Source organism: Neoarius graeffei, chromosome 6 (assembly GCF_027579695.1).
Source record: "Neoarius graeffei isolate fNeoGra1 chromosome 6, fNeoGra1.pri, whole genome shotgun sequence".
Lineage (NCBI taxonomy): Eukaryota > Metazoa > Chordata > Actinopteri > Siluriformes > Ariidae > Neoarius > Neoarius graeffei.
Window position 1 is genome coordinate 37,108,359 of NC_083574.1, and position 72,089 is coordinate 37,180,447.

The window sequence follows — 72,089 nt, forward strand, 5'->3', positions numbered from 1 at the left end:
GATGTAAAAATCTATGCCAAAGGGGTTGAAAATCAATTGGGGCTTTGCCCTGTATTCTTCCTCTGTCGTAATGTGATCTGTGCAACACATCATCTCATCTCATTATCTCTAGCTGCTTTATCCTTCTACAGGGTCGCAGGCAAGCTGGAGCCTATCCCAGCTGACTACGGGTGAAAGGCGGGGTACACCCTGGACAAGTCGCCAGGTCATCACAGGGCTGACACATAGACACAGACAACCATTCACACTCACACCTACGGTCAATTTAGAGTCACCAGTTAACCTAACCTGCATGTCTTTGGACTGTGGGGGAAACCGGAGCACCCGGAGGAAACCCACGTGGACACGGGGAGAACATGCAAACTCCGCACAGAAAGGCCCTCGCCGGCCACGGGGCTCGAACCCGGACCTTCTTGCTGTGAGGCGACAGCGCTAACCACTACACCACCGTGCCACCCTGTGACACATCAAATACATTAAATTAAATATGAAAAAAAAACCTGTAGATGGCAGTAATGCAACATTGTGTATGCCAGCTGCCATAAAACCTCAAAGAAGTAGAAGAAGAAGAAGTTTTCACCCAATCCTACCTTAGCAACAGTTTTTATGTGAGGGAGATCTGTCAAGCTTTCACCAGAAATGGTGTGCCTATGGGACATGCAGGTATCCGAGAAGTTTGGAGAGGAATGTAATTTTCTTCTCTTTCTCAAAACCCAGAATGCAATAAGAGCAACATTGGGGATGGGTTAAACAGTGTGGAAGACCCCACAGCCAGATTAATCCATCCAAAATTACATAAATATCTTCATTTGCTCCAAGGTGAACTTGATATGTTAAGTTAATCCCTTAATGTTTTTGCCTCCAGTGTTTTAGTCCCATCTTCATGTGGTTTAGCCCCATGTTTAAATGTGAATAAAATTGATCAAACGTGTCTATGACTGATCATTCTAGATTTAAAGACAACAGAGCTTTTTTTTTTTTTAGGAAAGTATGAACTTGAAGTTTTGTACTGGATTTTTGATTTATAAAATGCACAATCACAAAAATGTATATTGCTTATATGAAAAATAAATGTATACAAATGTAAATAAATTATAATTACAATTAAAGCCACTAACGGCCCTGACGGGCCCTCGCACGTGTGGTTCTGCAACCCAGGGCATTCCGCCACCCAACAAAACAGTCACATGTCATATATTCATCAAATGTTCAAAGGTGATGTGCATGTTGCAAATGCCATGACTGCTTGACGGATGAAAGATAGACAGACAAAGACTGTAAGTGTGAGTGTGTGTGTGTGTTTCCGTGGTGTGAAAATGTAAATTTATATATGTACAAAACTATACGTGTTTCCTCCTTATCTCTATCTCATGATGTAATCTTAAGTCATCTTAGCTTTCCTGTGTCTGCAGTGTGTGTGTGTGTGTGCATGCAGAGTTTTCATATGTCTGCAACAAAATGCACAATGATGGCAGGTTACTATTATTGTGTGTGTGTGTGTGTGTGTGTGTGTGTGTGTGTGTGTGTGTGTGTGTGTGTTGCTAGGACAACTATCATGATTCATGTCATTTTTGTACTGATCTAAGGGTTCTGAGTAAGATTCTAGCCATACGTACCGTAAGTTCTAAAGAGTTTTGTTTCAATTAGGGGGCGCTATGAAGTCCCTGGGCCATGCCCGGGGCCAAACGTCTGTGGCTGAGAAGCGGTTACAATGACTGATGTGTGTATCAAATTTCTTTTTTTATGTATGATTTATTTATAAAAATTTCAATACGAGACTTGCACAATAGTCCTCACAGATAAGAAATGAGAAGAATACATCTCATCTCATCTCATTATCTGTAGCCGCTTTATCCTTCTACAGGGTTGCAGGCAAGCTGGAGCCTATCCCAGCTGACTACGGGTGAAAGGTGGGGTACACCCTGGACAAGTCGCCAGGTCATCACAGGGCTGACACATAGACACAGACAACCATTCACACTCACATTCACACCTACGGTCAATTTAGAGTCACCAGTTAACCTAACCTGCATGTCTTTGGACTGTGGAGGAAACCGGAGCACCCGGAGGAAACCCACGCGGACATGGGGAGAACATGCAAACTCCACACAGAAAGGCCCTCGCCGGCCACGGGGCTCGAACCCGGGCCTTCTTGCTGTGAGGCGACAGCGCTAACCACTACACCACCGTGCCGCCCCGAGAAGAATACATAAAACAAAAGAAAACAAAAAACAAATAAAAAAAGGAAAAGACACTACAACTGGCTGTTAAATGCTAACAGTGGCATATTGTAGAAAGACAAGCTTATACACATACACTCTCCCACTCTCCGACCCTTCAACTCTCTCACTCAACTACTCACACACACACACACACACACACACACTGTACAGTCACACACATAAGCACATCTACTTGCATTAGGTGAGCAATGTAAAGACTGTAAATAAGTAAACAAAAACATATAAATAATAATAAAAACAATATTAAAAATATATAAACCAAGGAAAAAAATGAACAAACAAACAAAACAAAAAAAAGAGTAGTGCTACATGCTGCTAATATGTGCTACCAAAAGGCTAGTTGAAACAGGGCATTGGTGTATTGGTGGAGCGACTCAATCAGTGGTGGCGGTATCTAGATGAAGAGACCTAACATGCTCTAAGAAGGGCTCCCAGACCTTACAGAACTTACTAGAGGAGCCACGCAAAGAGTACTTAATTTTTTCCAGAGTCATAAAATGAAGAGCATCCCTAATCCATTGAGAGTGGGAGGGGGGTGAGAGTTCTTCCAATGTAGCAATATGTCACGCCTTGCTAAGAGTGAGAGAAAGGCCACAAGTTCACAAAAGTAGGATGGTAATGAATGGCCAATAGGTAGGACACCAAACAAGGCAACCAATTGTGAGGGACAGATGTTGGTAGACGTGATAGCTGAGAGAGTGTCAAAAACACCCTTCCAGAACGGCGCAAGGACAGGACAAGCCCAGAACATATGACCAAGACTAGCCGGTCCTAAATGGCACCGGTCACAGCTTGAATCTACACCTGGGTAAATACGAGCTAGTTTACTTTTGGACCAATGAACCCTGTGCACTACTTTGCATAGTAAGACTCCATGCCGGGCACAGACAGAGGATGAGTGGACCCATCTCAGAGCATGCTCCGACAACGCAGGGCCTATCTCTATATTCAGATCAGCCGACCAAGCAGTGTGTAGGGCATCAGAAGCTGAAGATTTGTGTACAAGAAGAGTGTAGTAAATCCTTGATATGGTACCTTTCCGGTAAGGGTTGATTTTGAAGATGGTGTCTATAAGCGTAGGAGAAGGTATGGTGGGGAAACTGGGAAAACGGTTCCGTACAAAATCTCTTATCTGTAAGTACCTGAAAAAGTGGGTTGAAGGCAAGTTAGAGGCCTGTGTTAACTGACCAAAAGAGGCAAATTTACCATCAATGTAAAGATGGTTAAAAGATAAAATTCCTTTGTCTCTCCAGATCAAGAAAGCATTATCAATAATGGATGGAGTGAACATGGGATTAGAGTATACAGGAGCCAGACCAGGCATAGATTGCAGCGCAAAGTGTTGTGTCCAGATTTTAAGACAGTTTTTCACAACAATACTATCTGAGTGCACAGACGGTGATATAGTTGTGGGGAAGCACAGGAGGGACATCAGAGATGATGAACCACATGAGGCCTCCTCAACCTGTAACCAAGGTGGGGGTTGGTCATTAGTGCAACAAAGGTGTAACATACTGTAGCTCTAATGTTTGCTGCCCACCAATAGAGTAGGAAACTGGGGAGGGCTAGACCACCCAGCTCCTTAGGTTTTTGTAAAATGTCCTTTTTAATTCTAGCGGCCTTCTTGTTCCATAAAAATTGGGAAATTATGTGGTCAAGTGAGTGAAAGAATTTTTTAGTGAGAAAAATGGGTATACATTGGAAGAGATATAGAAATTTGGGGAGCACGTTCATTTTAACACAGTTTATCCGGCCTGCAAGAGAGAAAGGCAAAAGAGACCAGCGCTGGAGATCCTGTGTCAGCCTGGCCAGAAGAGGGGAGAAATTACATTGATATAAGTCTGAGTATTTTTTGGTTATACAGACACCCAAGTATTTAAAATGTTCAAGAGATGTTTTGAAAGGTAGGTCAGACAGTGGATATGCCATGGCTGCAGCATTGATCGGCATTAATTCACTTTTATGCTCCTTAGGTTTTTGTAAAGTGTCCTTTTTAATTCTAGCGGCCTTCTTGTTCCATAAAAATTGGGAAATTATGTGGTCAAGTGAGTGAAAGAATTTTTTAGTGAGAAAAATGGGTATACATTGGAAGAGATATAGAAATTTGGGGAGCACGTTCATTTTAACACAGTTTATCCGGCCTGCAAGAGAGAAAGGCAAAAGAGACCAGCGCTGGAGATCCTGTGTCAGCCTGGCCAGAAGAGGGGAGAAATTACATTGATATAAGTCTGAGTATTTTTTGGTTATACAGACACCCAAGTATTTAAAATGTTCAAGAGATGTTTTGAAAGGTAGGTCAGACAGTGGATATGCCATGGCTGCAGCATTGATCGGCATTAATTCACTTTTATGGAAATTTAGTTTGTAGCCTGAAATTTGACCAAACTCCTTCAGTAAATTTAAGACAAGGGGGAAAGCTCTGTCTAAGTCAGAGACAAAGAGTAAGAGGTCATCTGCATACAGGGATACTTTATGTTTGACACCACCCCTTGAAATACCTGGTATCTGACTAGACCTTAGGGCCACCGCCAATGGCTCAATGGCAATGGCAAAAAGGAGTGGAGAGAGTGGACAGCCCTGATGGGTCCCACGCTTGAGGGGGAAGTAGTCAGAGTAATCATTGTTTGTGCGAACACAGGTGTGAGGGTACGTATATAAAAGCCTAATCCATGATATGAAGGTATGACCAAAACCAAAACGTTTTAACACAGAGAACAGGTAGGACCATTCTACGCGGTCAAATGCCTTCTCTGCATCCATAGAAATAACCACCTCAGGGGAGTCAGAGGGTGTCTGTGCATAAACAATATCAAATAAACGTCTAACATTATGAAAAGAATGTCTGTCTCTAACAAATCCTGTTTGGTCAGTACCTACAATAGTTGGTACAACAGTCTCCAGACACCTTGCCAACATTTTGGACAAGAGTTTAACATCTGCACACAGCAGAGAGATAGGGCGGTAGTTACCACAAGAAAGTGGGTCTTTGTCCTTTTTTAAAAGGAGAGAAATGGTGGCCTGTCTTAGGCCCTGTCCACATGGCAACGGATTCAGGTGAATCTGATAAAATTGTTTATCGTTTTGGCCTGGTGTCCACACGGCACCGGCGTTTTGGGTGCCCCAAAACGAAATCTTTTGAGAACGGGTTCCAGAGTGAAAAAATCTGGCAACGGCGCCATTGCGAAGTCGTCTGGATGAGTAGAACGGATTTGTTTACGATGACGTCAAAACCACATGACTAGAACAAGCAGCACTCTTGCGCGCCTCATTCGTAACAACAGAAATTGAAATTGTTTACACATTAACCTGACTGACCTGCCAGACAGACAATTTACACCTGCTTTGATGAACAGAAAGTACAGCCTTCCACACAAAGCAACAGTTACCTGACTATAATGGAGGCAGAGGGGAAAAGGGTCAGAAGACCCTTCAGCAGACTGTTTTGTATGAACCACTGCATTGCATTCACTTTTGTATACAGCTTTTCTTTTAAATAAACAAGTAACTGAACCATTTCTTGAATTTCTTTTTTTTTATTGGATAAGACTGCTTTTCAAAATGTTCACACACAATATAAAAAGTTATATAAATTATATAAAAATGCTTTTCAAAATGTTCACACACAATAAGAAAATTAAGTTATATAAAACTATGCACACTAATAAAACTAATTTGTACACACAGAAGGCACGATTTCCTCGCGTAGTCGCAGCCATCTTCTTCTTGTTGTTGTGTGTTTGTTCCTGTGAGTGCTTCACGCCGGGTAGAAGAAGGGGTTTATGCGTGTAACAGACGTTGCGTTGTGTTGTTCACCAGTCTTTTTATTCTGAAGAAATGAGACACAAATACACTGCTGAGGACGGGCTGCAAACGTCCAGTGGCATTGGCGCTTACATTTCCAAAACGAACTGAAAAAGGCCAGCGCCTCGTTCCCATAACTACCTGCGCTCTTAAAGGGCCAGCGCAGAATTTCCCCACCACTACACACAATGGCAAGTGGAAGAAAATAAACCCGTTACATGCGCATGCGTCCTACTTCTTCTTCTATTGTTCTGGTGTCTCCGATGGGACCGTCTTACAGCGCACGTAGGGGTGTGGCATGTGTATTGCATCGTTTTCAGCAAGCGTTGCGTTGCCATATGGACCTGATATTTTACTGATCCGTTGCCCATGTGGACGCAATATTTTTTTTACCCGCTAAAAAAAAAAAATCTCGTTGCCGTTGTCGTGTGGATGTAGCCTTAATGTGGGGGGAAGATTGCCATTCTGCACAGACTCATTGAACATGTTAAGTAAAATTGGAGCTAATTGATCGGAGAATGTCTTATAAAATTCGGCCGGGAGACCATCAGGGCCTGGGCATTTACCACTGCATCAGCATTAAAGCACTTCTGAGTTCACCAATTGAAAAGGGTTCATCCAGTCTAGATGATGTTGCACTGTCAATGGAGGGAATCTCTAAAGAGTTAAAAAAAATTGTCATACTGTTTCTCATCAGCCACACATTCAGATGTGTATAATTTGGCATAGAAGTCTCTGAAATGGTTGTTAATTACCTGTGGGTCAAAAGTTGTCCCATCAATAGTACTGATTTGAGTAATACGGTATGTTGTGATGACGATGCTTGTCGGATTTGGTGTGCAAGCAGTTTACTAGGTTTATCTCCAAACTCATAACATTTATGACGTGATTTTAACAGTGACTCTGCAGCTTCAATGGAAGCCAGGAGATCAAATTCAGCCTTTTTCATGATTAACTCTTGAAAGATCTGCACTGGGTGAGTCCACACACTTAGATTGAAGTTCTGCTATATTTCTAGCAAGGCCAGTGCTTTTTTCTGAGGAGATCTTTCTTTGATAAGCTGAGTAAGATATTATCTCTCCTCTCAGGTAGGCTTTGCATGCCTCCCAGATGGCTGCTGCCGATGTATCTGGGTTTACATTGGTAGAAATATAAAGATCAATGTGGTTCTTAATAGTCAAAACAAAGTTTGGGTCAGAAAGCAATAAAGAATTAAAGCGCCAGGGGTAGGGTGACCAGATTTCCCTAGTCTGAAACCGGGACACTTTTGCGCGCGACCATGCTCGTGCTCGCACACCTTTTTTTTACGTAAATGTGACACTCAGAGAGGTGCTCTTATCATTTTGTTGAAGCTCACATTTATCAACATCTCACATGAAATAAAACAAACAGGCATTTTGTTATCTAGTAGCATAGTGGTATACAGATCAGTTAAATTATGGTCAGACAACAGATTTTGTAATGGCTGAGAATAGGCCAGGCTATGTCCATAGGCCAAATTTAAACTGATTTATTTCACCTGTTTGTGAGAACACCAAGAAGAATGCATATGCACATGTAGGCTATATCTCTAAAATTGTATGCACTATAGCATGAATTTAAAAAGTAGATATGTGACCTCAACATAGCCTAGGTCAGAATCAACCTTACTAACCATTCCCCACAACTGAATGAATAAAGCAAGAAGATGTGTACAAAAGTGAACACTTTAATGGAAGGTGCAACAAGCTGTTCAACACAGCCATATGGCCAAACTGTCAGAATGGTATGTTAAACAGAAACAAAAAAGAGACAAGTGATTTGAGAATATATACTACGGAAGCTGCGAGAAGCCCTTCATATAATCCTTTTTTTAATTCACCTTGTTATTCCGAGATAACGACATAATTAATTCAGGATCTCGAGAAAACAACACAACTAATTCGAGATCTCGAGAAAACAAAACCGTTATTCCGTGATCTCGAGAAAACAAAACGATTATTTCATGATCTCGAGTAAACAGCTGAGAAATGGTTCATTCAGGTGCGCCAAGAGACTTGTGATATACTGACTTTGGGGCTATTTCTCATTCTGTATAGACACAACTTTGGTCATTAGAATGTCTGGAATAATCGATCACCTAATAAGGCAATATTTTGATCAGGGGTTGACACAGGGAGAGATTGCATTAAGTCTTTTAATAAGGGATAATTTCAAAATTAGTCCGCGGCACCTCCGCAGAAGACTGGCCCGGCTTCGTCTCTACCGACGGAGATACAGTGATCCAGCTGAGATCATGAAATAACAGTTTTATTTTCTCGAGATCTTGAATTAGTTGTGTTGTTTCCTCAAGATCCTGAATTAATTATGTCGTTATCTCGAAATAACGGTTTTGTTTTCTCGAGATCTCGAATTAGTTGTGTTGTTTTCTCGAGATCCTGAATTAATTATGTCGTTATCTCGGGATAACAAGGTGAATAAAAAAAGATTATATGAAGGGCCTCTCTCAGCAGTAAAGGAGGAGAGGGGCGACAGCCCGAGGAAAGCCCCCACAGGAGCGCACAGCATTTGCAGCATAGGCTACCCAACTCAGTACAAGAACAAAGCACTTACAGTGTGTGCAGTCGGCTTCGTGCGCATTGTTCTGCACCTCTCGGAGGAAGGGGTAGGTGCCCTGTAAATCTTTGGAAAAGGTACATTTTCTTTTCGGCATAATTGCTGTGACATTACTGCTGCTAGCTGCTAGACAAAGAACATTCGCGCCAGTTAATGTTTATTTTATTGTTGCATGGCAACATGTTCTGTTGTCTGGAATAATGTGGCTAAATAAACACCCGTGCCACAGGGCCAGGGGGCAGTAACCAGGAAAGTTTGCGATTCCTGTCAATTCATCAAAATAGTAAATGCAGACATTTCTCCGCTAATGATTCCCACGCTGCTCAGTTGCAAACGTCGCGAGTGGCGAAAACCGGGACATATTCATGTCCCGACAGACTTTTGTTGGGACTCGGGACACACAACCCCAAATCGGGACTGTCCCGGTAAAACCGGGACATCTGGTCACCCTAGCCAGGGGGAACGTGTCATAGATCTACCAGGAAGAGAGATGTCGACAACCACTGTTGCATGGTCTGATACCACAATGGGATTATAGGAGCATGAACTGACAGATGGGAGGAGTTTGCTGTCAATGAGAAAGTAATCAATACGGGAGAATGTGCCATGGACAGGAGAAAAAAAAGAAAACTGTTTAGTATTAGGATTGAGGAAGCACCAGGCATCTGCAACAGCATATTGCTCCATAAACATCTGAATTGCTTGTGATGATTTCGATAAACCAGAGGGCTTATTGGACGATCGATCAAGTGAAGGGTCAAGACAGCAATTGAAATCACCACCAAGAATGAGTTGGTGAGAGTTCAAGTCAGAGAGAGAAAAAAAAAGTTTTTGAAAAAAAATATCATTGTCCCAGTTTGGGCCATACACATTTGCCAAAATCAGGTTATTACCCCCCATTTTACCTGTGATGATGACATAGCGCCCATTTACTGTATGTCAGACACCACTTTGGTCACAGAAAATGGCACTGATTTGTGAATAAGAATTGCAACCCCCCGGGCTTTACTTAAAAAAGAGGAGTGAAAGAGTTGGCCCACCCACCCCCTCCGGAGCTTAAGGTGATCCGAAGGCAGAAGGTGGGTCTCTTGTAAAAAGGCTATTTTAATGTTTAAGATGGTTAAACACTTTGTTGCGTTTCACAGGGGAGTTCATACCCTTAACATTCCAACTAACAAATCTTAAAGCACCACCCGGTGTACGTAGTGTATCTGTGTTTGCCATCATATGTTAGGGTAATTTTGAGGGGGTGTGCCAATAACAACACGGGCGATTGCTCTAAGACAACGAGGGAGGCTCAGCCTCCTCTAAAAATGACAAACATCGTGTAGGATGAATTGTGCTAGGCTTATGTTATAGCCGACCTTATAACATTGATATTTCAGATCCAGAATCATAGAAATATATGTGCTCAACCCAACTACAGTGCAAAATCATTCCATTATAATTTCCCCAGTTCGCCTAATGTGTGCGTGAGTTTTTCCCCCTCGTGACAGCGTGATGCAGCCCAGCCTCAGTGGACTTCAATGGCATTTGGGAGCTATGCGCTTTCAATATCAAAATGCAAGACGATTATTGGACAAATACTGCGAAAACGCCCTCCATGGAGTCCCACGGACTCCCAGCCTCAGTGGACTTCAATGGCATTTGGGAGCTATGCGCTTTTCAATCTCAAAATGCAAGACGGTTATTGGACAAATACTGCGAAAACGCCCGCCTACGGACTCCCAGCCTCACAGTGTGAGGGACATGGCAGTTTCCGCGAGGAGACTGGTGATTGGTGAAAGCGGCTGGATATTTTCTTTGATTGCCAGCTCGTTTCAACTATAGACAGGCAGCGGTGAATCTCAGTTCAGTCCCATGCGGATTCGCAAGTGCTGTGGTGTATTGTAAGAGATCAGCTTACATTTCGATTTCATTCATTACATACGGTTTCTACCAGCTTTTTTAGTTTGTATATATTTTCATTGTAAATAAAGTGTAAATATAGTGTTGTCAAGTTTGCTATCTTAGTTCCAGAAATTTCGTTTATTTGAGTGACTGAACTTGAACTTGAGGGGGCTAGTCAGCTAGCAAGAAAGCTGCGCACGGATGCCAAGCATTGCTGATTTAATTTTGGCGAAGCCATTTGCCAGTCTTCCTTTCGAGGAAAAAATTAAAATTAAAGAGCAGGGTAGACCAACGCCTCAAATTGACTTGGTGAAAAAGGTAGGGAATAATACTCGTTCCTTTCAGCTCTCCTGGTACGAGAAAGTGAATTGGCTAACAGCAAGTGACCCACATCAACAACAGTAAATAGGCTACTTTAGTAATATGTCATGGATGGACCAAAAATATAGAATCTATTTAAAATGTTTATGCTGAGTATATTATATTGGAATATATATTTTTCTGGATATGAATTAAACACAGCTACAATTTGGAAAACATTTTTAAACAAAAACACAGCCGAGAACATTTCACACTACAGACCTGGATTAAAAGTGAAGGGTTATCAAAATTGTCAATAAAACATTTCTCAGTCAAAATAAGTAAAATATAGGGAAAGTGTCATTGAATGAAATGTGTGGCACCCAGCTCTATGTTTGGCTCCCCAAGGTCAGTGCTTGTGCCTATTCCAGAACACTCTGCTGTTACTGCTGAGGTTCCTGACAAAGAGCTGCTTTCAATAATGATCAATTTTTAAACAACATGCCACAATTTTAAAATATAAAATGTTAAAATATACCTCCCCCAATACCACCATCATGTATACTGGACAGTAGGCTAATGGGCCAAAAGAACCTGTTATTTCACAGTTTGTGACCCTGCCAACAATCAGCCAGATCAGAGGCAAGAGTATGGGCAAAATTGATGTGTTTTTTCTTTTTTCTTTTAAAATCTGGAAATATCGTAACCGACCAGCCTCCCCTGTTTGAAAGACTACCAGCCGCCACTGAATAACAACTATTGAATCGTCTGCCAAAGACAACTCCACCTGCCCCCATCCCAGCACCAGAGATAAGAGGTAAAGCACTTGTCTAAGTTGAGCCCATGAGGTTATAAGAGCAGCATGCACACAGGAGAAAAGAAAATACACATAAAACACATAAAAACTAACTAAGATTACATTAACCCGAGACACGACCCCACCTCCCCTTCCACCCATCCCAAACCCCATAATTCCAGCTACTGCACTGACACGCAGCAACCTGGAGCACTCTGATTCTCTGATCAGCATATGTACACACTTCCTAACGTCAACGCGCTGCTCCCACAGTGATCGAAGTATAGAAAACCTCATGTATCTAAATACAGGTAGTCGTCGACTTACGACCTATGCAACTTACGACCGATCGACTTTATGACCATCTGGTTATGACTGGCAAGTGTTTCCCAGCTGAGCTAGCTGAGCGTACGACCGTTTCTGCCCCAGCTCCCGGCAGCGCCTCTTGCCGCGTACAACAGTTTCCGCCCCAGCTCCAGGCACATGCGCAGTATCTTGCGCTCCCTCGCGCACTCCGTCATACAATTTCCGCCCCAGCTCCAGGCACACGTGCAGTATCTTGCACTCCGTCATACAGTTTCCGCCCCAGCTCCAGGCACATGCGCAGTCTCTCTCGCGCTCCATCATACAGTTTCTGCCCCAGCTCCTCGTTTATGAAACGAGCAAATGCTCCCGCCAGCACGAGCGCTGCAACAGCTGATGATGACGTAGACGACCCACAGCCAAGCACCAGTGATGCCAGCGGTCACTAAGTTTTGTATTTTGCTATGTTTTACATTTGTATTTTGGTATGTTTCAAACTAAAATGTTTTCTATTTTTAACACCTGTATTTTGTATTTTTTGTTTTGCACATATTAAACGAATTGTACTGTATGCAGTGTAGTATGCAGTGTTTGGCTTAAACCAAATAATGAGCCAAGGTAATGAAATAAGAAAATGTTGATAAAATAAGACTTTAAGATGATTACAATATCATTACACATCACAATATACTTACTATCATTTAACATAGGCCGACTTACGACCAGATCGGTTTACAACCGTTCAGTCGTAACCAAACGCAGTCATAAGTCGATGACTACCTGTATGCTAATGTACCAAAAAACAGTTGTAACAGGCATAAACAGTTAGCAACATTTAGCAATTGCGCGCCAACTAGCATTAACATTGTCAGAACCCAAATCTACCAACCTCGCATAAAACAGGAGGGAAACAAAACAGTTCAAGGTGCTGTATACCGGGCGCAAAGAGCACAATAAATCAGCCTCTTTAACAACCATTGGCGCGAGAACATCAATCTAGGCCAGAGCTAGCCTGTTTGGCTAATAAAACAGATAAAAAGCATTGCGCTTGTTGGCGCTGCCAAATACACTCACACACCAAAAAAAAAAAAAAAGGCACTTACGCTCAAGTCATTGAATGCAAAGTTCAGTCGCTTACTGATTGTCCACCCACAAACCATGAACAAACGTAGTATAGGGTGACCAGATTTCCCTAGTCTGAAACCGGGACACTTTTGCGCATGACCATGCTCGTGCACGCACACCTTTTTTTTTTTTTTTACGTAAACGTGACACTCAGAGAGGTGCTCTTATCATTTTGTTGAAGCTCACATTTATCAACATCTCACATAAAATAAAACAAACAGGCATTTTGTTATCTAGTAGCATAGTGGTATACAGATCAGTTAAATTATGGTCAGACAACAGATTTTGTAATGGCTGAGAATAGGCCAGGCTATGTCCATAGGCCAAATTTAAACTGATTTATTTCACCTGTTTGTGAGAACACCAAGAAGAACGCATATGCACATGTAGGCTATATCTCTAAAATTGTATGCACTATAGCATGAACTTAAAAAGTAGATATGTGACCTCAACATAGCCTAGGTCAGAATCAACCTTACTAACCATTCCCCACAACTGAATGAATAAAGCAAGATGATGTGTACAAAAGTGAACACTTTAATGGAAGGTGCAACAAGCTGTTCAATATGGCCAAACTGTCAGAATGGTATGTTAAACAGAAACAAAAAAGAGACAAGTGATTTGAGAATATACACTCGAACAAAACAGCAGTAAAGGAGGAGAGGGGCGACAGCCCGAGGAAAGCCCCCACAGGAGCGCACAGCATTTGCAACATAGGCTACCCAACTCAGTACAAGAACAAAGCACTTAAAGTGTGTGCAGTCGGCTTCGTGCACATTGTTCTGCACCTCTTGGAGGAAGGGGTAGGTGCCCTGTAAACCTTTGGAAAAGGTACATTTTCTTTTCGGCATAATTGCTGTGGCATTACTGCTGCTAGCTGCTAGACAAAGAACATTCGCGCCAGTTAATGTTTATTTTATTGTTGCATGGCAACACGTTCTGTTGTCTGGAATAATGTGGCTAAATAAACACCCATGCCACAGGGCCAGGGGGCAGTAACCAGGAAAGTTTGCGATTCCTGTCAATTCATCAAAATAGTAAATGCAGACATTTCTCCGCTAATGATTCCCACGCTGCTCAGTCGCAAATGTCACGAGTGGCAAAAACCGGGACATATCCGTGTCCCGACAGACTTTTGTTGGGACTCGGGACACACAATCCCAAACCGGGACGGTCCCGGTAAAACCGGGATGTCTGGTCACCCTAACTTAGTAGCCTCTGCAACAGATAAAAGGCATGCCCTCTCTCCATTAGGCAGGGTATTAGCAAAAAGAAGTTTATTCAAGTGTACTATGAGTATACTTATTTTTTACTAAAACTGAGGAAGTATACTTGAAGTTGACTTTTTATAAACTATATTTTATATACTTAAGAATAGTATAGTGAAGTATACTTGGCTTATACTGAAAAGTATAAACAAAAGTCTAAGACTAAGTACATTAATACTAAGACTTACACTTATACTTTAATACTAAAACTTATAATCAATCAATCAACCTTTATTTCAGACACAAGAGTGGTCCATAGATACATAACTACATAAAAAGACATACAAACATATTATAGATTTAGTAAAAAATAAACAACTAAAAAAAGTCATAGACATCCATGAAAAACTCAAGTCGTCACATACAATACAGACTGCATCTCCAATGGTTCCACAATGTGGAAGTAAATCTAACTGCACTCATTGCAGGATTCACTAAGGCTACAATTATACCATTGCTAGATGCTGTTAACCTACACATACATCTGTACATAAGATTCCTGAGTACAGCAGGACATGTGGGGACATCAACTTGCACAAAAAGATAACTAGCACTACTCCATCTGGGCACTTTTAATAACAGCCTCATTCCATCATTATATGCCACATGGAGCTTATGGATGCTACTACTCTTATATCTCCTCCACAGATGGGCAGTGTACATCGGCATACAAAATGCTTTAAAAAGTGCTACTTTAACATAGGATGAACACATTCCAAATTTTCTTATAAGCATATTAGCTTGAGCATATACCATTCGATACTGTCTATAGATATCACAATCATCAGACAAATCATCAGTTATGTAATGGCCCAGATACTTAGCCTCACTGCATATGCTGAGAGCTATACCAGACAAGAAAAAATTAGGAATGGGCAATTTCTTATCATCTTTACTTCTAATAATCATTATATTACTCTTCTTGGCATTGTATTTAATGTCGAAATCATAGCCATACTGAGAGCATATTCTCAACAGCTGTTGAAACCCAGCACTGCATGGACACAGAATCACCAAATCATCTGCATACATCAGGTGATTGATGATGCAGTCACCAATCATGCAGCCTGTTCTACAGCTGTTTAGAAGTGTTGAGAGACCATCCATATATATGTTAAAGAGAAAAGGGGACAACAAACTCCCCTGCCTGACTCCATTTCCAACTTTAAAAGGGTCAGACATATTGTTACCCCATTTCACAAACATAGACTGCTGCCCATACCAGTACACTAAGATTCTAATTAGAACCTTGGGAACTCCTCTATTAAGTAGCTTTAAGAACAATTTCTAGTGGTTTACACGATCAAAGGCCTTAGAAGCATCAATGAAGCACATAAAAATGGTTGTGTTGTGCCTATTATACAGATCAAGGATCTCTTTTAGTGCAAAAATGCACATATCAGTGCCATGTTTAGGTTTAAAGCCAAATTGGTTGTCCGAGGTCACAGCAACCTCCTCCAACCGATTCAGCAAGATCCTCTCTAAGACCTTTGACAGTATGTTAGCTAAGGCTATGGGTCGGTAATTATCCAGAGAGTTTATCTTACCCGCCTTGTCTTTAATAATGGGCAACAGCATAACAGAAAGCATTGAGTCAGGTAAAACTCCATGAACTAAAAAACCAGAGAAGCACATACAGTAATGCACGATTTACTTGAAGGTGTAGTACAGTACGAACTCAAACTTGTCTCTCAATACCTTGTCAACCAGAAGTATCTCTCTTTGGAATCATTGTCACAGAGGATCCAAAGTTTCAACTATGTTTATATTGAGAGAAAAAATAGACCAAGTGGGTTGAAAATGGATGAGGCTAGCAAGGATCTTGGACTAAATGCAATTCAGTCATGGTGTCTTGTGAGAAATGCTCCTCTTATTTTTGGTGATGTATTGGAAAGAAATAACTGTTACTGGAATCTGCTCCTCCTCTTGATTCAGATTGTGAATATTGTGTTTTCACCCATTGTAACAAACAGTATTACATTATATTTGAAGCACTTGATTAAGGACCACCACAAACTATTTAGATTTTTGTTTTCACAAAACAGATTGATTCCAAAGCATCATTTCATGCTGCATTATCCATATTGTATTCGAAAAGTAGGTCCACTCCTTCGTGTATGGTGCATGAGGTTTGAGGCCAGACATAATTTTTTAAAAAGATCAGTGAAAATTTTTAAAAATATCACAAAAGCATTGGTGAAACAACACCAGAGACAGCTAGCTTACCACTGGGAGAATTTTGATTTTCAGAGATTTGAGTTTGGTCCAGTGAAGAAAGAAATTATTGATAGCTTGGAGGGAGGTGAGGTTTTAAGTTCTGTTTTTAATGTAAATGCATACTGTGAAGTGTCAACCACTAATTGGGTGAAGAACTATGGAACAGAATATCAGACTGGTATGTTTGTTTATACTGGAACAAATACAGAAATTCCTATTTTCAGAAAGGTCATCAACATCATTATACATGATGAGCAAGCTTTCATTTTGACTTGCAGAGTAGACGGGACATTCCACCGAATGGGTGCCATTTGCTTGTTGTACCACTCCCAAATTAAACTTAATTTGTTATATCTTTTCAACACTGATTATAATAACACACATATTTAACTATTCAAAATGTGTATCGGTCAACCTCAGGCTACGTTATTTATTTTTTTTTATAATGTTTGGAAGTCAAAGATGGCTGCATACTCTTTATATGAGTAACAGGACAAAGTAACAGGACTGAAAGTAACAGGACTGAGTTTTTAGCCTAGGATTAGCTAATACATGGAATTAAGCCACATGGCGTCATCGCTAATAGCATGACCACACTTAGCACATTCTAATGATTTACCAAAAATCTGTATTTTTAAAATAAACAAATATCATCTAAGAAATAATTTAAGTAACAGGACAGTATGTTGACATTGACCTTATCAGTCAAAGTTAAAAAATCATCAAATATACAGAAAAGTAAATGAGAGAACTAACTTTTGGTCTTCCCATGGCCTTCAGAAGACACAACTGATGTAACTTCCTGTTGAGCATGTGATTTATGGAATGTTCCAAATTTGTCAGATGGGGTAATATGTTTGGGTAACAGGACTGAGTGAAAACCCAGGGACACGACTAAAATGTGTATTTTAACTAAGATATTGTGGATTTCTTATGAAAAAAATATATTTAAACCATGGATAGGATATGGAGTCACAACAGTGCAAAAGAAATCCTGTTTCTGAAGGATTTTAGTCATAATATTTCATAGTTAAGTATAAAGTTAGAGTGCGGGGACAGGTAACACATGCTATTTTTCAGTGTTTTAGGTAGTTTTTAGTAATCCTTACAATTATACAATATATCTTAAATTTGAAATCAGATCAATGTGCAGGACATTCTGCGTAATAAGGAAATGCATTTTAAAGTACATTTTTATGTGCATTTATACATATAATTTTCTAGGGACGGAAATGGCACCGATTCGGTGGAATGGCTCAGACACTCTTTATTTTGATGATCATTTCAATGCATACTGTGTCAATGAGAGAGCAGATTCATTTTCTGTTTTTCCAATTAAGGAGTTGATTTATTACAGACCCTATGACAAACAGTTTTCTAACGAGATGTGTGAAAAAACATATATTGTGCCACATTATAATATTGTGTGACCTGTGTTGTGGTTATTGCAAAGCCAATGCTGTTTTTTATGTGGTATGCTTGTTTGAAATACAGGCTGATTCAAACTGCAACTTGTGTGGTTTTCTTTGTAAATTCAAGTGGTATGTATTGTTTTTGGGAGTGAGATTGGGGATTATTAATTGAATTCCAGTAGTATTTTTAAAGTGAAATCAACTATAAAAGATTTATATGTTGATTTATATATAACACTCTTCATGGTGTTAATATAATTTGAACCTTTTATTCAGTGTTAAAAATTACACTTGATAGTGTTAACTTTTGACACTACACACTAGTGTTATGTAAATTCAACACGGATTTGTGTTAAATTTCAACTATTGAGAGGGACGTTCCAACTCTGTCACAGTGTTAACTTTTTAACACTTTCAAAAGTGTTGTTTTAACTCGATCTAGAGTGGACCAATAAAAACACTTTCAAAGTGTTGAATTTAACTCCCTAGGAGTTGAATTAACACTTCCTAATTTGCTATGTACAGGGCAGAAATCTTTATCATCTGTCCCCATTGCCTATAAGGCAAGACCCTTTCAGAGGTGGGTCAATTGATAACAGGAAGTGAATGGCGAGTTCCTGGGTGTCGGGTTTTGTAAATGCTGTTGTGAAGACATCAAGACGTGGATGACATGGCTCTCGAGAAGGTGGTTTTGGCATAATCTGGATTGTGACTGGTTAGTAGTAGTGGAGGACTTTCTGAGGAGGAAGATATGGACCATGAATGGTCAAGAGTTGTGAGCAATAGGAAAGGAGGAGGAAGGAAAGAAAGAAAAAAATAACACAGTGATAAAACCAGGCAAACAAGCACTTGAAGAAGATGAGGAAAGAAGTGAAGCACAGAAAAAAATAATGATGGAAGAGTTTAAGATTATTCTCAGTTAAAGCAGGAAATGAGGTATCATCTGTAAGTCCGATTGCCTTGACAAATGGACCGAAAAAGCTATTGGGGATATAGAGATGGCTAAGGTGTTAAGAGATGGCAATTTGCTGAAGTGCAAAAGTGCTGAACAGAGAAATAAAGCGTTTAAACTACAGACAGTATGTAAGAAAGAAATAGCAGAAAGAAGAGTGATTGGTGAAACAGAGTTAGGGGAGTGATATCAGGAATCCCCCTAGGAGAAAATCTGGATGAACTGAAGGAAATGCTTAAAGGAGGAACAATAACAGGAATTAGACGGCTACAAGCATTTAGGAATGGGGAAAGAGTTGATAGTCCATCTGTGTTACTGGAGTTCAAAGATGAAGTTCTTCCAGGAAAGGTGATGGTTGGATATATGAGCTTCAGTGTAAGAGCATATGTTCCTCCTCCCCTTCAATGCTGTAAGTGTCAGAGGTATGGCCACATTGCTAGTGTGTGCAAGGGAAAGCAGACATGTGGAGGGGAGCATACATATGGAGAATGTGGGAGGAAAAAATGCAATAAAATGTTGTATCTGCAGAGGAAATCACATAGCAGCATATGGAGGATGCATAGTGAGGAAACAGGCAGTTGAGCTTCAACAAGTAAGAACAGAATGGAGAGTTACTTATGCAGAAGCAGTGAATATTGTGAATGTAAGTGAAAAAATGAAAGTATAATCCAAAATAAGGAGGCAAGCACAGAGGGAGGATTGTCAGATAACTACCAAACAGGAATCACAATGGACAGATTGGCAAGAAACAACCAATGTTATCAACTGCTCAGAACAAGCAAAGACTAAAGCAGAAAAAAAAATCAAAATTATAGTGAAGGCAGCAGCAAAGTTCTTGAACGCAAAGTACTTATCTTGGGAAAAGATATGTGCAGATCTTCGTCAAGGAGAAGGGACCTCAGAGGGAAGTCATCAAATCATACCATAATGCTTATTCTTCAGTGGAATGCTAGAAGTCTGATAGCAAATGGGCAAGAGTATAAAAGTTACATCAATTTATTAAAAACAAAACCAGATGTTAAATGCATACAGGAAACATGGCTCAAACCAGTTCTAGATTTTAATATTAAAGGATATCATAGCGGGCGGCACGGTGGTGTAGTGGTTAGCGCTGTCGCCTCACAGCAAGAAGGTCCTGGGTTCGAGCCCCGGGGTCGGCGAGGGCCTTTCTGTGCGGAGTTTGCATGTTCTCCCCGTGTCCGCGTGGGTTTCCTCCGGGTGCTCCGGTTTCCCCCACAGTCCAAAGACATGCAGGTTAGGTTAACTGGTGACTCTAAATTGACCGTAGGTGTGAATGTGAGTGTGAATGGTTGTCTGTGTCTATGTGTCAGCCCTGTGATGACCTGGCGACTTGTCCAGGGTGTACCCCGCCTTTCGCCCGTAGTCAGCTGGGATAGGCTCCAGCTTGCCTGCGACCCTGTAGAAGGATAAAGCGGCTAGAGATAATGAGAGAGAGAGAGGATATCATAGCATATGCAAAGATAGGGTCAATGGAAATGGTGGAGGATGTGCAACATTTATCAGACAAGGAATGGAATACAGAGAACTAATGACAGTACAAGAATTAGAAATAGTAGTGATCGAAGTATGGACTAGAGAAGGACGTATGAAAATTATACATTTCTATAACCCGTGTAAACAGTTACAGGAAGTTACAATAGAGAAAGTAGAGGCATGGACAACAATGGGGGTTTAGATTTGCAGTTGTAAAGACAAAGGTACTTTTTTAACAAAAAAGAAAGTAGATAATCAAATTAGTCTTAAACTATATGGAGAAAACCTAGAAAGAGTAGATTGTTTCAAATATTTAGGGATTTGGTTTGACAAGAAGCTCACTTGGAAAACACATATTGAAAGAATCGTAGGACAATGTAAAAAGACAGTGAATATTATTAGATGTTTGAGGGGTAGAGAGTGGGGAACAAATAGATCGGCCTTGAAAGCTATCTACGTATAGTGGTCTAATCAGGTCAGTTCTTGATTATAGATGTATAATGTAAAAAGACAGTGAATGACATGGTGGTGTAACCCAGCTCACATCACCGTGAAGGAGCGCATCTGCAGCTCGGATGTTGAACCGTGTGCTGTTGGACTTCATCCATATTATCTGCCAAGGGAGTTTTCTAATGTCATCATGGTGGCTGTTTATGTTCCCCCCTCTGCAAACCCGAACACTGCTTGTGACACTATTCACTCTGCAATAGCCCGGCTACAGACTAAACACCCGAGTGCATTCATTGCTATCTCGGGTGACTTTAATCATGTTAATTTGGACAACACTTCCCACTTTCACCCAATTTGTGAACTGTCCTACCAGAGAGGGAAGAACAATAGACCTGCTGTATGCTAATGTTAAAAAGGCTTACAGCTGTAGGTACAATACACAGTCCGTTTAAGAACTACAACAGTGCCTTTAAGGACAGACCTCTTGCTGTGATCCATTCAAGATGCACAAGAAAAGTGTTCGAAGTAAGTCACAAAGTTTATCCTGTCCATGATTTTATTATGCATTATGCAGGGGGTGGGGAATTTACATATATTTAGGCCCCATTATCAGGTCGAGGTGGTCCCTCGATCGAATTACACCCTCTGAGTACTTAAAAGGAAGGACAGTCCTTTGATCTAAGGACATGTATTCTTCTGTGTTGGAGATAAAAATCAAAGAATAGTCCTTAGATCGCAGGACATATAGGAGTCTATTTTTAGCTCAAAGGGAATTCCCCAATGATATCTCAAAAAGCGGCAGACAGATTTTTTCTCAATTATGCATTCCACTTTTGTATAATATTTTTATTTTTTTTTTTGCCATAAAGATTTAAAACTTTGGAAGGAAATAAACTGTTTTCATTGGTCCAAGCTTGGTAGCCATGTTTTTCTGTGTACTTAGATCAAAGGACTGTCCTTCGTTTTAAGTACGTACTTCGATCAAGGGACCACCCCGACCTGATTATAGTGCAGTCTGTGTAGGGGCCGGGGTGACTAGTGCATTATATGCTGCAGAATCCTATGTATATGTATATGAATATCATAGACAAACTTAATCACTGAAACCTTCTAGTGAGTTGGTTTTATTAAAAATTAGTCAAAGCTTAAAAACTAATCACAATTTTTTTTTTCCAGCTAACCTCCGAGTTGTGCAGGAAGAGGCTGCCAGGACATTCAAGTTAAAACCAGGACAAAAAGTGTGTCAACGGTGTGAAAAGAAGTGTGCTGAGAAAACAGCCGCAGAAGAATCCACTAGTCAGTCCAGTGGAGAATTTGAACCACAAGAAGTGGCACATGATTCTCTGGACCAAAGTGTACAGCTGTTAGGAATTTCCCCCCTAAAACGTAAAAGTGAGAGGGATAAGCCTGGGTATGCGAAAAGGAAAGCAAAAGACATCAACACAGCTGCAAAATCAAAAATTGCTGAAGTCCTAGACATCCCAACAGAAGAACTGACTTCGAGTCAGGATGAGGGAGGCTGTGATCGGTGCAAAGACCTGGACCGACTGGTGACACTTTTGAAGGAGAAATGTGCCACAGCAACCTACCAGGAAAAGATTAAAATCGTAACTCTTGCCCCTGAGAGTTGGACCATTCAAAGAACAGTTGAAGAATTCAGTGTCACTGAACATCTTGTTAAGAAGGCAAGAGAGCTTAAGAAAAACAAAGGCATTCTAGCAGATCCGGACAGTAAAGCTGGCCGTAAGCTGGATGAAGCTGTAAAGGCACGAGTGACCGCATTCTACCAAAACGATGAGTTCTCTAGGATGTGCCCAGGCAAGAAAGAATATGTGTCAGTCAAAATTGATGGGGAAAGACAGCAAATGCAGAAACGACTTCTTCTAGTTAATATAAATGAGCTCTACTCAGAGTACATCAAAGAATCTGGAGACAAGATTGGAATATCCAAATTCTATGAACTTCGCCCTCAGTGGTGTGTGCCTGTGACCAGTTCAGGCATGCATTCTGTTTGTGTCTGCCAACATCACCAGAACACTAAGTTATGCTGTAGTGTGATTCCAGAAATAACTGACTACAAAGAATTGCTAAGCAAGATGGTCTGTTCTACCGAGAACAGAGAGTGTATGCTGCATTATTGCGACAACTGCCCAGGAAAGGACGGTTTAGTAACCTATTTAACTGAACTTTTCGCAACAAATGACATTGAGCCCGAGGACATCATAACTTACAAGCAATGGGTACTTACTGACAGGACCGCTCTAGTGACTTTGCAATTGCCAGTGAGTGAATTTATCCCACAGGTGTGCAAACAGTTCAATGATCTCCGTGCTCACCATTTTGTTGCGAAAGCTCAATCAGCTTTTTTGCGTGAACTAAAGGACACCCTTCCCCATGATTCTGCTATTGTTCTTCTGGACTTTGCAGAAAACTATAGTTTCATCGTACAGGATGCAGTGCAAGGTCACCACTGGGACAATAGTCAAGCAACACTTCACCCCTTCTGCATTTATGTCAAAGGAGCATCAGGAAACCTTGTCTCTATTTCATTGTGTGTTATTTCAGAGTGCCTGAAGCATGACACCACGACAGTGCATGCTTTTATTGGAAAAGTTTTAGCACACCTGAAACAAACACTGCCACACCTTAAGAAGGTACTGTACTTTAGCGATGGTGCAGCATCCCAGTATAAAAACTATAAAAACTTTAGCAATTTGTTGCACCATCAGAATGACTTCAACTTGGAGGCTGAGTGGCATTTTTTTGCCACCAGCCACAGAAAAAGTCCGTGTGACGGTATTGGGGGCACAGTGAAACGACTTGTTGCAAGGGCTAGTTTGCAAGCAGCTGACCATAACCAAATTCTCACAGCTGAAGCAATGTATAAATGGGCTGACCAGAATATCATGGGAATCAAGTTTTTCTTTGTCTCTGCAGAAGAAATTCTTCACAATGCTGTGGCATACAAGTTGGAACAGCGTTTCAAAAATGTTTCAACCTTTCCTGGAACAAGATCTCATCACAGCTTCTGCCCAATTGCACCCACTCAGCTGGAGATGAGAAGGGTTTCTTCTGATGTGGTACCATCATCGGTAGTGGACATAGGACCTGAAACCACACCAGTTTTACAGTCCCAGTTACAGGCCCCAAGCCAAATGTCCCAATCTGCACCAAATATGTACCAGCCAGGCAAATATATTGCCTGTGTTTATGACAGAAAATGGTACATTGGAAATATTGTCACCAGAAATGAAGAAGAAAATGATGTGTATGTCAATTTCATGAGACAAGGACGAGGCAACACATTCTCATGGCCACCACAAAGCAGGAAAGATGAATGTTGGGTGCCTTTGCTTCATGTCCTTTGTGTGGTAGAGGCCCCAAACATAAAAAGTGGGGGACGCCATTACCAACTAACAGAGGATGACTTCAAACTTGTGAAAGACTTAAGTTTTAACTTATGTACTACTAGATGACAGTTTATGAGTGTCTTAGCACATCACATGAAACTGTACTGCCTGTGAATGAATTACCCATTATCACGGATGCCCATATTTGACTTTAAATTATGTACAAATCTTGTGATGTTTTTCAACATCATGATCATGGATCATTGAATGTGTTAATATGTAAATAAAACCTCATTGCTAAATGTTTTGTGCTTACACAACCTTGAAGTATATAAAAAATACTACTCCAGAATTTTGTTGTTATTTTTCTATATTTTCCAAGGATATTCAACAAAAATTGCAATTATACCTAAAATTTTCTAATTGCAAAAAATAATATACAATACAGAAAAAGTTGTTCAGGAAATGTGTATGCCTAGATTAGGTTCTTATAAGCCTTAATTTGTGTGCAAAACACCCCTTTATTATTCCCTTGTTTATTAAAAGCTGCCCAGCGTTTTTGTCATTTTTGGCCAAATAGCTGTTTTTAGGTCCCAATAGAAAGAAAAATATGAATTTCTTGGGCATACAACTACTAAAATATGAAAATTTGTGTGTCAGTGTATGTAAATCTGAAATAGCTGCTAGTAGGAATCTTCCAATTTAGAGTTACAGAGTTCTGAATGTGGAAAAAAGTGAAAAATGATGAAACTGTCCATGTACAAAAAAAATTATTAAAATATGAAGCAAGGGGCGTTTGTTAAAAAAAATCAGGGAGTAGTTACATCTTATATGAGAGCATCTTCACAAAAAATTTGAAGATCCTAAACCCCTAGCCACATGACCAAATAAGATGGCGAAAATGCCCTATTTTAGCCCCCTCGGAAAGGACGTAAGATGTTAAAATTTTTTTTGTAAATTCAGGAATTGAAATTTCATGGCAAAATATGTTTCTGTGAACAGATAACAACCCTACAAATACTATGTAGTGAGGAAAAAAATCTAACTAGCTTCATATTTCTACTATGCCCCCTAGAGTTTTAATGAATTTTATGTGATTTTGGCCAAAACGTCATTTTTGGCTTCCCATTATGCAAAATGTATGTCCTTCAGAGGCTTTCTGACAACAGATTTGAAAAGAGTGGGTATCATTCAGTAAGAATCTGCAAACACAACTGTCTAGATAGCTGCAATAAAAAGTTATGGGTCTCTGAAGTTGGGGAAAGAGCCATTTCGTCATGTGGTATTTTGACATCAAAATTTCAAAGGCCAGTAGTTCCAAAACTACAATGAATTGGGAGCTAATATTTTGCATGTGTGGTACAAACATATGATTCTTGATTATAGAATTTTTTGAGCAAAATCTGAGACGGTGATGTGGGGACCCTTAGGTGAGTTGGCACGGAATGACCCCATAAGAAACCCAGAAACTCCTAGCTCCTCCTCTTTCCGTCCCGGGACCAGCGGTCTACGGACACAAAGAGGCTCGCTCTACCCAAGCAAACCCAAAAAGACCTCTTTCTTGCAAGATCCACGATTTAGCGCGATTTCTTTCTTACCCTTGGCCAAGGTAGACTCCAGAGTTGCGCGATTTTTAAACTCAGCTTGAGTTACAACCGGTTTTATTCGTATTAGAAGTTACGTCACGACTGCTGCCCAAGCAGTTTTATTTCAAAGTTAAGAGAGCGGCTGGACCCTTATTTTTAACTGAAGCTCTGTGCGCATTGTTCTACAAAGATTTTCTTCCCACCAGCTACGAAGCGTCAGACTGAGAATTCTTTGTTTCTACAGAAGTCTCTATGGGCTCCTGTGAACTCTGCCTCTCCAAGAAGTTCCCTGTGCTTCACAGAGATCTCCACATGGTGAAGTCTCCAAAGTCTCGGGACATCTTCTCATAATCTGAGTAAGACTGGCATTTGGGCAGAAATACCTAGTCTTAGGAATTAGCTTTTATTGAAGTAGTGTGAATTTAAACTCAGGAACGTTTTTTTTTACACTGTAGACATGCAGCGTGTCGAATTGAATTAATTGTTCTATGTTCTCTCAGTTGTTTTAATAGATAGGCTGTGCATGCTTCTCTTTATCCCTTACTAACATTTTAATTTCCTTATCACACATTTTGACCTTATCAAGGTTTCAGTGGATTCAGTACTATTATAAGCTAGTGAAATTAGCCTACGGCTAATTTCTTTTGTCCCGTTAGCATCCAAAGCTAAGTGTATTGTCTTAGAAACATGTGGTGGTCCTCCCCCCCCCCACACAAACACACCATAGCTAGCATTCCTTTACCTTAGCTAGGAACCCACGCTAGCCTTTCTTTTGCTAGGCCATAGGCCTTACCACGTGGTGGTCCTCCCCCACACACACAAACACACCTTAGCTAGCTTTCTTTTGCCTTAGCTAAACACAAGGCTAATCTAGGCCTACACAAACACGTGGCCTCTCACAAACACACCTTAGCTAGCATTCCTTTGTCTTAGCTTAGCCACACGAGGTTAATCTAGGCCTACACGAACACGTGGTCACCAGGCCTCACCAGGCCTGACACACACAAACACGTGGTCACAGGCCTCACCTGGCCTCACAAACACACCTCAGTTAGCATCCCACGCTAGCTTCTTTCTTTTGCTAGGCCATAGGCCTTACCACGTGGTCAACTCCTCCCCCACAAACACACGTGGAGTTAGCTACCAGAGCTAATTCCTTTGTGTAGACCACACACACAAGGCCTCTCTCTCACACACACACACACACACACACACACACACACACACACACACACACACACATCTTAATTAGCACGCAAAGCTAATCTTTTATCTTCACTCACACACACACTCACACCTCACTGTTTGTATATATTTCAACTGCCATTATCCATTTTTTTTATCTTTGCTATAATAAATTCATTTATTATTGAAACTGTGTTTATTTGTGTTCCAATATATTTGAAGTCCCCAATCTCCAAGAATTCAAAGGTGCATATGATTTATGTAATATGGTAAGTGATCATAATAATTTGGAATATACCATAATTTAGCTGGTTGGTAATTTATTATTAAGCACCAAAATTAATGGTATTAATAAATGAGACTGATTTAATGATATGAGACTGATTCAATGAAAATGATTCAATGAGACTGATTCAATTTAATGATTTAATTATTAACCTTCAGATTTAATGAGATTGATCACTCAATTACCCAAATGCACCTACATTTAAATTGGTGCCCCGTGTGAGGCGATTGGTTTGTTGACTTCTTGAATATTGTTGCAACAACAGATAAACTAACAGTTTGATTCAGCAGTTGCTAAGGTATATCCCCAGGTGTGTTAAAACGGTTAACAGTAGCGTGATAACCATATCACAAATACTCATAACCTATTCATAACTTAGGATAAGAGAGCATTTCCAAACAAAACAAACTTAATTAATTACGTAGTTAATATTAATTAATAAAGATTAATTAATAAATTAACTCCTTGATTAATTAATTACCTAATACCTAACCTAAGCGAAATGTCATCCCCTCGTGTCTCAGAAATTGAAGACAACGCTCAAGACGTGTCTCTCCTTGAGGTCATCGCGGACCTCATTCACTGCTCTGCCTCCGAAAAGGCAAACATTAGGAACACGAGTAAGAGTGAATGCCAAAATAACATAGACAACTTGAACAAACATATGAGAGATCCAAAAAGAACAACTTTTAGTGTCCAAGCGGCACTAGGTAAGCTATTCCTATCATACTTCCAAGATACTGATTCAGAAATCAGATGCCTCCACAGAGAGGTTGAAAGGCTGGCCACCAGCAATGCCGAGCTGGAAGCCGATAATAATGATTTACATAGGGAGCGTGAGCTCTTGAAGACCTTCCTTGATGATTGCGCCGAAAGGCTAGAGAAAGCCGAAATGGCTGCCAAGAGGGCTGCCCAGGAGCAGACTCCCCAAGAAGAGCGCGAGGGGTGTGAAAGACTCCCAACAATGCACCAAAGCTCAGAGCGGGAAGAGGCGTTCGAACTGGACACCGTAGATTACCTGGTCGAGGACCAGACACCCCGCCAAACTCCATCAACTCGCTACACGACTTCGTCGTTTAGCCAGGGTGGAGCCGTACTGTGCTCATCCCGAGCCCATAACCCTAGCACACCCAGGTCAGCGTGCTACAGTATCCCTGATCCACCGTCGGATGAATCAGGCTATGAATCTAGTGCGAAATGGGAGCAACACCAGAGTAGCTTAGATAGTGAGTACTCAGAAGAGCCAAGAAGGTCGCACAAGGACGTGCACCAAACCCTTCGCTTACGGCAAATTGACCTACTTGCCAAAGATGTCAAGCAATTCGATCCCGACAATCAAAGAACTAATGTAAATGATTATTTACGAGAAATTGACCAATGCCTGATGGACCTGCCGAACGCCACAACGCGAGAAAAACTTAAACTAATCTGGAAGACCTCCAGTAGCAGCGTTCGTGCCTTTTTAGAGACTCTACCCCCAAACATTCGCGATAGTTACTCGAAACTTCGCAATTACATGAGGGAAGAATATGCGCCGTACATGGACGAAACCTCCGCGATATTGTGTGCATTACAAATCAAACAAAAACGGTCTGAGGTGCCTCATGAATATTACAGACGGCTACATACTGCCTATTTCCAGGGTAGTAGCGCACCAGGGTTGGAAGAAGATAGAGGCTTTAAATCCCTCTTCTTACATAACCTCCACCCAAGCGTGCGGACCCAAGTCACACTGACGTGTCGACGAGGTTGCTACTCGATGAGGGAAATTAGGCAACTAGCCCAAATGACCTAGGAGATCATCGTCAAAACCGCAAACGGAAACGATGATGAACCCAGAGTCCTTAGGCTCCAGGATGCAGATGAGCCCCCGCTAGCCTTAGAAGGAGGCGAAGCTCCAAAAGGGGGACCCCCCTGGAGAAATCCAGGTCCGAACCGTCTCTTGCCGAGCCATCACCAGCGTGAGCTGAGAAATCGGCAAGGTAAGGCCAGGAAGGACCGAAGGCAAGTCCACAGCGACTATGGCAACTGCCCATCACATGAAAAGGGTCGTAGGGAACAAGGCGGTTGAAAGCAAGACCGTCATCCCCGCTCTGGCCAGAGACGGCAGGAGCGTTCCGACCATAACACTAAACATAGGGGTAGAGATGACTGACACAGTAACTCAGACCAACCTGGTAAGATCCGCTCAGAGCTGGAATCTTTAAAAGCCCAGTTGGCTTAGATTAAAGAACTGTTACAAAAGAGGTCAGACCCCTCAACAAAATAAATTGAAACGAGCGTAAAAGAAAAAAAGGCCTACTACGCCCGAATCTCAATCGCGTATCGCATTAGGACATCCAGGCCCAATCAAACGGTCATATCGATTTCCATAACAATCAAATCAAGCTTTTTGAACAGTCCTAACTCCAAGAGGGGGGGACGATAGCTAGGCCCATCCTGTCTACCTAGCTTGTACGCCTCACTCACCCATAAGCGTACACTAACATTCCCGGTCAGACTTACCAACCCAATAAAGTAATAACCCTTCGGTATAACATGGTAGATAAAATACTAAAATCCGCTATTATTACTAGTGTGTATTCATTGCAAATACACCTGGTATATAGTCTTGGCAGTGCTATCCTCATTTTTGTGAATCCACAAGACTTAGAGATGTGCACCTCCACTAAAGACATCCGCTGGGTCTGCCCAGGCAACCCATACATAACACTACATGCCAAGCTGGATAAGATGGTCTGCGTCCCTGACAGCTTTAGCCGCAGTAGCGCACGCTTTCTGGCCAGACCACCCACTGCTATTACACCTTTCTAGAAGATTAAACTTACCAACCCAAACACTAATACTTCTGTTCTTCCTTCCTTCATTTCTTCTCTTTTCTTGTTGTTTTTTTTAATGTGTAGGAAATGAAGTATATATGTAGTGTTTACCGTTTAAATTTTTGATGTGACTCTGACCTAGTTAGATAGTGGTTATATGCCCAAATGCCTATAGAGTGATTATATGCCCAAAATGCCTCTGCCTCCAACTGTCTTACTGGAACTCATGAGTTTACACAGTTTTCACAGGACACCATGGACTGTGCAGAGCAAGGCCTACGGACATGTGGACTGTACAGTACTGTGCTCTCAGTGCTACGACTCCATTATACCCCTGAGACCAAAAGGGGGATTGTAGGTACAATACACAGTCCATTTAAGAACTACAACAGTGCCTTTAAGGACTACAACTCCCATCACCAGCTTCCACATTGACCTGCGTCATGTGGGGGCGGGATCACCAACGTCACATCCTCCATGAAAGCATAAGAAACCCAGAAACTCCTAGCTCCTCCTCTTTCCGTCCCGGGACCAGCGGTCTACGGACACAAAGAGGCTCGCTCTACCCAAACAAACCCAAAAAGACCTCTTTCTTGCAAGATCCACGATTTAGCATGATTTCTTTCTTACCCTTGGCCAAGGTAGACTCCAGAGTTGCGCGATTTTTAAACTCAGCTTGAGTTACAACCGGTTTTATTCGTATTAGAAGTTACGTCACGACTGCTGCCCAAGCAGTTTTATTTCAAAGTTAAGAGAGTGGCTGGACCCTTTTTTTTAACTGAAGCTCTGTGCACATTGTTCTACAAAGATTTTCTTCCCACCAGCTACGAAGCGTCGGACCGAGAATTCTTTGTTTCTACAGAAGTCTCTATGGGCTCCTGCAAACTCTGCCCCTCCAAGAAGTTCCCTGTGCTTCACAGAGATCTCCACACGGTGAAGTCTCCAAAGTCTCGGGACATCTCATAATCTGAGTAAAACTGGCATTTGGGCAGAAATACCTAGTCTTAGGAATTAGCTTTTATTGAAGTAGTGTGAATTTAAACTCAGGAACGTTTTCTTTTTATACTGTAGACACGCAGCATGTCGAATTGAATTAATTGTTCTATGTTCTCTCAGTTGTTTTAATAGATAGGCTGTGCATGCTTCTCTTTATCCCTTACTAACATTTTAATTTCCTTATCACACATTTTGACCTTATCAAGGTTTCAGTGGATTCAGTACTGTTATAAGCTAGTGAAATTAGCCTACGGCTAATTTCTTTTGTCCCGTTAGCATCCAAAGCTAAGTGTATTGTCTTAGAAACACGTGGCGGTCCTCCCCCCCCCCACACAAACACACCATAGCTAGCATTCCTTTACCTTAGCTAGCAACCCACGCTAGCCTTTCTTTTGCTAGGCCATAGGCCTTACCACGTGGTGGTCCTCCCCCACACACACAAACACACCTTAGCTAGCTTTCCTTTGCCTTAGCTAAACACAAGGCTAATCTAGGCCTACACAAACATGTGGCCTCTCACAAACACACCTTAGCTAGCATTCCTTTGTCTTAGCTTAGCCACACGAGGTTAATCTAGGCCTACACAAACATGTGGTCACCAGGCCTCACCAGGCCTGACACACACAAACACGTGGTCACAGGCCTCACCTGGCCTCACAAACACACCTCAGTTAGCATCCCACACTAGCTTCTTTCTTTTGCTAGGCCATACGCCTTACCACGTGGTCAACTCCTCCCCCACAAACACACGTGGAGTTAGCTACCAGAGCTAATTCCTTTGTGTAGACCACACACACACACACACACACACACACACACAAGGCCTCTCTCTCTCACACACACACACACACACACACACACACACACACACACACACACACACACGCACACATCTTAATTAGCACACAAAGCTAATCTTTTATCTTCACACACACACACACACACACACACACACACACCTCACTGTTTGTATATATTTCAACTGTCATTATCCATTTTTTTATCTTTGCTATAATAAATTCATTTATTATTGAAACTGTGTGTTTATTTGTGTTCCAATATATTTGAAGTCCCCAATCTCCAAGAATTCAAAGGTGCATATGATTTATGTAATATGGTAAGTGATCATAATAATTTGGAATATACCATAATTTAGCTGGTTGGTAATTTATTATTAAGCACCAAAATTAATGGTATTAATAAATGAGACTGATTTAATGATATGAGACTGATTCAATGAAAACGATTCAATGAGACTGATTCAATTTAATGATTTAATTATTAACCTTCAGATTTAATGAGATTGATCACTCAATTACCCAAATGCACCTACACAGCTCTTCCCCTTCCCCCCACTGGGCAGGTCAGACCACAACCTGATTTACCTCTCCCCCTGCTATGTGCCTCTGGTGAAGAGACTGCCCACCACATCAAAGATAGTGAGGAGATGGACAGATGAGGCCAATGAGACACTGCAGGGATGCTTCGAGGTGACGGACTGGCAGACACTGTGTGAGCCCTACGGAGACAACATTGGTGGGCTCACAGAGTGCATCACGGGATACATCAACTTCTGTGTGGACAACATTGTCCCAGCTAGGACTGTCAGCTGTTACCCCAACAACAAGCCGTGGGTAATGAAGGACATCAAAGCCCTCTTAAATGAGAAGAAGAGGGCTTTCAGAGCCGGCAACAAGGAGGAGGTGCGAGGAGTACAGTGTGAACTGAGAGCAATGATCAGGGAGGCCAAGGAAAAGTACAGGAGGAAGTTGGAGTGGAAACTCCAACAGAACAACATGAGAGAGAGAGGTGTGGAGTGGAATGAAGACCATACTGGTTACAAGCCAACCAACAGTGAAGGAGTGGATGGCAATGTGGAAAGGGTGAATGAGCTGAATCTTTACTTCAACAGATTTGATGGCGTGACCCCAACCCACCACCACCACTCTTCTGCGGGATGGCTACAACCACACACTTCACATTCTCTCCCCTCCCCTGCCTCTTCTTGCCCAACCTCATCCCCATTTCAGGACCTCGCTCACACCTCCTCAACAGACCCCCTGGCTAAGCACCCCCCCCCAAGAAACACCTTCATCCCTCCCCCACCCATCACCTCTATACCAATCATCAGCAAGGAGCAAGTGAGAAGACAGCTGAACAGACTCCATGCAGGAAAATCAGCAGGCCCGGATGGTGTTAGCCCCAGGGCCCTGAAGACCTGTGCCCTCCAACTAAGTGGAGTACTTCAGCATGTCTTCAACATGAGCCTGGGTCTTTAGAGGTTCCCCGTGCTGTGAAAGACGTCATGCCTCGTCCCTGTACTGAAGAAGCCGCGACCCAGTGGCCTCAAAGACTACAGGCCCGTGGCATTGACATCACACATCATGAAGACCATAAAGAGACTCATCCTGGAGCAGATCCGGCCTATGGTCCAACCACTTCTTGACCCCCTTCAGTTCGCCTACCAGCCCCGTCTTGGAGTAGAGGACGCAATCATCTACCTGCTCAACAAAGTCTATGGCCACCTGGACAAGCCAGCCAACACTGTGAGGATCATGTTTTTTTATTTCTCCAGTGCTTTTGACACCATCCGGCCAGCTCTGCTGGGTGAGAAGTTGACAGTGATGCAGGTGGATGCCCCACTGGTGTCCTGGATTGTGGATTATTTGACTGGCAGACCACAGTACATGTGCTTGCAGTGCTGTGTGTCGGATAGAGTGATCAGCAATGCCAAGGCTCTGAAAGAAACTGATCTTTCTCCTTTCCTTTTCACTCTCTACACCACTGATTTCAGCTACTGCACGGAGACCTGCCACCTTCAGAAATTTTCTGATGGCTCTGCAGTGGTTGGACATATTACTGGTGGTGATGAGAGTGAGTACAGGACAGTGGTGGACAACTTTGTCACGTGGAGCAGGAAGAACCACCTACAGCTCAATGTTACGAAGACAAAAGAACTTGTGGTTGATCTGAAGAGAATCAGGGCTCTGGTGAACCCTGTTAACATCCAAGGGGTCAGTGTGGATGTGGTGGAGGAATATAAGTACCTGGGGTGTACTTGGATAATAAACTGGACTGGTTCAAAAACGTGGACACGGCATACAAAAAGGGCCAGAGGCGTCTCTATTTTCTGAGATGGCTGAGGTCCTTCAACATCTGCCGAATAATGCTGCGTATGTTCTAGGAGTCTGTGGTGGCCAGTGCCATCCTGTACGCTGTCATCTGCTGGGGCAGCAGCTTGAGGTGAAGGACACTAATAGACTCAATAAGATCAGGAAGGCCAGCCATGTTGTAGGCGATGAACTGGACTCTCTGACAGTGGTGTTGGAGAAGAGGACACTGTCCAAAATAAAGACAACCTTAGACTGTCCTTCCCATCCTCTACATGAGGAGCTGATCAGCCACAGGAGCAAGTTCAGAAAACGGCTGATTCTTACACGCTGCACAACTGAGAGACACAGGAAATCATTCCTACCCGTTGCAATCAAGCGGTACAATGCCACTGTATAACTGTGGTACACTGTCTTACCATGTATACTGTATTCTTAATTCAGGTGCAATATATGTATATAGGAATCATGTATATAGAATCACTTCATTTTGCTTTTATTTGAAGTTATTAAACTTATTTAAATTTATTTTAATTCTTTTTTCAGACTATTTTATCTTCTATTTTTAGACATGTTTACTTCTTCTCTGATTCAGGAGCTTTGTGGCAAATTTGAATTTCCCTCTGGGGATTAATAAAGTAATTCTGATTCTGATAATATATAAATTGGCATCAAAGACATTACATAAAAAATTGGACACAATCCAGAGTCAAGTTTTGAGACTGCTGTGGAACCATAAACACTACTCCGGTACCAGCTCTACAGGTAGAAATCGGTGAAATGCTTTTGGAAAAGTGAAGAACTCAGATACCACTAATGTATTGGGCAAATTTAAAGGGTCATAACGAAAGTCATCTTGCTCAGAGTGTATTAAAACCATGCCAAGAGAAGGAAAAAGAACATACAAAGAGTTTTGGTTGGACGAGAGAGAATAAGGTCAATGAGATTGGAATACCTGACAAAATGGTAAGTCCCAATGTGCCACTCTGGGTTGTCCCACCACGGACTCTGGAAGAAGCAAGGGTCGATTTAAATCTGCTAAAGAAGGAGAAAAGGGACAATATAAGCAAAAATGAAGTTGGTAAATACATCAAAGAAAGTTATCCAGAACATGTAAAAGTATTGACAGACACATCTAAAACATTGGACAATAGAGTAGGAATAGCGTTCATCATTCCAGAAGTAAATGTCATGTTAAATAAAAGGGTTAGTGATAATTTAGCATTATATACAGGGGAACTGTTAGCTATTCTTCTCGCTCTAAGCTGGGTAGAGGAAGTAAAACCAAAGTTTTGATAGGTTCTGATTCCAGGAGTGCACTACAAAGTATTAAATACATGCAGTCAAATACAAGACAAGACATAGTACATAATTCTAACAATATTCAGAATTAAAATGGCAGGAGTGGAAGTTAAATCCATGTGGATTCCTGCACATATTGGTGTGGAGGGAAATGAGCTGGCAGACAATGCAAAAGGAGCAACAAGAAAAAGAGAAATAAGTATGGTTGTTAAAATATAGCAAGGCTTTGGTTAAACGTATAATCAAAACAGAAATAAGAAAGAAATGGCAGGAAGAGTGGGATAGAGGAAATAAGCAGTGGCGGGTCCTGAAAATTTTCTCAGGAGGGGCAAATTATCCAATAATGTCATAAGGTGACTCATTCAACAGGTACATTATAGGTAGCCAGACATTATAGACTATTTTTTGGTTTTCTCTCTGCATATCACAGGTTCATGCCACTTCTGTCCACTAGATGGCAGCACATTACAGAAATCTTTTCCCTGTCGCTCATCTCATCTCATTATCTCTAGCTGCTCTATCCTGTTCTACAGGGTCGCAGGCAAGCTGGAGCCTATCCCAGCTGACTACGGGCGAAAAGTGGGGTACACCCTGGACAAGTCGCCAGGTCATCACAGGGCTGACACATAGACACAGACAACCATTCACACTCACACCTACAGTCAATTTAGAGTCACCAGTTAACCTAACCTGCATGTCTTTGGACTGTGGGGGAAACCGGAGCACCCGGAGGAAACCCACGCGGACACGGGGAGAACATGCAAACTCCGCACAGAAAGGCCCTCGTCGGCCACGGGGCTCGAACCCGGACCTTCTTGCTGTGAGGAAACAGCGCTAACCACTACACCATTGTGCCGCCCTCCCTGTAGCTACCTAAGCTATAGGCTGTGGTGTAAAGTTGCAAACAACATTCACAATCGAAGAATAATTTGGCTCCACAATGACCAATTCCAATTACGCCCTATTCACTATTCACATTATTTCAATATTGTATGATGTGAAATAGCCAAGAATGATATCTTTATAAAAAGATATGTCCAACAACTAAATAAGAAAGGAAACCATATTTTTTAAAAAATAATACATATTTATTTGTCAATCTTGAAAGTACTGTTCTACAGAATGTTCTGTAAATAGATTTTGTACTTCAAACTCCATGACCAGCAAGAATTTTACAGACTGTGCAACTTAAGGACAACAGGAAAGTGCACTTACTGTAACAAAACGTTGTAAATAGTTGGCTAACATAACAATAGCAGTTGAATAAATAGATGAGTGGATCTTTACTGGTATTTACCAAGGATATTACGAAAGTGCTAACTCTCAGAGCAAAGTGTGGCAAATATAAAAATGCACATTGAAAACATCAAAAGTGAACTGATTCTGTGACTGTGTGTGTGTGTGGGGGAGGATTGAAGAGTGGTAGGCTATTACATTACTTGTACTGAAATTTTGCTCGTCGTCTCTCTTTCAATGCAGCAAAGCAATCAATAACTCTCTCATTGAAATCATGCATAATAAGGACTAAATCCCTCTCCATAGACAGCATGGCTAGAGCATTCAGACGTTCCTGGCCCATTGAATTTCTCAGGAATGTTTTAATTCTTTTTAAATTATAAAAAGCGAGAGCGAGAGCAGAGCGGGCTCTCTCCCAACCAGAACACGTGTGTGTGTGGCGTGTGTGTATATGTATATAAGTGAACGTATAGAAGCTGAAAAGCTGATAATAAAAGAGTTATTGAGAACTCAGTACTGGCCTGCCGTGCTTCTGTGCTCCACCCACCTAGGACACTTGCTACAGTGGTGCTGAAACCCGGGAAGAGCGCAGGAGAGAACAGCCCCATGGAGTCCTCCCCCTTCAAGGACCTGGTCCAGGCCCTCGCCATGGCCCAACAGAGCCAGCACCAGGTGCTGGTCGCGCTCCGGGAAGAACAGGAGCGAAGGTTCGAGGCCCTGGTGCTGGCGCAGCAGTAAGATCGCCGGGCGTTCTGGCACCTACTCGCGTCGGTGGGGTCCACCACCTCCACCGCCGTGGGCCCTTCCCACCTCACCCTGACAAAGAGGGGCCTGCACGACGACCCCGAGGCCTTCCTCGTTCTCTTTGAGCAGGCAGCAGAGGCGTGGGGTTGGCTGGTGGAACAGCGCACGGCACACCTCCTCCCCCTCCTCACGGGCAAGGCGCAGCTGGCCGCGCTACAGCTCCCCACCGACAGCCGTCTGGTCTAAGCGGACCTCCGCAGGGCCATCCTCCAGTGCGTGGGTCGCACTCCGGAGCAGTAGCGGCAGCGCTTCCGCGCGCTCCGCCTGGAGGAGGTCAGCCGGCGGTTCGTGTTTGGCCAGCAACTCCGGGACGCCTGCCGCTGGTGGCTGAGGGCCGACAACCGCAACACTGAGGAGATCATTGATCTGGTGGCGCTGGAGCAGTTCGTCGCTCGACTTCCAGAGGGAACCGTGGAGTGGGTCCAGTGCCATCGCCCGGCGTCGCTGGATCAGGCCATTGAGCTGGCGGAGGACCATATGGCGGCCGTTCCAACGGCAGGACAGCGTTTCTCCCCTTCTCCCCTCCCCTCTCTCTCTCTCTCCTTCTGTTCCTCTCCCTCGCCCCATTCCCCCACCGCGGAGGCGGGGGCCGGCTCCACCCCAGCCAGCTCCCTGCACCCGCAGTGTCCTATCTTCTCCTACTTCCGTGTCTGTGTCTTCCCCCCCTCAGGTGAGTGATATCTGGAACTCCAGTGCAGAGAGGGAGCCAGGGCTGGTGTCCTGGCGCTGCAGGGAGCCAGGGCACCTCCAGCATCAGTGCTCGGCGATGGAGGTGGGCGCGGTGGTCCGGATCCCCAACGCGCCAGGAGCCACCCTCGATCGGGCCGGAGCGTATCGCATACCGGTGAGTATCCAAGGGGATACGTATCGGGCTTTGGTGGATTCCGGCTGTAATCAGACCGGCTGTAAAAAGCCTGGTGCAAGACGAGGCATTGGGGGGAGCACAATTGGTGAAGGTGTTGTCTGTGCACGGGGATGTTCACAGCTACCCTTTAGTGTCAGTTCACATTCTGTTTCGAGGGGAGAAATTTATAGTAAAGGCGGCGGTTAATCCTCGCCTCACCTACTCTATAATTTTGGGGACTGATTGGCTGGGATTTCAGGAATTATTGAGTCATTTAGTGAAGAGTGGGTCCTGCCATAGTTTAACAGGGGGAGGTCCCGGTGTCGCGTTGTCGGGAGCAGCTGTCACAGAGCCGTCTACGTCAGCTCTGCATCAGAGTGAGGAGCTGCCGGCCCCTCCTCTCTCTCTTGGGGAATTCCTTGCAGATTTCCCATTAGAGCAGTCGCGAGACGAGACTCTGCGGCATGCATTTGACCAAGTGAGAGTAATCGATGGTCAAACGCTCCAGCCAAACGCCACCCCGTCCTTCCCCTACTTCGCGATTATGAAGGATAGATTATACCGAGTGACGCAGGACACTCAAACTAAAGAGCAAATTACGCAGCTTTTGATTCCGAAGAGCCGCTGGGAATTGGTATTCCAGGCGGCTCACTTTAATCCCATGGCTGGACACTTAGGGCAGGATAAAACACTAGCCCGAATAATGGCCCGGTTCTATTGGCCAGGGATTCGTGGCGATGTCCGTAGGTGGTGTACTGCGTGCCGTGAATGCCAGTTAGTAAATCCAGCGGCCATTCCAAAAGCACCTTTGCGCCCTCTCCCATTAATCGAGACCCCATTTGAAAGAATTGGGATGGATCTCGTCAGGCCATTAGATCGGTCAACATGAGGGTACCGCTTTATTTTAGTTCTAGTGGACTATGCAACGCGATACCCGGAAGCAGTGCCTCTTCTCAATATCTCAGCACGCAGTATTGCGGAGGCGCTGTTCCTCGTTATCTCCCGAGTTGGAATCCCGAAAGAGATTCTGACTGACCAAGGCACAGCGTTTGTCATGTATACTAAAGGAACTGTATAGGTTGTTGGGTATTAAGCCGATCCGCACCAGCGTTTATCACCCACAAACGGATGGTTTAGTTGAACGGTTCAATCGCACCCTCAAAAATATAATTAAAAAATTCGTAAGTGAGGATGCACGTGATTGGGATAAGTGGCTCGAACCCTTGTTGTTTTCAGTGCGAGAGGTCCCACAAGCCTCGACGGGTCGGTCAGGTTCTGTGTGGACTATAGAAAAGTCAACGCGGTGTCTAAATTCGACGCGTACCCAGTGCCTTGTATTGATGAGTTGCTCGATCGACTAGGCACGGCTCGCTTTTACTCGACACTGGATTTGACAAAGGGTTATTGGCAGATCCCCTTGACTCCATTATCCCGAGAAAAAAACGGCCTTTTCCACACCGTTTGGCTTACACCATTTCCAAACATTTCCAAAAACATCTCCAAACTAAGAGGACTTATGTCAAAAAATGATCTGGAAAAACTTATACATGCCTTCATCTCTAGTAGGGTTGATTACTGCAATGGCCTTTTCACAGCCCTGCCAAAAAAAACCGTCAAATGACTTCAGCTGGTTAAAAATGCAGCAGCTAGGGTTCTCACATGAACAAAAAGAACAGAACACATTACTCCAATTCTAAGGTCCCTTCACTGGCTTCCAGTAAGCTACAGAATTGACTTTAAGGCATTGCTGCTGGTGTACAAATCTCTAAATGGTACAGGGCCCAATTACCTTTCTGATATGTTGCAGCGGCCTAACCCAATCAGATCTACCAGATCGCAGCAGAAAAATTTACTGTTAAAACCTGTTGTTAAAACAAAGTGTGGTGAAGCAGCTTTTAGCTACTATGCAGTACAGCTATGGAACCAACTGCCAGAGGACATCAAAAATGCTCCTGCTGTTAGCAGCTTCAAATCTAGACTAAAGACCAAGCTGTTTTCAGATGCTTTCTGCTAAATTATTAATATTGCCATCTCTACATGTTTTAAACTCTTTACTTTTACAGTCTCTCCATGTTTTAAATTTTACTTAACTTTTATTCTATTTTATTCTGCTGTTTTTTTTAATTGAACTTTTATCTCATTTTATTATTTTATTTCTACTATTGTTTAATTCTTATTAATTTTCTTCCCCATTTATTTTATATAATTTTATTTTCTATTGTTTACTGTTTTGCTTTTACTTCCGTAAAGCACATTGAAGTGCCACTGTGTATGAAATGTGCTATATAAATAAACTTGCCTTGCCTTGCCATACACCAGTTTGTCACACTTCCTTTTGGGCTGTTTGTGGTGCCTGCTACGTTTCAGCAGCTGATGGATAGGGTCCTCCGCCCCCATGCCACCTATGCTGCCGCGTGCCTTGACGACATCATTATTTATAGAAATGACTGGCCGCGGCACCTACAACACCTGAGGGCCATCCTTAGGTCGCTGAGGCAGGCGGGTCTCACAGCCAACCCGAAGAAGTGTGCGATTGGGCGGGTGGAAGTACGGTATCTGGGCTTCCACTTGGGCAATGGGCAGGTGCGTCCCCAAATTAACAAGACTGCAGCGATTGCGGCTTGCCCAAGGCCCAAGACCAAAAAGGGGGTGAGACAGTTCCTGGGGCTGGCTGGCTATTATCGCAGGTTTATACCTAATTATTTGGACGTCACCAGCCCGCTGACTGAGCTCACTAAAAAGGGGGCACCAGATCCGGTCCAGTGGACAGAGCAATGCCAGCGGGCTTTTTCTGAGGTAAAGGCTGCACTGTGTGGGGAGCCACTGTTACACTCCCCTGACTTTTCTCTCCCTTTTATATTGCAGACGGACGCGTTGGACAGAGGGCTGGGGGCTGTTTTGTCCCAGGAGGTGGAGGGGGAGGATCGCCCAGTGCTGTATATAAGTTGAAAGCTGTCAGTGCGTGAGGGGCGCTACAACACCATAGAGAAGGAGTGCCTGGCCATCAAGTGGGCGGTCCTCGCCATCCGTTACTACCTGCTGGGATGCCCTTTCATCCTCTGTTCAGACCACGCGCCCCTCCAGTGGCTCCACTGCATGAAGGATGCCAACGCGCAGATCACCCGTTGGTATCTGGCACTCCAACCCTTTAACTTCAAGGTGGTCCACAGGTCGGGGGCGCAGATGGTCGTGGCGGACTTCCTCTCCCATCGGGGGGGAGTCGGCTGCGGGCCGGACGGCTGCCCGGCCTGAGTCGGGCGGTGGGGGTATGTGGCAGTGGGGGCATGGTCAAGCGTCAGTCTGTGACCGGAGGGCGGAGTCAGGGAAGGCAAGTGGCAGAATCACTACACCTGATGTGAATTAACCTGTTTGTGTGTCTTCCCCAGTGACCGCGCCCTATTTAAGGAGGAGAGCGAGAGCAGAGCGGGCTCTCTCCCGACCAGAACACGTGTGTGTGGCGTGTGTGTTTATGTATATAAGTGAACGCATAGAAGCTGAAAAGCTGATAATAAAAGAGTTATTGAGAACTCAGTACTGGCCTGCCGTGCTTCTGTGCTCCACCCACCTAGAACACTTGCTACAGGAGGTTTATCACATGACAGAACAGTCAGAAGACATCAGACGATATAGTTGACAAGGTCGAGGTCATTGACTTGTTGTCTGCTACAGCTGCTTTACAGTTGCCAGGTACGCTAAGGATTTTTATTACATATTTTATGTGAGACTTTTATGTAATCTGCTTTGTACCAGCTTATTTTTAAACTTAAGTGAAAATTATTTTTATCCCATTTATGCCCAAATTAATTTATACCAAATTATATTGGAAGTTGAATTGAAATAGATGTGCGCCCAAATAGTTGCTTTGATCATAATTAGGCTTCCAAAATATTTTTATCTTTTTTTATTTATTCAGAATGTTGGAGAAAATTTTTGACTTTTTAGATACAGCACTACTTTATACTTGCACATGACTATGTAATTCCTATTATTTTTATTGTTCGATATATTTATAATTGGTTAAAAAAATACTAAAAATGATGCGTCAAAAATTTTCGACACACTACGCGCAAAAATAGTAAAAAAAAATTTTTGGCTCGCTACGCTCGCCATGGTGCCCAAATTAAAAACCTGTCTTTGCCCCTGGCTTGTGAAGGGTAAGGGACCTCGTGAGTGAAGGTCACTGATCGCAACTGAAGGGTGAGGGACCCATTGAGTGAACTTCACTGTTGGCTTCTGAAGGGTGAGGGACACTGTGACTGAAGGTTCCTGTTAGTTTCTGAAGGGAGAGGGACTGAGTGATTGAAGGTCACTGTTCACAACTGAAGGGTGGAGGACCCAGTGACTGAAGGTTCCTGTTAGCTACTGAAGGGTGAGGGACCCAGTGAGTGAAGGTCACTTTTAGCTACTGAAGGGTGAGGTACCCTGTGAGTGAAGGTCACTTTTAGCTTCTGAAGGGTGAGGGACCTGGTGAGTGAACTTTACTGTTCGCTTCTGAAGGGTGAGGGACACAGTGTCTAAAGGTTCCTGTTAGCTACTGAAGGGTGAGGGACCCGGTGAGTGAAGATCGCTGTTCTCAATTGAATGGTGAGGGACCTGGTGTCTAAAGGTTCCTGTTCGCAACTGAAGGGTGAGGGACCCATTGAGTGAACTTCACTGTTCGCTTCTGAAGGGTGAGGGACACAGTGTCTAAAGGTTCCTGTTAGCTACTGAAGGGTGAGGGACCCGGTGAGTGAAGGTCGCTGTTCTCAATTGAATGGTGAGGGACCCGGTGTCTAAAGGTTCCTGTTAGCTACTGAAGGGTGAGGGACCCGGTGAGTGAAGGTCGCTGTTGGCTACTAAAGTTTGAGTGACCTGGTGATTGCAGGTCATGGTTAGCTACTGAAGGTTGAGGGACCCGTTGAGTGAAGGTCACTGTTAGCTTCTGAAGGGTGCGGGACCGGGTGAGTGAAGGTCACTGTTAGCTACTGAAGGGTAAGGGACCCGGTGACTGAAGGTTCCTGCGAGCTTCTGAAGGGTGAGGGACCCGATGAGTGAAGGTCGCTGTTTGCAACTGAATGGTGAGGGACCCGGTGACTGAAGTTCACTGTTAGCTACTGAAGCGTGAGGGACCCGGTGATTGAAGTTCATGGTTAGCTACTGAATGTTGAGGGACTCGTTGAGTGAAAGTCACTGTTAGCTACTGAAGGGTGAGGGACCTGGTGATTGAAGTTCATGGTTAGGTACTGAATGTTGAGGGACTCGTTGAGTGAAAGTCACTGTTAGCTACTGAAGGGTGAGGGACCCGGTGAGTGAAGGTCGCTGTTCTCAGCTGAATGGTGAGGGACCCGGTGACTGAAGTTCACTGTTGGCTACTAAAGCTTGAGGGACCTGGTGATCGAAGGTCATGGTTAGCTACTGAAGGTTGAGGGACTCGTTGAGTGAAAGTCACTGTTAGCTTCTGAAGGGTGAGGGACCCGGTGAGTGAAGGTCACTGTTAGCTACTGAAGGGTAAGGGACCCAGTGACTGAAGGTTCCTGCGAGCTTCTGAAGGGTGAGGGACCCGGTGAGTGAAGGTCGCTGTTTGCAACTGAATGGTGAGGGACCCAGTGACTGAAGTTCACTGTTAGCTACTGAAGCGTGAGGGACCCGGTGATTGAAGTTCATGGTTAGCTACTGAATGTTGAGGGACTCGTTGAGTGAAAGTCACTGTTAGCTACTGAAGGGTGAGGGACCCGGTGAGTGAAGGTCACTGTTAGCTACTGAAGGGTAAGGGACCCGGTGACTGAAGTTTCCTGCGAGCTTCTGAAGGGTGAGGGACCCAGTGACTGAACGTTCCTCTTAACTACTAAAGGGTGAGGACCTGGTGATTGAAGGTTCCTGTTACCTTCTGAAGGGTGAGGGACCGGGTGACTGAAGGTCACTGTTAGCTACTGAAGGGTGAGGTGCCCAGTGACTGAAGGTCATTGTTGGGTACTGAAGGGTGAGGGGCCCGCTGACTGAAGGTCACTGTTGGGTACTGAAGGGTGAGGGGCCCGCTGACTGAAGGTCACTGTCGGGTACTGAAGGGTGAGGGACCCGCTGACTGAAGGTCACTGTTAGCTACTTAAGGGTGAGGGACCCAGAAGGTCACTGTTAGCTACTGAAGGCTGAGGGATCCGTTGAGTGAACTTCACTGTTAGCTTCTGAAGGGTGAGGGACCCAGTGTCTAAAGGTTCTTGTTAGCTACTGAAGGGTGAGGGACCCGGTGACTGAAGGTTCCTGTTAGCAGCTGATGGGTGAGGGACCCTGTGAATGAAGGTCACTGTTAGCTTCTGAAGGGTGAGGGACCCAGTGAGTGAAGTTGACTGTTAGGTACTGATGGGTAAGGGACCCGTTGAGTGAACTTCACTTTTAGCTTCTGAAGGGTGAGGGACCTAGTGATTTGAAGGTTCCTGTTAGCTTCTGAAGGGTGAGGGATCCAGTGAGAGAAGGTTACTGTTTGCAACTAAAGGGTGAGGGACCCGGTGACTGAAGGCCACTGTTATCTACTGAAGGGTGAGCAACCCAGTGACTGAAGGTTCCTGTTAGCTACTGAAGGGTGAGGGACCAGGTGACTGAAGGTCACTGTTAGCTTCTGAAGGGTGAGGGACCCGGTGATTGAAGATGACTGTTAGGTACTGAAGGGTAAGGGACCCTTTGAGTGAACTTCACTTTTAGCTTCTGAAGGGTGAGGGACCTAACGATTGAAGGTTCCTGTTAGCTTCTGAAGGGTGAAATACCCGGTGAGTGAACTTCACTGTTAGGTACTGAAGGGTGAGGGACCTGGTGAGTGAAGGTCACTGTTAGCTTCTGAAGGATGAGGGACCGAGTGATTGAAGTTCACTGTTCACAACTGAAGGGTGAGGGACCTGGTGAGTGAAGGTCACTGTTAGCTACAGAAGGGTGGGGGACCCAGTGACTGAAGGTTCCTGTTAGCTTCTGAAGGGTCAGGGACCCGGTGAGTGAAGGTCACTGTTCGCAAGTAAAGGGTGAGGGACCCAGTGAGTGATGGTCACTGTTAGCTACTCAAGGGTGAGGGACCCGGTGACTGACATTTCCTGTTAGCTACTGAAGGGTGACGGACCTGGTGACAGAAGGTGACTGTTAGCTACTGAACGGTGAGGCACCCGGTGACTAAAGGTCACCGTTAGGTACTGAAGGGTGAGGGACCCAGTAACTGATGGTCACTGTTTGCAACTGAAGGCTGAGGTACCCAGTGACTGAAGGTAACTGTTCGCGACTGAAGCGTGAGGGACCTGGTGACTGAAGGTTACTGTTAGCTACTGAAGGGTGAGGGACCCAGTGACTGAAGGTCATTGTTATCTACTGAAGGGTGAGGCACCCGATGACTGAAGGTTCCTGTTTGCAACTGAATGGTGAGGGGCCCAGAGACTGACGGTCACTGTTAGCTACTGAAGGGTGAGGTACCCAGTGGCTGAAGGTCACTGTTAGCTTCTGAATGGTGACGGACCCAGTGAGTCAAGTTGACTGTTAGGTACTGATGGGTAAGTGACCCGTTGAGTGAACTTCACTTTTAGCTTCTGAAGGGTGAGGGACCCGGTGAGCGATGGTCACTGTTCACAAATGAAGGGTGAGGGACCCGGTGACTGAGGGTCACTGTTCGCTACTGAAGGGTGAGGGATCCATTGAGTGAAGGTCACTGTTAGCTCCTGAAGGGTGAGGGACCCAATGACTGAAGGTCATTGTTAGCTACCAGGGACAGACTTACCATTAGGCAAACCAAGGCGGTTGCCTAGGGCCCCCAAAATTTGGGGGCCCCTAACAGTCAGCCCCATCACGGTAAACACCAAACAATATATATGTAATCTTAATTTATCTCTGATATTAAGTAGTCAACGATATAAATGGAAAAACACACCAAAATAGCATCAGAATATCGAATTCATGTGTATATAGTATTTGTCCCAACCCCCCGGTTGTTTTACATTGGACTAGTCCATGATCTGACGACGTAGACAGGTGCGCGATGGAAATTCAAACCAAAGCAGAGGGAACTGTAAACAAGATGAAGCGCAGTTATGACAGTGGTTGCGCTAAACAAAAAAACAAGGGCACAAAGCAAAAAGAATGCAGCTGCACTTCTGAAACTAACTACATTTTTCAAATCGCCTGAGTCTGCTACAGCCTCAACCTCCGCTGTTGAGGAATGTGTTCGTGCAGTTTGGGTTCCATACCTCTGCACACCACCTTTCTATGAAGACTTTGGAGAAGCCAGCAACAAGTAGGACTTTCTTTCTCATATAATTATGATGAACAATGGACATTTGGAGATTAAGGACTTTTCAGTAATGTACTGGCTGCAACCTTTAAAAACTCATACCTCTCTCTTTCTCTCCCCCCACACACATACACTCTCTCTCACACACACACACTCACCCACCCCCTACACCCCATTATGGAATGGTGATGGAATACATGAACAATGGAATTTTGAAGATTAAGGACATTTCAATAATGTACTGGCTGCATCCTTTACAAACTCACAATCCCTCTGTATCTGTCTCTCAACCACTGTATTGCCTGTCACTAAATGGCTCTCTCTCTCTCCCTCACTCCCACGGGCGCAGATAGAGGGGGGGACCAGGGAGGCAGATAGTATTTTTGAACTGGGGGGGACTGAGCTGTCAGCAAATGATTCCATTTTGTGTATATATGCATGTGTGCGTGTGTATATATATATATATATATATATATATATATATATATATATATATATATACACACATACACACACACACACACACACACACACACACACACACACACACACACACACACTACCGTTCAAAAGTTTGGGGTCACTTTGAAATGTCCTTATTTTTGAAAGAAAAGCACTGTTCTTTTCAAAGAAGATCACTTTAAACTAATCAGAAATACACTCTATACATTGCTAATGTGGTAAATGACTATTCTAGCTGCGAATGTCTGGTTTTTGGTGCAATATCTCCATAGGTGTATAGAGGCCCATTTCCAGCAACTATCACTCCAGTGTTCTAATGGTACAATGTGTTTGCTCATTGCCTCGGAAGGCTAATGGATGATTAGAAAACCCTTGTACAATCATGTTAGCACCACTGAAAACAGTTTAGCTCTTTAGAGAAGCTATAAAACTGACCTTCCTTTGAGCAGATTGAGTTTCTGGAGCATCACATTTGTGGGGTCGATTAAATGCTCAAAATGGCCAGAAAAATGTCTTGACTATATTTTCTATTCATTTTACAACTTATGGTGGTAAATAAAAAAGTGTGACTTTTCATGGAAAACACAAAATTGTCTGGGTGACCCCAAACTTTTGAATGGTAGTGTGTATACATGTTATTTCACCTCCCTCACTGCCATCACCAGGAACTACCTGCAGGCCAGGACAATGATAACATTTTAACATAGCCTATGGAAATCCAAAGTTTACACATTATCATCACGCACAGAAATTGCAAAACTGCAAAACTAGTTTTAAAACCGCTAAGTTCCAACTGTTAAACATAGCGAGAGGCTGGGCTACGTGTGTGTGTGTGTAAAGTGTAAACCAGTGCATCCTGACTTTCTAACTATGCCTGTGTGTTGTGTGAGCGGCAGTCAGTCAACAACTCTTCGCAAAGTTTCCTTATGAAAAAATATGCTCGCTGAAATTATGGCAGGGAACGCCAGATTAAACATTAAAACTGCCTTCTGAGCACTGTATCTACAGGCTACCACCGAAAGAAGGAGGCTACCAGAAAGGCATCTCTACTCCGTACGATTTTACTTTCACTACGACATTACTTTGAACAGACTATCAAAAAATTGCAAGGTGATATGATAAAGTAAGGCACAGTTTACTTACAGTCATTTTTTTTTTTTTTGAAAAAACGATGCAATCCCCCTCCTTGAACTGCCACCTTATTGTGGTGGAGGGGTTTGTGTGCTTGAATGATCCTAGGAGCTATGTTGTCGGGGGCATTATGCCCCTGTCAGGGTTTCCCAAGGCAGACAGGTCCTAGGTGACAGGCCAGACTAAGAGCAGTTCACCAAAACCCCTATGGAGAAAAATCCGAGGACCGTGACGTCACCCGGGATGACGCAGCCGGGGCCCCACCCTGGAGCCAGGCCCGGGGTTGGGGCTCGTATGCGAGCGCTTGGTGGCCGGGCCTTTGCCCATGGGGCCCGGCCGGGCTCAGCCCGAAGAGCTGACGTGGGCCCGACCTCCTGTGGGTTCACCACCCACAGAGGTAGCAGTAGGGGACTGGTGCAATGTGGATTGGGTGGCAGTCGAAGGCAGGGGCCTCGACGACCTGATCCCTGGACACAGCGGCTGGCTGTTGGGACATGGAATGTCACTTCGCTGGGGGGGAAAGAGCCTGAGCTTGTGCGGGAGGTTGAGAGGTACCGGCTAGAGATAGTCGGGCTCACCTCCACGCACAGCTTGGGCTCTGGAACCCAGCTCCTCGAGAGGGGCTGGACTCTCCACTTCTCTGGAGTCGCCCGTGGTGAGCGGCGGCGGGCTGGTGTGGGCTTGCTTATAGCTCCCCAGCTCAGCCGCCATGTGTTGGAGTTTACCCCAGTGAACGAGAGGGTCGCCTCGCTGCGCCTTTGGATTGGGGAGAGGGCTCTTGCTGTTGTTTGTGCCTATGGCCCAAATAGCAGTATAGAGTATCCGGCCTTCTTGGAGTCCCTGGGAGAGGTACTGAGGAGTGCTCAGACTGGGGACTCCATTGTGTTACTGGGGGACTTCAATGCTCACGTGGGAGATGACAGTGACACCTGGAGGGGCGTGGTTGGGAGGAACGGCCTCCCCGATCTGAACCCGAGTGGTGTTTTGTTATTGGACTTCTGTGCTAGTCACGGTTTGTCCATAACGAACACCATGTTCGAGCATAGGGGTGTCCATAAGTGCACGTGGCACCAGGACACCTTAGGTCGGAGATCAATGATAGACTTTGTAGTCGTTTCATCTGATCTCCGGCCCTATGTCTTGGACACTCGGGTGAAGAGAGGGGCTGAGCTGTCAACTGATCACCACCTGGTGGTGAGTTGGATCCGCTGGCGGAGGAGGAAGCTGGACAGACCTGGCAGGCCCAAATGTATGGTGAGGGTCTGCTGGGAACGTCTGGCCGAGCACTCTGTTGGGGAGGTCTTTAACTCCCACCTCCGGGAGAGCTTTTCCCAGCTTCCGAGGGAGGCGGGGGACATTGAGTCTGAGTGGACCATGTTCTCTACCTCCATTGTGGACACAGCTGTTCAGAGCTGTGGCCGCAAGGTCTCCGGTGCCTGTCGTGGCGGCAATCCCCGAACCCGGTGGTGGACACCAGAAGTAAGGGATGCCGTCAAGCTGAAGAAGGAGTCCTATCGGGCCATGTTAACCTCCAGGACTCCCGAGGCAGCTGACGGGTATCGGCAGGCCAGGCGTGCTGCAGCTCGGGCAGTTGCGGAGGCAAAAACTCGGAACTGGGAGGAGTTCGGGGAGGCCATGGAGAAGGACTATCGGTCGGCCTCGAAGAAATTCTGGCAAACCGTCCGGCGCCTCAGGAGGGGGAAGCAGTACTCTGCCAACACTGTTTACAGTGCGGGTGGGGAGCTGTTGACCTCGACTGGGGACATTGTCGGGCGGTGGAAGGAATACTTTGAGGATCTCCTCAATCCCACCGTCATGTCTTCCACTGAGGAGACTGAGGCTGATGACTCAGAGGTGGACTCGTCCATTACCCAAGCCGAAGTCACTGAGGTGGTTTGCAAGCTCCTCGGTGGCAAGGCACCGGGGGTGGATGAGATCCGCCCTGAGTATCTCAAGTCTCTGGATGTTGTGGGGCTGTCTTGGTTGACACGCCTCTGCAACATCGCGTGGCGGTCAGGGACAGTGCCTCTGGAGTGGCAGACTGGGGTGGTGATCCCTCTTTTTAAGAAAGGGGACCGGAGAGTGTGCCCCAATTATAGGGGAATCACACTTCTCAGCCTCCCAGGGAAGGTTTACTCCAGGGTACTGGAGAGGAGAATTCGACCAATAGTCGAACCTCGGATCCAGGAGGAACAATGCGGTTTTCGTCCTGGTCGCGGAACACTGGACCAGCTCTATACCCTTCATAGGGTGCTCGAGGGTTCATGGGAGTTTGCCCAACCAGTCCACATGTGCTTTGTGGATCTGGAGAAGGCATTCGACCGTGTCCCCCATAGTATTCTGTGGGGGGTGCTTCGGGAGTATGGGGTTCGGGGCTCTTTGCTAAGGGCTGTCCGGTCCCTGTACGAACGGAGCAGGAGTCTGGTTCGCATTGCCGGCAGTAAGTCAGACCTGTTCCCAGTGCATGTTGGACTCCGGCAGGGCTGCCCTTTGTCACCGGTTCTGTTCATAATTTTTATGGACAGAATTTCTAGGCGCAGCCAGGGGCCAGAAGGAATCCTGTTTGGGAACCACAGGATTTCATCTCTGCTTTTTGCGGATGATGTTGTCCTGTTGGCTTCTTCAAACCAGGACCTTCAGCATGCACTGGGGCGGTTTGCAGTCGAGTGTGAAGCGGCTGGGATGAGAATCAGCACCTCCAAGTCCGAGGCCATGGTTCTCGACCGGAAAAGGGTGGCTTGCCCTCTCCAGGTTGGTGGAGAAGTTCTGCCTCAAGTGGAGGAGTTTAAGTATCTCGGGATCTTGTTCACGAGTGAGGGAAGGATGGAGCGTGAGATCGACAGGCGGATCGGTGCAGCCTCCGCAGTGATGCGGTCGCTTTACCGGTCCGTTGTGGTGAAGAAGGAGCTGAGCCAAAAGGCGAAGCTCTCAATTTACCGGTCGATCTACGTTCCGACTCTCACCTATGGTCATGAGCTTTGGGTAATGACCGAAAGGACAAGATCGCGGATACAAGCGGCCGAAATGAGTTTCCTTCGCAGGGTGGCTGGGCGCTCCCTTAGAGATAGGGTGAGAAGCACAGTCACTTGGGAGGAGCTCGGAGTAGAGCCGCTGCTGCTCCACATCGAGAGGAATCAGCTGAGGTGGCTCGGGCATCTTTTTCGGATGCCTCCTGGACGCCTCCCTGGGGAGGTGTTCCAGGCATGTCCCCCCGGGAGGAGGCCCCGGGGAAGACCCAGGACACGCTGGAGGGACTATGTCTCTCGGCTGGCCTGGGAACGCCTCGGTGTTCTTCCCGAGGAGCTGGCCGAGGTGTCTGGGGAAAGGGAAGTTTGGGCTTCCCTGCTTAGACTGCTGCCTCCGCGACCCGGTCCCAGATAAAGCGGAAGAAGACGAGACGAGACGAGACGATGCAATCGTTTTCTGCCTTTTGGCACCCTTCATCATGCCGTATTGGGGTCCTGAACTAGGAGCTGTCCCCGATATGCCTGTCAAACTTGTTGTGGGTAACCATAGCAACCAAGCTCGAGCTCGCAACCTGTGCAGTCTGCGCAGTTGCAACTATGTATGTACTGCTGTGCACCTCAATAAACCGAATGGTAATTAGTCTTTTGATTTTTCCGTGAGGTTTGCCTTATGCAAAGAAAGACAGCATAGACGTTTTTTCCTCCTTATAAGTGGGGGGGACCGAACGAGGTGAATTTAAATCTGGGTGGGACGAATCCCCCCGTCCCCCCCACGGGCGCAGATAGAGGGGGGGACGGGGGGATTCGTCCCACCCAGATTTAAATTCACTGCATGTTGTTGTTACAGCTTCTTGGACATTCTTCCATCAGTTCTCTCAGTACTTGAAACCTGTTGTTCAGGGTCACTCTGAATTCTTCTCTCTTGTGTGTGTCTCGCAGAGAGACTGTGTTGTAATTGTGGCACTGTGCTGCCAATGCCATCCATTCCTTCTTCAGTTTCAGCTGCGTCAGCTCCTCTCTTCACCTTCACATCCTGCAGGGATCTCCTGAACATCTTACCAATGCAGATATGATCGGTCTGGTTCTCAGTGGTACTGTCCGGTGACACCCAAGTTGCCTTGTGTATCCTCTTGTGCGTGAAGACACTGCCCCTGATTACTAGATTGTTGAGAGCACCCAGGTCTGTGAACCTCTCTCCATTCTCGTTCATATTACCCAGGCCATGTCTCCCCATCGCCTCTACATACCTGGTGTTGTCACTTCCAACTTTCGCATTGAAGTCTCCCATTAGGATGTTGACATGTCTCTCACTGAGGTTTTCTAGAATGGTCTGTAGCCCACTGTAGAACTGATCTTTTTCTTCTATGCAATCATTCGTAGGGGCATAGCACTGCATGACATTCATGGTGATTTTCCTCTTCTTTGGTTGGAAAGATACTTTGATGATCTTCGGACCATGGGCTTCCCATCCGATGAGTGCTTCCCGTGCTGCTTTGGACAACATCAGAGCTAATCCTTGGGTGTGTGGGGCATTGTCCTCCTCATGTCCTGAATACAGCAGCATCTCCCCTGATGTTAGTCTTGTCTGTCCAGATTGTGTCCATCACGTTTTGCTGATTCCAAGCAGTGTTAGGTTGTAGTTGCGCATTTCTGCGGAAACTTGTGCTGCCTTCCCCCCTTCACACTGAAGGCTGAGGGACCTGGTGACTGAAGGTCACTATTAGCTACTGAAGGGTGAGGGACCCAGTGACTGAAGGTTCCTGTTAGCTACTGAAGAGTGAGGGACCCAGTGACTGAAGGTTACTGTTTAGGGTTGTAAAATTCCTGGGAATTTTCTGAGTGGAAAATTTCCTTGGAAATTTTGGGAATTTATGGGAATTTTGGGGAACTTTCAGGAATTTTCAAAACCAACTTTACTTAAAAATTGATACAAAAAAATAAGGTCCTTTTATTCAGATTAGGATATTTCTCTGGGTCTCTCTTCTGTTCAGAAGAACATACAAGCATGTAACTAATTAAACAACTGAGAAAATTAATAACCACCAAATGTTTTACAAAAACAATACAGGTTTTCTCTGGTACATGTATAATGAATTAAACAATAACCTTAGACTTTGTGAGAACTTCTCTTCAAAAGCAACTTTAACTTTACTTATGATTTTGAAGACTGCTTCCTGTAACTTTTTTTGCTGACTTATTATACTTCAACAACTTGAATTCCTTTTTCATCTTGCAACTAGTTTGTAAACCATATCCTGTCAAGTAATGTGCTTGCAAATTATCGGATTAGAAGTAATGATTAGGGTATACAATGCTATTAAAACAATGATATTAAACAGCCTTGCTCCAGATTCAAAGAAAAAAGTGGCACTAATATATTTTACAAGCAGCAAAACTTATTTCAAGACTACTATGTGGCAGCGGGTGCGTGGTCAAGCGCCGGTCTGTGACATGAGGGCGGATTCAGGGAAGGTAAGTGGCAGAATCACTACAACTGAGAGCAATTAACCTGTGTTTGTGTGTCTTCCCAGTGACCGCGCCCTACTTAAGGAGGGAGAGCAAGAGCAGAGGGGCTTTTCTGGAACCAGACGCAGAGTGTGTGTGTCTGTCTGCGAAAGTGCATAGTTGTCAGTGCTGAAAAGTGTGGCAATAAAACGCCCTGTCAAACCTAATCTCTGTCCTGCCGTCCTCTGTGCTCCACCCACCCACACTGAACCACTACAGTGGTGCTGAAACCCGGGATTATTGTGGAGTACAGCAGCTGATCAGCCCCATGGAGTCCTCCCCGTTCGCCAACCTGGTCCACGCCCTCGCCTCGGCCCAGCAAAGCCAGCACCAGGCGCTCGTCAACCTCCGCAAGGAACAAGAATGGCGCTTCGAGGCCCTGGTGCTGGCCCAGCAAGAAGATCGGGAGGCGTTCTGGCACCTCCTTCGCGTCGGCGGGGTCCACCAGCACTCCCACCGCGGGCCCATCCCCCCTCACCGTAACCAAGATGGGTCCGCAGGATGACCCCGAGGCTTTCATCACGCTCTTCGAGCAAGTCGCAGAGGCCTCAGGGTGGCCGATGGAGCAGCGCGTGGCGCGCCTCCTCCCTCTGTTAACGGGAGAGGCGCAGCTGGCCGCGCTACAGCTCCCCGCCGACCGCCGGCTGGCCTACGCGGACCTCCGCCGGGCCGTCCTCCAGCGTGTGGGGCGCACCCTGGAACAGCAGCGCCAGCGCTTCCGCGCCTTGCACTTGGAGGAAGTCGGCCGGCCGTTCGCGTTTGGCCAGCAACTCTGGGACGCCTGCTGGCGGTGGCTGAGGGCCAACAACCATGACGCCGAGGAGATCGTCGATCAGGTGGTGCTGGAGCAGTTCGTCACACGCTTGCCAGCAGGAACCGTGGAGTGGGTCCAGTGCCACTGCCCGGCGTTGCTGGATCAGGCCATCGAGCTAGCAGAGGACCAGTTGGTGGCTGTTCCGGCGGCAGGACAGCAGATGGCATCTTCTCTCCTCTCCTCTTCTCTCTCTCTCTCCCCCTCCTCCTGTGTCCCGACCTCGCCCCATTCCCCCACCGCGGAGGCGGGGGACGGCACCACCCCAGCCGGCCCGCCGCACCCGCAGTGCCCTCCCGTATCTCCCTTCTGTGTCTGTCTCTCCCCCACCTCAGGTGAGTGAGCCCCAAAACACCAGTGCAGAGAGGAAGCCCGGGCCGGTTTGCTGGCACTGCGGGGAACCGGGCCACCTCCAACAGCAGTGCACGGCAAGGGAGGTGGGCGCGGTGGTTCGGATCCCCGACGCGCCAGAGGCTGCCCTCGATTGGGCCGGAGTGTATCGCATAACGGTGAGTATTCAAGGGGATACATATCAGGCATTGGTGGATTCCGGTTGTAATCAGACCTCAATTCGCCAAAGCCTGGTTCAAAACGAGGCATTGGGGGGAGCACAGGGGGTGAAGGTGTTGTGTGTGCACGGGGATGTTCACAGCTACCCTTTAGTGTCAGTCCACATTTTTTTCAGAGGGGAAAAAGCCATAGTGAAGGCGGCGGTTAATCCTCGCCTTACCCACTCTTTAATTTTGGGGACTGATTGGCCGGGATTTGGGGATTTAATGACACATTTAGTGAAGAGTGGGTCCTGTCATTTAACAGGGGGAGGTCCTGGTGTCGCTTTGGCGGGAGCAGCTGTCACAGAGCCGTCTACGTCATCTCCACGTCAGAGTGAGGAGCCACCGGCTCCTCCTCCCTCTCTCGGGGAATCCCTCGCTGATTTCCCGTTAGAGCAGTCGTGAGACAAGACTCTGCGGCATGCGTTTGACCAAGTGAGAGTAATCGATGGTCAAACGCTCCAGCCGAATGCCACCCCGTCCTTCCCCTACTTCGCGATTATGAAGGATAGTTTATACCGAGTGACGCAGGACACTCAAACTAAAGAGCGAGTCACGCAGCTTTTAATTCCGAAGAGTCACCGGGAATTGATATTCCAGGTGGCTCACTTTAATCCCATGGCTGGACACTTAGGGCAGGACAAAACACTAGCCCGAATAATGGCCCGATTCTATTGGCCGGGGATTCGCGGCGATGTCCGTAGGTGGTGTACGGCGTGCCGCGAATGCCAATTACTAAATCCAGCGGCCATTCCAAAAGCGCCTTTGCGCCCTCTACCTTTAATTGAGACCCCATTCGAAAGAATTGGGATGGATCTCGTCGGGCCATTAGATCGGTCAGCACGAGGGTACCGCTTTATATTAGTTCTGGTGGACTATGCAACGCGGTACCCGGAAGCAGTGCCTCTGTGCAATATCTCAGCACGCAGTATTGCAGAGGCACTCTTCCGCGTCATCTCCCGAGTCAGAATCCCGAAAGAGATTCTGACTGATCAAGGCACTACATTTATGTCACGGACACTGCGCGAACTGTATGGGTTATTGGGGATTAAGCCGATCCGCACCAGTGTGTATCACCCACAAACGGACGGTTTAGTGGAACGGTTCAATCGCACCCTCAAAAATATCATTAAAAAATTCGTAAGTGAGGACGCACGTAATTCGGATAAGTGGCTCGAGCCCTTGTTGTTCTCAGTGCGAGAAGTTCCCCAAGCCTCCACGGGGTTCTCCCCATTCGAATTATTATATGGGCATAAGCCGCGCGGCATCCTAGACGTGCTGCGGGAAAATTGGGAGGAGGGACCTTCACAAAGCAAGAACGAAATTCCATACGTTATGGACCTGCGTGCAAAACTCCACACGCTCACCCACCTAACCCAGGAGAATTTGCAGCAGGCCCAGGAACGGCAAGCCCGCCTGTACAACAAGGGTACGCGCCTTAGGGAGTTCACACCAGGAGAGAAAGTACTTGTACTGTTGCCCACATCGAGCTCCAAATTGATCGCCAAGTGGCAAGGGCCCTTTGAGGTCACATGGCGAGTCGGGGATGTCGACTATGAGGTGAGGCAAACGGACAGGGGTGGGGCACTACAGATTTACCACCTCAATCTGCTTAAACTCTGGAATGAGGAGGTCCCCGTGGCATTGGTGTCGGTGGTTCCGGAGAAGGCGGAGCTGGGGCCGGAGGTTCAAAAAGGGGCATTGGCGTCACGTACCTCTCCGGTCCCCTGTGGAGACCACCTCTCCCCGACCCAACTCACGGAGGTCGCCCAGTTGCAGACCGAGTTTTCGGATGTGTTCTCGACCCTGCCCGGTCGCACTAACCTCATAGAGCACCACATAGAGATGCCCCCGGGGGTGGTAGTGCATAGCCACCCTTACAGGCTACCCGAACACAAAAAAAAGGTGGTTCGGGAAGAACTTGAGACCATGCTCGAAATGGGCATCGTCGAGGAGTCCCACAGTGACTGGAGCAGCCCGGTGGTCTTGGTACCCAAGGCTGACGGGTCGGTCCGGTTCTGTGTGGACTATAGAAAAGTCAACGCGGTGTCTAAATTTGACGCGTACCCAATGCCTCGTATTGATGAGTTGCTCGATCGACTCGGCACGGCTCGCTTTTATTCGACACTGGATTTGACAAAGGGATATTGGCAGATCCCCTTGACCTCACTATCCCAAGAAAAAACAGCCTTTTCCACACTGTTTGGTTTACACCAATTCGTCACACTTCTGTTTGGGGTGCCCGCTACGTTTCAGCGGCTAATGGACAGGGTCCTCCGCCCCCACGCCACCTATGCGGCCGCCTATCTCTACGACATCATCATATATAGTAATGACTGGCCGAGGCACCTTGAACACCTAAGGGCCGTCCTTAGGTCGCTGAGGCGAGCGGGACTCACAGCCAACCCGAAGAAGTGTGCGATTGGGCGGGTGGAAGTACAGTATCTGGGCTTCCACTTGGGCAACGGGCAGGTGCGTCCCCAAATTAATAAGACCGCAGCAATTGCGGCCTGCCCGAGGCCCAAGACCAAAAAGGGGGTGAGACAGTTCCTGGGGCTGGCTATTATCGTAGGTTTATACCTAATTATTTGGACGTCACCAGCCCGCTGACTGATCTCACTAAAAAGGGGGCACCAGATCTGGTCCAGTGGACGGAGCAATGCCAGCGGGATTTTTCTGAGGTAAAGGCTGCACTATGTGGGGGGCCACTTTTACACTCCCCTGACTTTTCTCTCCCCTTTATGTTGCAGACCGATGCATCGGGCAGAGGGCTGGGGGCTGTTTTGTTCCAGGAGGTGGAGGGGGAGGACCGCCCTGTCCTGTACATCAGCAGGAAGCTGTCGGTGCGTGAGGGGCGCTACAGCACCATAGAGAAAGTGTGTCTGGCCATCAAGTGGGCGGTCCTCGCCCTCCGCTACTACCTGCTGGGGCGCCCGTTCACCCTCTGTTCGGACCACGCACCCCTCCAGTGGCTCCACCGCATGAAGGATGCCAACGCACGGATCACCCGTTGGTATCTGGCACTCCAACCCTTTAACTTCAAAGTGGTCCACAGGCCGGGGGCGCAGATGGTTGTGGCGGACTTTCTCTCCCGTCAAGGGGGGGGAGTCAGCTGCAGGCTGGACGGCCGCCCGGCCTGAGTCGGGCGGTGGGGGTATGTGGCAGCGGGGGCGTGGTCAAGTGCCGGTCTGTGACAGGAGGGTGGAGTCAGGGAAGGTAAGTGGCAGAATCACTACAACTGAGAGCAATTAACCTGTGTTTGTGTGTCTTCCCAGTGACCGCGCCCTACTTAAGGAGGGAGAGCGAGAGCAGAGGGGCTTTTCTGGAACCAGACGCAGAGTGTGTGTGTCTGTCTGCGAAAGTGCATAGTTGTCAGTGCTGAAAAGTGTGGCAATAAAACGCCCTGTCAAACCTAATCTCTGTCCTGCCGTCCTCTGTGCTCCACCCACCTACACTGAACCACTACATACTAGTAATTAGAATTTTTAAATTTTAAATTTTTTTAACATTCATTGTTATTTTATGTGATACCTTTGTAATTAAATCTATAGATAAGTCTTCAAGTTTTGTGAAATTTTGTAATAAAAATGGTCAAAATTGAGTTTTTGCAAGATTTTTAGAAATCACTACTTGTTATGCAATGAGTTAGATTTCCAGTTAATTCTTACCAAAGGGTACTGTTATTATATTAAATGTTATTATATTTAGCATCCTGGAATTTCCCACAAAATGTAAGAATGGCAAGATGCTTTATTTGAAGAAAAATCCCTAATTGAGATTGAGAATAATAATTTTTCACTGAAAAATCTGAATATAATACTAATATTGAAAAACTAAAAGCCTTTAATTAATTGGCCTTTAGCAATATGTCCTATTCTCTTTTTTAAAAAAATATTTTTATTACATTTTCTCAAAATGCAAAACACACTGAACTGCTCAGACATGACAGAAAAAAACACAGCAGAATGTGGGCATGTGGGTACAGTAAATAGAAAATATTAAAATAAATAACAGTGGGCACAGTCTCCATCCAGCCCCCTCCCTTTCAATCTCCTGCAACAAGACAGGGCAGTATCCAAATAGGAATCAATACAGAGCATACAAACAACAGGCACCTTGTAGCCTTGCTAGATAGTGAGCACTTAAAACAAGGTCACAGAGACAGGCTAGACTGATCTGGGAAATCCACGAAGCAAGGAAGATGACACGGTGGGCCCAATATGCTGCAAATAAGGGTCCCAAACCTTATAGAAAGCATCTGTTTTGGAGTGAAGCATGCATGTGATGTATTCACTAGGAATGCAGTCCATAACAATGTTGTGCCATGATTTTTTTGTTGGAGCAACATTCTCGATCCAGAAAAGTAGAATGTTCTTTCTAGCAGCAAAGGTCAATATATTGAAAAGTCTCCTGTGTTTACTGTCAGTGATCCGACCATCTGGGAGACCAAGTATCATGCATAGAGGGTCCATCCGTATTGGGACACCAAAGATAGCAGTCAGTTCAATCACAATACTAGACCAATACTTTTGTAACTTCACACATGACCAGAAGCAGTGAGCATAACTACCAGTCTCAGAATTGCATTTCCAACAAAGCAGGGAAATATTAGCGTCCATTTTGTTCTTGACAACGGGTGTTATATGCGTGCGATTGTACAATTCTGAACTGTATGGATTTAGTGCAGTCACAAACAGAAATGTTCATGGCCTGAGACCAGACTTGCTGCCAGTCAGCATCATCTATAGCAACACCTAGATCTTTCTCCCAAGCTTGCTTGATGGTTTGTGAGGTAAGAGGAGAGTTAGAGTTCAGAGCTCTGTAAAAAACAGTAATGCATTTCTTATTAATCTGTAGAGACAGGGCTTTCTCCACACATGAAGTGGTGTTATTAGTCATTAAGGTGGTGTCTTTAACTATGAAATCTCTAATTTGTAAATATCTGTAGAAGTCACCTTGATTGAATAAACCAAATTGCTGTTGCAACTGCTGAAAAGATAGTAAAATCTGGGCTTTAAATAGATCACCTATTTTCTTCAGCCCTTGGGTGCGCCACACTTTAAAGCCCTGGTCCTTACAGCCTGGCAGGAAGTCTGGGTTATCAAGAATGGGAGTAAGAAGAGATGATAAATGATCCCGGCCTTCTATAGAGTGAATGGCTCTCCAGGCTCTGATGGTACTGAGAGTAATAGGGTTAGAGCAGTGTTTAACAGATTCAGGATTATTCAAAAACAATAGATTCAACAAAGGATATTTGGACTGAGAGGACTCAATATCATGCCAAATCGAGGCTGCATCACAATTGTGCCAACTTGCAATCACCCACAGATGTGATGCCAGTTGGTAAAATCTAAGAGTTGGTACATCTAATCCTCCATCACAACCTGCCATTTGATGTTTTGTCATCTTGAGACGAGGCTTCCTTTTGCTCCAAATGAAGGAGCTTAACCAGCCTTCAAGCACCTTAATAACCTTGTTGGATAATAGGATGGGAATCATTCGCAGTCTGGGCAGGATGTTCATTTTTATAAGAGCAACCCGACCAAGCCAGGAAATAGGGAGAGGGGCCCAGCGGTCTAAGTCTGCCCTTATGGCATCCCGGGGGGGGGGGGAGTTGGACTTAAACATCTGACCAAAAGTGGGTGTTACATGCACTCCTAAGTAAATGAAACCAGTGGAAGACCATCGGAATGGGAAGGGCTCAGCTACATCTGGAATACATGTTAACAACCCTAGGAGCATAGCCTCAGATTTTGCAAAGTTAATTTTATATCCCGAAAATACACTGAATGACGAAATGACCTTAATCAGGCGGAGAACAGAAGTTTGGGGTTGCAATAAGTGTATCAAAACGTCATCTGCGTATAGAGTATTTTGTGTTCCTTTTCACCAACGAAAATACCAGAAATTAAAATGTTTTGCCTTACTGCTTGGGCCAGCAGCTCAATAGCAATATCAAAGAGCAGGGGGCTGAGGGGGTCGCCCTGCCTATTCCCACGGTGGAGAGGGAAGTTGTCGGATCTCAGTCCATTAGTCAGAACTGCTGCCATCGGAGAATTATACAGAACCCTAATCCAATTCACAAAATTATCGCCTAGACCAAATTCCTCCGGAGTGTAGAACAAATACGACCATTCGACCCGGTCGAACGCCTTCTCGGCATCGAGAGACAGCATGAGGGCCGGGTCCTTGCAGCTCTGGGTTAGTTGGATGACGTTAAGGAGCCTCCTCATATTATCACAGGAGTTCCGGCCCTTGACAAAACCAGTTTAGTCCTCCCTGACAATATGAGGCAGAACCCTTTCTAGGTGTAAGGCCAAAATTTTGGAGAGCAGTTTTTCGTCAGAGTTAAGTAGGGCTATCGGCCTGTATGAAGCACAGCAATCCGGGCATTTTCCTTTTTTAAGGATAAGAGAAATGTTGGCCTCCCTAAGGGATTGGGGTAGGATCCCATTTTCAAATGAGTGATTGAGCATAGGCAGCAGAGGGTCGAAAAGAATACCACTAAAACTCCTTATAAAACTCGCATCCGAATCCATCTGGCCCTGGGGCCTTACCGAACGGCATAGATTTCAAAGCAAGTAACGCTTCCTCTCTAGTAATTGGGGCATTTACCGTATGTAATGGTTCACTAGGCGTGGGTGGAGCACAGAGGATGGCAGGACAGAGATCAGGTTTGACAGGGCGTTTTATTGCCACACTTTTCAGTATAACACTTATGTATGTGCTTTTCAGACACACACACACTCAGCATCTGGTTCAGGAAGAGCCCCTCTGCTCTCGCTCTCCCTCCTTAAGTAGGGCGCGGTCACTGGGAAGACACACAAACACAGGTTAATTGCCGTCAGGTGTAGTGATTCTGCCACTTACCTTCCCTGACTCCGCCCTCCTGTCACAGACCGGCGCTTGACCACGCCCCCGCTGCCACATACCCCCACCGCCCGACTCAGGCTGGGCAGCCGTCCGGCCTGCAGCCGACTCCCCCCCCCCCTTGACGGGAGAGAAAGTCCGCCACGACCATCTGCGCCCCCGGCCTGTGGACCACCTTAAAATTGAAGGGTTGGAGTGCCAGATACCAACGGGTGATCCGCGCGTTGGTATCCTTCATGCGGTGGAGCCACTGGAGGGGCGAGTGGTCCGAACATAGGGTGAAAGTGCGCCCCAGCAGGCAGTAGCGGAGGGCGAGGACCGCCCACTTGATCGCCAGACACTCTTTCTCGATAGTGCTGTAGCGTCCCTCACGCACTGACAGCTTCCTGCTAATGTACAGGACAGGGCGGTCCTCCACCTCCTGGGACAAAACCGCCCCCAGCCCTCTGTCCCACGCATCAGTCTGCAACATAAAAGGGAGAGAAAAGTCAGGGGAGTGTAATAGTGGCCCCCCACACAGTGCAGCCTTTACCTCAGAGAAAGCCCGCTGGCATTGCTCCATCCATTGGACCAGATCTGGTGCCCCCTTTTAGTGAGATCAGTCAGCGGGCTGGTGACGTCTGAATAATTAGGTATAAACCTATGATAGTAGCTAGCCAGCCCCAGGAACTGTCTCACCCCCTTTTTGGTCTTGGGCCTTGGGCAGGCCACAATTGCTGCTGTCTTGTTAATTTGGGAACGCACCTGCCCATTGCCCAAGTGGAAGCCCAGATACTGTACTTCCACCCGCCCAATCGCACACTTCTTTGTGTTGGCTGTGAGACCCGCTCGCCTCAGCGACTTAAGGACGGCCCTCAGGTGTTGTAAGTGCCGCTGCCAGTCATTACTATAAATGATGATATCTTCGAGGTATGCGGCCGCATAGGTGGCGTGGGGGTGGAGGACCCTGTCCATCAGCCGCTGAAACGTAGCAAGTGCCCCAAACAGCCCAAACGGAAGTGTGATGAATTGGTGCAAGCCGAATGGTGTGGAAAAGGCCGTTTTTTCCCGGGATAATGGAGTCAAGGGGATCTGCCAATAACCCTTTGTTAAATCCAGTGTCGAGTAAAAATGAGCCGTGCCTAGCCGATCGAGCAACTCATCAATATGACGCATTGGGTATGCATCAAATTTAGACACCGCGTTGACTTTTCTATAGTCCACACAGAACCGGACCGACCCGTCAGCCTTGGGTACCAAGACCACCGGGCTGCTCCAGTCACTGTGGGACTCCTCGACGATGCCCATTTCGAGCATGGCCTCGAGTTCTTCCCGAACCACTTTTTTCTTGTGCTCGGGTAACCTGTAAGGGCGGCTACGCACTACCACCCCCGGGGGCATCTCAATGTGGTGCTCTATGAGGTTGGTGCAGCCGGGCAGGGGCGAGAACACGTCCGAAAACTCGGTCTGCAACTGGGCAACCTCCGCGAGTTGGGTCGGGGAGAGGTGGTCTCCACAGGGGACCGGAGAGGTACGCGATGCCAATGTTCCCTTTTGCACCTCTGGCCCCAGCTCTGCCTTCTCCGGAACCACCGACACCAACGCCACGGGGACCTCTTCGTTCTAGAGTTTGAGTAGGTTGAGGTGGTTAATCTGTAGCGCCCCGCCCCTATCCATTCGCCTCACCTCATAGTCGACGTCCCGACTCGCCGTGTGACCTCAAAGGGTCCTTGTCACTTGGCGACTAATTTGGAGCTCGATGTGGGCAACAGTACGAGTACTTTCTCTCCTGGTGCGAACTCCCTAAGGTGCGTACCCTTGTCATACAGGCGGGCTTGTCGTTCTTGGGCCTGCCGCAAATTCTCCTGAGTTAGGTGCGTGAGGGTGTGGAGTTTTGCGCGCAGGTCAATAACATATTGGATTTCGTTTTTACTTGGTGAAGGTCCCTCCTCCCAATTTTCCCGCAGCACGTCTAGAATGCCGCGGGGCTTACTCCCGTATAACAATTCAAACGGGGAGAACCCTGTGGAGGCTTGGGGGACCTCTTGCACTGCAAAGAGCAAGGGTTCGAGCCATTTATGCCAATTACGTGCGTCCTCACTTACGAATTTTTTAATTATGTTCTTGAGGGTGCGGTTGAACCATTCAACTAAACCATCCGTTTGTGGGTGATACACGCTGGTGCGGATCGGCTTAATACCCAGTAACCCATACAGTTCATTCAGTGTACGTGACATAAATGAGGTGCCTAGGTCAGTCAGAATCTCTTTCGGGATTCCAACTCAGGAGATAACGTGGAAGAGTGCCTCCGCAATACTGCGTGCTGAGATATTGCGAAGAGGCACTGCTTCCGGGTATCGTGTTGCACAGTCCACTAGAACTAATATAAAGCGGTACCCTCGTGTTGACCGATCTAATGGCCCGACGAGATCCATCCCAATTCTTTTGAATGGGGTCTCGATTAAAGGTAGAGGGCGCAAAGGCGCTTTTGGAATGGCTGCTGGATTTACTAACTGGCATTCGCGGCACGCCGTACACCACCTACGGACATCGCCGTGAATCCCCGGCCAATAGAATAGGGCCATTATTCGGGCTAGTGTTTTATCCTGCCCTAAGTGTCCAGCCATGGGATTAAAGTGAGCCGCCTGGAATACCAATTCCTAGCAGCTCTTCGGAATTAAAAGCTGCATGACTTGCTCTTTAGTTTGAGTGTCCTGCGTCACTCGGTATAACCTATCCTTCATAATCGCGAAGTAAGGGAAGGACGGGGTGGCGTTCGGCGGGAGCGTTTGACCATCGATTACTCTCACTTGGTCAAACGCATGCCTCAGAGTCTCGTCTCGCGACTGCTCTAATGGGAAATCTGCAAGGGATTCCCCAATAGAGAGAGGAGGAGCCCGCAGCTCCTCACTCTGATGCGGAGATGACGTAGATGGCTCTGTGACAGCTGCTCCCGCCAAAGCGACACCGGGACCTCCCCCTGTTAAATGGCAGGACCCACTCTTCACTAAATCTGTCATTAAATCCCGAAATCCCGGCCAATCAGTCCCCAAAATTAAAGAGTGGGTAAGGTGAGGATTAACCGCCGCCTTCACTATGGCTTTTTCCCCTCTGAAAAAAATGTGGACCGACACCAAAGGGTAGCGGTGAACATCCCCATGCACACACAACACCTTCACCCCCTGTGCTCCCCCCAATGCCTCGTTTTGAACCAGGCTTTGGCAAATTGAGGTCTGATTACAACCAGAATCCACCAACGCCTGATATGTAGCCCCTTGGATACTCACCAGTATGCGATACGCTCTGGCCCGATCGAGGGCGGCCTCTGGCGCATCGGGGATCCGAACCACTGCACCCACTTCCATTGCCATGCACTGCTGTTGAAGATGGCCCGGCTCCCCGCAGCGCCAGCAAACCGGCCCGGGCTTTCCCTCTGCACCAGTGTTCTGGGGCTCACTCACCTGAGGTGGGGGAGAGACAGACACAGAAGGGAGAAACGGGAGGGCACCGCGGGTGCGGCGGGCCGGCTGGGGTGGCGCTGGCCCCCGTCTCCGCGGTGGGGGAATGGGGTGAGGATGGGACACAGAAGGAGGGGGAGAGAGAGAGAGAGAGAGAAGAGGAGAGAAGAGAACACGCCGTCTGCTGTCCTGCCGCCGGAACAGCCACCAAATGATCCTCCGCCAGCTCGACTGCCTGATCCAGCGACGCCGGGCGGTGGCACTGGACCCACTCTGCAGTTCCTGCTGGGAGGCACGCGATGAATTGTTCCAGCACCACCTGGTCGATGATCCCCTCAGTGTCACGGTTGTCGGCCCTCAACCACCACCAACAGGCGTCCCGGAGCTGCTGGCCAAACGCGAACAGCCGGTCAACTTCCTCCAAGCGCAAAGCGCGGAAGCGCTGGCGCTGTTGCTCTGGCGTGCGCCCCACACGCTGGAGGACGGCCCGGCAGAGGTCCGTGTAGGCCAGCCAGCGGTCGGCGGCGAGCTGTAGCTCGGCCAGCTGCGCCTCTCCCGTTAGGAGGGGGAGAAGACGTGCCGCGCGCTGCTCCATCGGCCACCCCGAGGCTTCTGCGACTTGTTCGAATAGCGTGATGAAAGCCTCGGGGTCGTCCTGCGGACCCATCTTGGTAACGGTGAGGGGAGATGGGCCCGCGGCCGGATCGCTGGCGGACCCCACCGACGCGAGGAGGTGCCAGAACGCCTCGCGGTCTTCCTTCTGGGCCAGCACCAGGGCTTTGAAGTGTCGCTCCTGTTCCTTCCGGAGAGTGACGAGCGCCTGGTGCTGGCTTTGCTGGGCCGTGGCGAGGGCGTGGACCAGGTCAGCAAATGGGGAGGACTCCATGGGGCTGATCTGCTTGTGCTCCACTCTGATTCCGGGTTTCGGCACCACTGTAATGGTTCACTAGGGTTAGGGTTAGGGTTAGGCTTTTCAGACACACACACACAGACACTCAGCATCTGGTTCAGGAAGAGCCCCTCTGCTCTCGCACTCCCTCCTTAAGTAGGGCGCGGTCACTGGGAAGACACACAAACACAGGTTAATTGCCGTCAGGTGTAGTGATTCTGCTACTTACCTTCCCTGACTCCGCCCTCCTGTCACAGACCGGCGCTTGACCACGCCCCTGCTGCCACACCGTAGATGTAATTTTTGATCATCCGTAGCTTTGGGGAGTCTTAAGTCTGCAAAAAACTGCTGCATAAGTGTCAGGGCACCGCCAGGCTGCTCAGAACTATATAGGTTGAATTAAAACAATGCAAAGTGTTTATTAATGGTTCTGATATCGACCGATCTCACACCATTAGAGTCAGTAATAGAGACTATATTTTGAGAATCTGCCCTCTTTTTGACAAGATTAGCAAGATATCTTCCAGGTTTATCCCCAAACTCATATAGTTTCTGCCTGGCAAATTTAAGGGACTGTTCAGAGTCCAGAATCAGAAAAGTATTTAACGCAGCACGTGCAGATAACAGTTCCTTAAGCAAATCAGGACTCGGACTCAATATATGATTTTTCTCCAATTCAGCTAGTCGAGATTTGAGAAGTTTACGCTGTTCATTCTTCGCACGTCTTTTGGATGCAACAAAAGACATAATCAGTCCACGAGAGTATATTTTACACATCTCCCAGAGGACAGAGGGATTATCTGTGGATGATGAGTTAATAGAATAAAAAATCTTAAGTTCTGAAGTAAAGTAGGAGATAAACTTGTCATCTTTGAGGAAATAAGGCTGAAATCTCCAGCACTGTGACAGTGCCCTGTCCTCAGCGAGAGAGTATACCAAATAAAGGAGGGCATGGTCTGATAACACAATGTTGCCTATAGAACATGATAAAGCAAGAGACATTTTTGAGGAAGGGATGAAAATGTAATCAATTCTGGTATAGCTTTTATGTGGGGCTGAAAAAAAGTGAACTCTGAATCAGTAGGGTAAAGCTGCCTCCACACATCAGAATATTCAATATCGTGACATACATTAGTGAGCGCCCTTGCTTGTTTAGAGGGGGGAGAAATGTCAAATGGAAGTTTGTCAAGAGAGGGATTAAGGTGACAATTGAAATCTCCCCCCACAAAAGACTCTCCTGAGGCCCGAGCCATAAAAACTGCAAAGGCCTTGGTGAGAAAATCAGGGGGATAGGCTGGGGGACACTATAGATTCATAAATGTTACTTCTTTTCCTGCGAGTATTCCTTTAACAATTATATACCTGCCCTGGCTGTCTTTAACGCAATCAAGAGACCTAAATGCCAACTTTTTACTTATCAAAATGGCTACGTCCCTACTGAAAGAAGAATATGAAGTAGCAAAGACCTGGCCCACCCAACTCCTTTGCAATTTAGTATTATCCTTGTCCTCCAGGTGAGTCTCCTGGAGGAACGCAATAGAAACATCTTCCTTATTCAAAAATGATAATACTGCCGTCCTCTTGGCAGATATTTGGAGGCCACGGATGTTCCAAGAACAGATTTTAATATTATATAAATCAGACATGACCATAAGATACTATTTGCCATAAGGGCAGGATAAAAAAGTCAGAACTGTTTACACCTACACTCACCCTGTATATGCATCCCATGACCCACATCATCAGATACATAGGACAGTTACATTTAACAGGAATGGAAAAAGCCACACTGATACCCCACATAAATCTTACACACAAGTCATGTCCTGAGCTAAACACATGAACTACACTAAACAAGCATAACAAATGTACAACAGAGAAAAACAAACTGAGGGTCTTTCCTCAAATAAACAGGGACTGTTCACCATACAAGCACCTTTCAAACTCACCATGAATGAACTGACTGCATACGACGAATAGCATGCCAAAAAAAGAAAAAAAGTCCTCCCTATGGGAGTGAACAAAATAAGGTAGAAACAAAATATTCACGTTACGAGAGGCCGCGCCACTCGGTTAGGAAATGTTCAGTATATTCAAAATGTTAAGAGAGTGTTCAAGAGTAGGCGACGTCTAGAACACGGAGCATGGCCTACCAGCCTGAGTGGGAAAACTACGTCTGTTACACAAAAAGTGTCCCAAACCAGACAAACGGAGCTCCATGCTCCGCGAAGTTATCGACCAGGCAGAGAGTCAATGAAGGCGCGAACCTCCTCCGGGGTGGAAAACCTCTTTTTGGAGCCTCCATGTATCACCTGTAGAGTAGCCGGGAACAGCATAGCATATGGCATCCCTCGCTCTCGCAGCCGCTGTTTCACCGCATCGTATGGCTTGCGTTTCTTCATCACTGTCGAAGAAAAATCGCTGTAGAAAGAGACCCTGGATCCTTTTTAAATTATGCCACCGTCCTGGCTCGCCCTATGCGCCACTTCCATGACCCTCTGTTTGTCTCTGAACGCGTGAAATCGTAACAGCAGCGACCTGGGCCTCCTGTTTGGGTCTGGTTTCGGTGCGAGGGTGCGGTGGGCTCTCTCCAACTTTATGTGGCCGGCCTTCGTGGTCATCTTTAGGAAGTGGGGTAGCCATGACTCCAACTCTACCAGCTGCCCAGTCTCCGTATCCTCCACCAAGCTGACAACTCGAATGTTTAGGTGCCTACTATAATTTTCGGCCATGTCCAAACTAGGGATGGCGAAAACTAAAAAAAATCTTGACTGACCACCGAGCCTCATTAGCCGGTTAAAGTCGGTTAACCTATGAGTTTAAAATTCTAGAATTGGAATTATTAGAATCTATTCTAAATCTAACCATGAGCATCCGCACATTCAGTCCCAGTCGCTGCCCTCCACTCACATTAGCTTTTCTACAGCACGAAACATTTAGTCAAACACAGCACTGATGTCGAGGGGTTTGTATTGGAGCAGAGGACAAATGGCTCCAGCTTAGAGACAGTTTCAGTTGGCCATGATGGCGTTGAAAATAAAGTCAAGTGCTAGAAGAAGTACATACATTCAGTGATGGGAATAACGGCGTTAAAGGCTGTTATAACGCCGGGTAATCTAATTAATTAGCTATAATCGTTATAACGCCGTTACCAATATCAACACGCCATTACTGCATGGTATTGAAGTTGCTCTGAAGCATACTGCTACGGACTAGGCACTTTTCTTCAACGTGAGACACAGAGACCTCATACTGCAATTGTTTTCCAGCTACTGATATTATGGTTACATGGCTGCTAATTGTGCACAGCCATTGGGAATGGGATAGCTGGAGCTGAGCTGATTAGCCGCTAAGCTAATATAGCAACTGTCTGATGCTAAGTAACATCAGTGAGTAACCAGGTTTTAGTTCAGATCTTGTGTATTATTATTATTATTATTATTATTATTACGCTGACATTAATATTCACCAGACTAATCAACCATCGACTTCATTCATGCGCCATGTTCTTGTTTCTTTGATAGTCAAGAATTTCCTTGATGTTACGTACCTGGTTAACATCGTAGTAAAATGTAATCCAACACTGAGACTTTTCTTTCGCCGAGTGGCAGCTGTCTTCAACTGGGGTGGGAGGGCGGGACATGACTGAATGGGTGTTTCTGATTTATCAGCTGTCGTCCTTACACCGCATGGCATGCCCCAAGCATTTACAACACAGAATTCCAGGTTCTCCGCTCCAAAATCGGCAGTTTCAAAACGATTGATTTTTTTTAACTGACAACCAAAAAAAAATTAACCGGTTGACGTTGATTCGGTCAACCATCGGTCAAACGGTCATCGGTTAACATACCTAGTCCAAACTCTCTGTGAGGGCGCTAACCTGCTTTTCCAGCTCCACAATCCTCGGCTCTTGTGCTGTGGCAGAGCTCTCAACTGCCAGCAACCTAGCCTCCACTTCATCTAGCCGCCTGGTAGCGGCCTGGAGCTCCGCAGCATGCTTGTGGATAGTCTCAGCCAGAGGGCCAAGTTTTTCGTCAATAACTTTAATAATGTTGGAGGTCATTATGCTCAGGGCTTTAGCAAGGGCAGGGTCAAGCCCATCTGCGGTTACAAATTCGGCCTGGTCGCCATCTTGTATGTCATCGCCGGGCTCGGATGGGACATCTTTTTTGTCTTTATTTCCTCTGGTTCTTCCCATCTTGTCGAAAGACTGTGGCCAAAAGTTTTCCAAGGACATAGCCTGTTATGTTCATAACAAAAATGGCTTATAGCGCCTGGTTGTTGTCAGGATAACAAAAAAATTAGCACCGAGTGGCACGGAGCTCTGGCAAAAGAGTCTGCTCAGCTCACCGCCATCACATGACCCCCAATATGTCCTATTCTTAATTAGCACAAAACAGTACATAATTGAAAGAAAGGCTTAACATGGGTTTTAATTTGTTTTTCTGGGTGATGAAATGTTTTAAAATGTTTAAAACTTAATAAATGCCAGAATTGAAAATTCCCAAAAATTCCCAATATGCCCAGGCCCTTCAGAATTCCAGGAAAGTTTCCAAACTTCCCGGAAACTTTCCACCCCTTTGCAACCCTATTACTGTTAGTGACTGAAGGGTGAGTGACCCAGTGACTGAAGGGTGAGCGACACTGTGACTGAAGGCTTTGTTATTGTGTCCCTGTTGCTAACACAGTTCTTGTTGAACTGCCTGTTTAGTTTTGTTTAACATGAGGATATGAACTAGATTCACATTATCTGAAGGATATACCATACCAGTGCTTGTATGTTGTGTATGTGCGTGTGTGTGTATATAATTTGAAACTCTCCAAATGAGAGAGAGAGAAAAGGGTGAGTCACACAAAGAAATTACAAAAGAGATGCGGTCGCTAAGAAAGATATTTATAGATGGGTAGGGAGGGAGAGAGGGAAAGACATAAAGAAATTAAATAGATGGGGATATTGATGGATACAGCCCAATCCTGACCAGGATGAATGAAGGTGATGACTGTAGTAGAGAGAACTACAAATAAATACGATGTATAACTTGCAAACTCGCTGCACATACAGCTGTGAGGTTGTGAATAGTGACCATGGTGGAAACACTTATTTATTTTACTAGCAACTCAGATTTTGTGTTGAAAATTTCCTCTGCAGGTGAAATCACACTTGAACCCTGCTTACTTGATGTGCTTAAGGATGTAACCACAAAACATCTCCTCCCAGTATAATGCACTATAGAGTGAATATCATTTAATTTATTTACTTACTTATCTGTTTAGGTCTTCTAGCATGATGCCTCTTGGTGAAGGGCTCTTGAAGGGCATATCAACTCAACACCTCAGCGAGGGCATCACGTTCTATGTAAATGAGAGCCCAGTGAAGCCTGTGGTCAGTGGCCAGACCAAGCCACTGCTTTTGATGCTGCCGTGGCTCGGCTCGAGACCTCGGGCTCAGCTCAAGTACTGCGAGATCTACCTGAGAACAGGCTTCGACGTGCTGAAGGTGGAAACCAACTCGGGTCATTTCCTGTGGCCTCGCTGGGGCCTGGAGTACAGCGCACAAGTGCTGCGGCTATTAGAGAGCGAACGTTTCTCACAGCGCCCCATAGTGGTTCATGCCATCTCCATCGGAGCATATACATTCGCTCAGCACCTCATTCATATCGCCAGAGACACCCGGCGCTACCGTGGCCTGATCGATAGAGTCAGGGGGCAGATCTACGACAGCCTGGTTTTTGGCTCGCTGGAGCTCATTTCTGCAGGTTTGTAAAGCAACAGAATGGTTGTTTATAGCAGTTATTAATGAGTTTTATCTCAATTTTGTAAATGATTTGGCTGATGGAGAAACCTTGGCACATGGATAATGAGATGTT

General features: G+C 45.7%; 2 protein-coding genes across 2 annotated transcripts in view; both read left to right on the plus strand.

Moving 5' to 3' along the window:
- The first annotated feature begins 21,329 nt into the window (after nt 1-21,329).
- On the plus strand, nt 21,330-31,038 carry LOC132888272 (uncharacterized). The gene is made up of 4 exons (XM_060924344.1): nt 21,330-21,371; nt 22,023-23,642; nt 26,027-26,111; nt 30,897-31,038. Exons 1-4 carry the CDS (start codon nt 21,350-21,352, stop codon nt 31,036-31,038), a joined length of 1,869 nt encoding a protein of 622 aa, XP_060780327.1. The 5' UTR covers nt 21,330-21,349.
- Nucleotides 31,039-71,506: 40,468 nt separating this feature from the next.
- LOC132887427 (uncharacterized) overlaps nt 71,507-72,089 on the plus strand; it is a 1,143-nt gene continuing 560 nt past the window's right edge. The window contains exon 1 of the mRNA XM_060922901.1: nt 71,507-71,978. Coding sequence (XP_060778884.1) covers nt 71,507-71,978 — 472 coding nt within the window. The remainder of the gene's footprint in view (nt 71,979-72,089) is intronic.

Excerpts from the sequence above, each read along its gene's own strand:
- LOC132888272 (XM_060924344.1), top strand. The coding sequence starts at position 21,350 with ATGCACAAGAAAAGTGTTCGAA. Across the intron at positions 21,372-22,022 it reads GCACAAGAAAAGTGTTCGAA|CTAACCTCCGAGTTGTGCAG; the intron begins GTAAGTCACAAA and ends TTTTTTTTCCAG. Across the intron at positions 23,643-26,026 it reads CAGAAAAAGTCCGTGTGACG|AAGTCTCTATGGGCTCCTGT; the intron begins GTATTGGGGGCA and ends TTGTTTCTACAG.